This window comes from Ambystoma mexicanum, unplaced genomic scaffold (assembly GCF_040938575.1).
Source record: "Ambystoma mexicanum isolate Mex_15411 unplaced genomic scaffold, UKY_AmexF1_1 Mex_scaf63, whole genome shotgun sequence".
In the NCBI taxonomy this organism is placed as follows: Eukaryota; Metazoa; Chordata; class Amphibia; order Caudata; family Ambystomatidae; genus Ambystoma; species Ambystoma mexicanum.
Window position 1 is genome coordinate 1,202,854 of NW_027182481.1, and position 72,089 is coordinate 1,274,942.

The 72,089-nt window shown below is 45.5% G+C and overlaps 1 protein-coding gene across 1 annotated transcript; it reads right to left on the reverse strand.

Annotated features, from left to right (window-relative positions):
• Positions 1 to 17,446: 17,446 nt before the first annotated feature.
• Positions 17,447 to 29,693, reverse strand: LOC138562540 (ribonuclease-like). Its single transcript, XM_069642782.1, has 2 exons — positions 29,670 to 29,693; positions 17,447 to 17,963 (listed from the first exon to the last, which is right to left on the reverse strand). Exon 2 carries the CDS (start codon positions 17,939 to 17,941, stop codon positions 17,465 to 17,467), a length of 477 nt encoding a protein of 158 aa, XP_069498883.1. The 5' UTR covers positions 17,942 to 17,963; positions 29,670 to 29,693; the 3' UTR covers positions 17,447 to 17,464.
• Between the last annotated feature and the right edge of the window lie 42,396 nt (positions 29,694 to 72,089).

Below are 72,089 nucleotides of genomic sequence, written 5' to 3' on the forward strand. Positions count from 1 at the left end.
AAATGACGTCCCTGGCTGCAGGGAGTGCTGTTATGCGTTTCTTTTCCCCTGGCCGAAGCTGGAAGCTGACGACCACGGGTGGTGCCCCACCTCTTTACATCATGAGGGCCCTCGCCGAGTTAGGCTACCGGGGAGCCAGTGCCCCTTGTTCCTTTTTATCCTCCCTCAGGAGGTTAGTGTAGGCACTGCTTGATAGGCTTCCTTATCTCCTTCAGTGTAGCAACACAAATTTACTTCCTAGCTGTCCCACTGCAGTTGTGAGCTGCTGTGCGAGGAACAAACTAACCAATTCTGCCGTTTTGCTCTCAAATCAGGTTTTCATTTTCTTTTCTAACTTCCCATCTTGGGGTGGGGTGCTGTAGTCCAATTCCGATGTTTCTCTCTTTATCCTTACTCCTTGCCACTGCCTTCCATCCAAAGGGAATTAAGTTAGCTGATGTTTGGGGGTGGGTGTTGCAAGGGGAGTGCTTAATCTTAGTGCAATCACATGCTTTAAACTATTTTTCCTTTTTGGCATTAAAGATTCATGTGAACTGTGTAGGATTTGTGTACCAATTGTTCTGTAGGAAACATTGCATTGTGTGCCACAACATTGGGGGCTGGTGTCAAATTGTTTGATTTTGCTTTTGTTCATTAAATAATAAATTAATAATATCTCATTGATACCCACCGGCCTAGTTCCCAGTCCATTGTGACACGGGGTGTTTGTAAAGGTGGGTGCGAGACGAGTTGCAGGCCTACTCAAATAAAAGAACCTGTGGGTTATTCAAGATGAAAAGCATGTTTATTGTGCGCCACCTTCATTGTCAGGGGAAGGAGTCCCTGGCTGGAGTGTGTGGTGTTCTAAAACCGGCACAGAGAACAGAGAGAATCTGTGACTGACCCCTCGATTGTCCCAGCGGTGATGCTGTGATGCCCCCTGATGTCCATCAAGTCCTCTCCTGTAAGTATAGACATCCCCAGCCATAGATTAAATAAACCCTAACCTCTTCAGCATTGCTTTAGAGATCCCCCCATGGAAAAATCCCCTATCTTATTTGTTTGTGCAATTCAGTCATTTTCTTACTGAAAAATCCTGTACTTGTCTGTGTGTCGTAGTAATTTTCCCATTGAAAAATCCTTTGCTTGCCTGTGTATTTTAGTCATTTCCCATTGAAGAATCTCCAGTTGCTTGTGTAGATCCTAAGTATATTTTTCTCAGCAAATTAATTAATTTCCACATTTATTTCACGGGATTGGGATAGTTGGAATTTGAAACCAACTATCTCTTCCCAGTGCCTTGTGAGTCGTTATATTTATAAAGTGTTCCCCAAAGAATTCATTTTATTGTGAGCTTAAAAACGAATTTCTGTCTGCATCTGTATTTTCTTCTGGCTCTGCCATCCTAACCTAAAAAACATTTTTCCTATTGTGAGCGATTCCTTTGCCCAGAACGCACCTGTTATTTGCATCTGTCATTTTAACAAAAAAACGATGTTCTTATTGTGAGTTCCCTATTGCCTAGAGCTGCCTGCCGTTTGCAGCGTTAGTAAACACGTATTCCATTTGCATTTTCTTTTCCATTGAAATTGAGCTTCACCTGCTAAAAACTGTTTTTCCTAGTCTGTTCCTCTTCCCCTACTGTATTGTGAGAACACATTTCCAATTGCATTCCCTTTTCATTTGCCCATGTGTTGCATATTCTAAAATCGATGTTCCTCTTGTGTGCTGGCTAGTATGTTCTAAAACCCTATTTGTCTTCTAAGTATAAGCAGCACAAAGTACTTTTTGTGCTGTCCCATAGCAGTTGTCCTAACTAGTTAAGAACCCATTTGTCTTGATGCATAAAAACAATGGGTCCCTTTCATTGCTGGTTTCCCATATTGTTTCTGAAAGCCCCATTCAAAATCATATTTTAACCTTGTTTTCCCATTCCTCATCACTGCCTTCCATTCAAAGTTGACAAGCCTAGTGGAGGTCTAGGGGGTAAGGGGGCAAGGGTTGCTAGGACTCAAGAATCCTTTGTGTGCACATGAACATTCCTGTGGGTTGCATTCATTTTTCATGGTGTTTGGAACTGTTTTGATGGTAGTGGTGAGAGAAGTAAAAAGTAAATTCTTGTGCTATACATTTTGAGTTGTCTCAGTGTGCTGCTTGACCAAAAAGGACTATGAAATTTGTGTTGCCACACCTTGGTGGCCGTTGTAGCAGTTTATTCTATTTTCCATTAAATCTTAAATTAATAAAATATTCATTGATAACACACCAGCCTGGTTCCTAGTACACTGTGACACGGGGTGCTTGTGGAGGTGGGGTGCGAGACGGGTTGGAGGCCTCATAAAAAAAATCTAGATTATAAAGTTAAAAAGCGGTTTTATTGTGCGTCACATTAATTGTAGGGGAAAGAGATCCCTGACTTGCTTGTGCTGTATAATATATTGTGACAAACTTGGGGGCTCGATGTCCAGGATTAAGATTGAGAACCGGAAAGAAAGTAAACTAAAATTGAGTCAACAAGTGAGGGCACATGCGCTTTTCAAAATCAGATCAAGCAATTGAAAGATGGGAATAACCAGTTGATTATTACGGATGTCCATTCCTAAACAGATTTTGACCAGGAGCGCCAGAAGTTGAGCGCTATGAAACAGCAGAGAGATCACCTCAGTGAACAGAATAGCACGCTGTGTCAGGAAAAAGATGGCCTGTGTCAGGAAGTGTGCCAGTAGAAGGCAGACCTGGAGAAAGGCGAGTCATGTTTTCAGGAACTGACTGGCATAAAAGTAAAAATTAAAAAATTAATGGGACATATGAGACAAATAGAATTTGACCTAGAGCAGACAACACAGACCAAAAAGGCACAGAGTGAGGAGATTAGTCTCCTGCAAAAAAAGAGGTCTGAGTATTCCCAGATAATGCAAGAGTTACAGAAAGCAAATGAGGCCCTTCGTGAGGAGAACAAGGGACTCCATGGCCAAGTAGTGGCACAAGGTAAGGTCATAGAAGCTAGCCGAGCCCTGGTAGCAGAGTAGAACACTCAGGCCGATGCATGCTACCAAGAAAAAGGGGCTGAGAAAGATAAATCAGAGAGATTAGAGAAGGAACGGGTTAGATTAAATCAGGCCTTGAGGAACCCGAACAGTTAGGGAATGGAAGGGCAACCCCTGATCACAGTGTGATGTCCTCTGTACCAGGGGCCTCAAGCCAGCTCACCACCTTATATGCGCAAGGTGCTGCTAACGTCATGCCTATGAGTTCACAAGACCAGGGGAATATGAGGCAGCTGGCCTCAATGATGCCTAGCAGGACTGAGCCGGAAGGCCAGCGCCCATCAGATATTCATGGATGCGCCTCTTTGCTTAGGTTTAAAAATATTTTGGCGAAAACATCTGACCAGGAGGACTCCTCTGAAGAGAAAATCAGGGAGTTAGACTGGCAGAGACGCAGGTTACAACGGGACCATCTGGTCCACTCTGCGGATAAAGAAGAATCAGAGTTCAGTTCAGTTCAGGCCTCAAAAGAGCATCTTGAAAACCTCCACCCATTCAGGGAGGTGGGGGGAGTTCTCCACCACCCCCGGAAGAAGGGAGGAGTCAGATGAGTACTCCCATGTGCAAAAAGACTAGACCCCGTCATTCTGGGAGAGACTACCAGTCTCAAAAAATCAGGGAGCGCCTAGAGAATAGGGACTGGACCACAAATAGTAGCAGCTCTGACTCTGAAGGCGAGTGGGCTCAGGTGCAGGGGAACAAGAAGGCTGCCAAACAAAAGAAAACTCTGGCGGAAGACCCCATTCTGCAAATAAAAGCCATCAGAAACATCATTACTCCCTACCACAAAAATGCCAAGTACCCAGTCTGGGAGCATCTGGAGCTGCATGACCAGATGATGACGTCATTTGGCATAAAAAATTACCATAATTCCCTGGAGTTTGTCAAGTGGACATTCTCCCCGGAATACTCCAGCTTCTTTGCTGAGCTGGAGAATCAAAATCATTTAAGACGGTCTACCTACAAGGCGGCCATCTTGAAACACTTCTCCGTGCACAGGAACCCCTAGGATGCTCGCAAGGCGGCCTACAACCTGCAGTGGGGAGAGGATCAGGCACCGAGAGAGTTTGTGCAAGAATTGAAGCAGACATTTGCCCAGACCTCTAGACGGGTGTGAACAAATAGTAGGGAGTTTATTAATACTTATTTTCATGCCCTCCCTAAGTACATCATGACACAACTAATTAGAGACTTCCGTGATGAAAGGACCCTGGATTGGGTAATTGAACAGGCTACCCGAATCTATGAAGTCCAAAAGCCAGTGGAAAACAAAAATTCTCCCAAAAATGGCAAACCATCCAACACCCCCGCTGCTGCCAAGGTGGCAGAGGTGAAGAATACCCTCATTTTGGACCTAGAAATGGGGGGGCCTAAAAATACTCCTCCCTCTAATAAACCAAACGAGAGGCAGAGAAAACCCTCAGACCAGCCCCAAGCGGGGGTTAGTGAAGGCAAGCGTCCCCAGCCAGCACGATCCTCCCCGCAATGAGAGACAATGAAGGACTCTCCCAAGTCGGGAATAAGGCCAAGACAGAGTGCGGGTGAGCTTAAATGGGAGTTTATCAATCAGAATATGGCATGCAAAGAACTCTGCAAACTCCAAGAGCGCTCTGTCTGACAATAGCAAAGACAGGCGTATATATTTACAAAAAACGTCATAAGAACCTACATGCTATAGGGGGCACAAGTTCGATGGGATTGGGTGGCGATGACTAACTATAGGTGCTGCTGAGATGTGGTTGGCCGTGGCTGGAGAACGTCACTGGTCAGCCTCGTGGGTTGGGCTGGGCCTGGCAGGTTGGCTGAGTTCATCCGGGCGGTGTTAGTAACACAGTACCCAATGGCACAGTGACACACTACCAAGGGGCCACTATTGTTGGAGGAAACCCATTCATGTTTCCAGGAACAAACACATATAGCGACTAGGACAGCCCACAGAGGTCTTTAGCGTGCCCAGTTCGATCAGTCACTGCCAACTCAGAAGTGGAACCCTCGGTGGCCATGGATGCAATAAACCATTATTTTTCATGGAGGATACAGGTGCAACAAATTAATGCATTAGTGAGGAAGGATCCCCTTTGTCAAGTGAGGTAATGGACATGCAGGGTGTTTCTGGGGCAGTACAATTTGTTCCTTTTACATTTGAATTACCATTAAAATAGATGACAGAGTGATAAGGGCCCTGTTTGTTGTTTTCCCCTGTAACCCCATCAATCTGCTGAGCAGAAATATTTTAAGTAAACTCAGGGGTGTGGTGTGTTCGACCTCCAGTATTTGTTATGTGAGGGTCATGTTGATCATACACTCTTTCGAAAATTAAGCAGTAGTGAGGGGAATACCAGTCACCCCTAATTTGTTTATTCATGGGATCAAAGTACTTCTCAGTGCAGTACTGCAGGTGGCCAATCAGTATTGGCGGGAGCCCTACAAATATTTATGACATATCATGGCCCTTTTACTCCAGAGCATTATAGTCCCATCCAATTCTCCATGCAATACGGCTATTTACCATGTAAAGAAACTGAAGAGGGGGCAAGTTGAAGAACCATCCAGGATTCATGCCCCCTTAAGGATGTGGTACAGGCAGAATTTCCTGTGGTATCTAATCCTGCCACAATATTGTGCAAGATACCCATGGCGGCTACACACTTCACTGTCGTGGACCTGATGAACACCTTCTTCTCCCTCTCAATACATCCTGATTCACAATATCTCACTGCGTTCACATTTGCCGGGAGGCGATTCCAACATTCTAGGCTCCCACAGGGGTACTGTGCGTCCCCCAGTATTTTTAACAGGGTTCTGCACGATGATTTGGATAATATTCAAGTGCCCAGTACCATCATTCAATATGTGGATGACTTGTTGGTGTGTAGCAACACTAAGCAACAGTGTACGGAAGATTACATCATATTATTGCAGTTGTTGTCTGACACAGGATACAAGGTGGATAGAGTGAAGCTGCAGTATTGTCAGCTGGTGTTGTATTTAGGGAAATTGATTTCAGTCAACGGTAAGAGAGTGACATGAGAATGCACAGCCTAACAAACAAAATAATACTGTTATTTGGACTGATGAGATGTTCACCAGTTTTCGGGAATTAAAAAATATTTCTACTGCCCCGTTTTGTCAACCCCTGATTACACTAAAGAGATTTACCTTTTTTCACACAGACGGCCAAATGATGATGGCAGTACTGACACAACCCAGCTCTGTGGGCCATAAACATTTGGCTTATTATAGTGGTATGTTAGATTCTGTCATGCAAGGACAGTTTCTCTGTGAACAAGTGTTAGCTGCAGCAAATGTTTGCTATTGAGAAGTCAGCCACAATTGTCATGGGCGCTCAGTGACTGTACAAAGAACACGCAGTATTTGCGATACTGGACAGGTCCAAGTCCACATTAACTCCACAGAGGGCCTTACCATATGAAGTTATCATGTCTAGCCCATCTATTCACATTGTTTGCTGTAAGACAGTGAACCCTGTCACCTTTTGAAGATGCTGACATTCATGACTTTGTCACGCATGAAGGACCGGATGAGGACATTCATAAAGCGCGTGATTATGCCGTACATGATGCAGAGGTGTTTTTTGTTGACGGCTCAGACTGTTGATCAGGAGACTGGCCAGCGACATATTGTGGCATCAGTGGTCCGAGTGATTAATGGAGAGTACAGGGTTTTCGCCCAACGGAGGCTACCGGGGGCATTACTTTGCCCAGGCAGCAAAACTGATTGCTCTGAATGAAGCGCTAGAGACAGCACAGGGATGCCGAGTAATGATTTATTCGAACTTGGCATGACGACAACTGTGCATTTCGAATTGTCGAGATGGAAGAGAAGAGGATTTTCGGAGAGCTGATGAATCCCCAGTACAGAATGCAGCCCTCTTAGATAGACTGATCCATTCTCTCACACTGCCAACACTTGCTGCAATCGTCAAGTGTGCCGCCCATACTAATGGCAGGGACTTCATTTCTCTTAGCAATGAAGCCCCAGACACGGCCATGAAATTGGCTGCAAATTTACCAGTGGCAGATATCCCTTAACACCCAACACTTGTTGGTATGCAATTATAAAAGTTCTGCATACTGTGTTACCCATTACTGATGTTATTGAATTACAGGCCCAAGCATCTCAGAGTGAAAGGTTACTGTGACAAAGGAGGGGTTATGCAGTCTCATATGGGCCTAGTATGGAGACAGGATAGCACATGGAAAGTGGCCATGCCCTAGGAATTGGTTTTAGTAGCATTTGATCAGTTCCACTACCCCTCACATGTATCTAAGCAGTATATCACTGCCGATATACAGGAGAATTAGTATGTGCCAAATATACAGGAACTACTAAATGTTTACATCTAACTGTTTGATTTGTCAGACGTACAACACTGGACACACCCTAAGGACATTGAGTGGCACACTGCCACATCCAATGAGCCCATTTTGAGATCTCCACATTCATTTTTCAGATAAGGAAGAGCGGTGTAATACCTTCCTCTATCTCATAGTTGTGGTGTGTCCTTTCTCCCATTGTATTGAGGCAGGTCCATACGCACATACTGATGCCAAATAGGCAGCTACATTTTTTGGTCAGAGAAGTGTTTCCCTGATGGGAAGTGTGCGAAACTCATAAAAGTGACAATGGCTCCCACTTATTCAATTAGCTGTTTAAAGAAATTGCAGCTTTTTAGGGGATTAAACACAAGATGTGTTCCACTTACCATCCCCAGGCCAACAGTGTGTTGAAAACATGAACAGCCCCTTGAAGGATAAGCTGTCTTAACTGTGTGCCACACTTAGAAAAATTGGGTCCATTGCTTATCTTTGGCCATTTTCAGTTTAAGGACCCAGCCCTGTAAGGACCATCACCTCTCCCCTCACAAGATAGTGACGGGGCGATGCGCACATGACACTATCCCCTGTGTGTAGGGCATCTGATGCTCACAGGGCTGCATCAATTCTAGGAGAGGAGTTCAAATCATGTCTGATAGAATTACCAAAATGTCTTTCTTGACAGATTGCACCACGACGAGCGGAGGAGGACAACAGCGCTGCACCAGGATTTGCAAGACCGCCACCACTCTAGCTGCAAAAAGATGATGTAGTGTTTGTCAGAAATGTTGTTTGCAGGTGGAGTGAGCCACGCTATAATGGACCTTATACGGTAGTGTATGCCACTCGACTTGCGGTCAAGGAGAAGGAACTGCAGTATTGGATACATCTTTCTGATGTCCCGAAAGCACCCCATGCACCACCTCCTTCTATGAGTATATTACCTGAAAGTGTTTTGTGAATACAGATACAAAGAAGGAAACACATTTTATGACCACTTCTTCATTGTTATAGTTGGGTTTTTAAACTTCTATTACTGAGTTGTCGATTCAATACATTTCTATGTATATGTGTGTAGTATGGTATTAATACACTTATTCTAGTAATTGTGTACATTCAAACACAAATGATATTTTCCATTGATAATACACTGTTTAATTGTTCTGCTTTCAGTACAGTCTTGTTGTTTTTTTAGGTCTCGCTGTGTTACAGTATTTTTTTATCTTGGCTAAGTATTTCAGTCTGGTATATTGTTATATTTGTCAAGTGAGTTTATATGGTTAAGGCATATAAGGGGGCGGTGTAGTACATTGGGATGTGGAAATAGTCACAACACCTACTGGTGATTTTATCACCACTGTAGTGAATTTTAAAAGAACACACACATACAGGACACAGTATTATGGCAATTAAAGTTGCAGTTTAAAAGGGGATTGGTTGAAGAACATGAGTATGCTCAGTACAAAGGAGTAGTTCTTGATACAATGTCTGATGTACACCATCCAGAATTAAGTAACCTGTGCTACAGCCACATGAGCTTGGTGGTGATACAGAGGTGTAACGGGAGCTATGTCTGCTCCCTCATCCCCGACGCATCAGGGGTGCCCAAAATGTTAGCACCCTAGGAAATGTCATCCTTGGAAGCCCAGTGTTTAGTTCATCTGGCACTGTGTTGGGTTTGCAGTCTATTCCAGGGGTACAAGTTGTATGAATGGACATGGATGAAGAACAATATGCCAAAGAAGATAGCACCCCTCAATGTAAGCCGCGACTCTTGCTAAAATTGGATGGAGTGTTTGTTTCAAACAGTCGGGAACATGCAGTCGTGAGCTGCACAGTAGGAGGGGTCAGCAGGGTTCAGAGATTAAGTGATATGGAATATCCATAACTGTTTCCCAATATGGGCCACATATGTTTCAAAATTGACATGGATTGAGACACAAGAAGTTCTAGTGAAGATCCAAGCAGTGGAATAATATGAGTTTTGTTTCTGAGAGCACGGAACAGTTCCGGGGGCATGCAAACCAAATGCCATAAAACACTGTTCATTCCAGATCTCGCAAGAGGAACAGCAGCCCTTATGGATCTCTACTGGATGTGCAGCCAGCAAGCATATCTGCAGCTCCCATCATCCTGGCCAGGCACCTGTGCACTACAACATTGCACTCAGCTATTCCTGTGGTGCCTGAAACTCATCTAAGTTTCATCTAAGCCTGATATGCAGCAACAGAATCAAGTTCTGACCCAACCCCTGCGGACAAAGAGGAGGAAGTGCTCACTGAAGATCTGGAAGAAGCGGTCGAATTACTTGTCCGAAGATCCGTCCAAACTGCTTAAAGCAATTCCAGATAAATATGGCCTGTACACCAAGAGGGAGGTGTTCATCACTTCCCTTCTGATGGCAGGAATAGAGGCTGCAGAAAATGGCTGCAGATCATGAGATGGAAGATGATCCAGCTGACAAATGATACTGGCCTGAATGCTATCAAGAGCAAATTGAGGGCGATCCGGTTAATGACACTGCAGAACTGGTACGTCCTGGATCTTCTGATGGCATTGAGGGGGTGGGGTATATGTAAATAAATTGGACTGTCTTGATGTACATACACCCTCCCCCTCCCGAATGATGCAGAAATTGGGTTGCTGAGGGGGCCCTGCACAAGTTGAAAATGGCATGGAAGTCGAGGCAGGGTCCCATGCTGAAGACTAGTTCTATAGGTTATTTTCATAGGCACCAACATGGCTGTTGCATTGGTGATATTTGTCTCAATCGTGGTGCTCCTGTTGGTGTCATTTTGTACATGCCAAATGATGCTTCAAAGCTGTACCAAAACTATCTCAAAGATGATGGTTTGTATCGGGGTAGGAATGGCTCTCCCAGGTACACAGAACAGGCAAGTTCAGACGTAGAACCCAAGTAAGCCATGTTTGGTCAGAATTGAATGACCAATACATCCCCCGGGTACCCTGACTTCTCCCCCACCAAACCTGGAGAATTACAGGGAGAATTGGATTGATTTAGTGGGTGATGGAGGGTGTATTTATCTCACATGCACTCCAGAGAAGTATGCCCGGGATGGGTAAAGCTTGCACCATGTATGTAGTGTGTGGGTCCATAAGGATGAAGCAGATAGGGAGAGAGAGAGACGGTGGGGTTAGTTAATAAATAATTTCCTAAAGGTTGGACTGTTGAGATGCACGTTCAGATCCCAGTCCCTCCCAAACGATTTTGATTGTGAAAGGTGTACTAATACGTGGGAAATCCACATAAGTGGGTGGAGGAGGGAGACTTGTGGTATAGGTGAATGGCACAGGTCACACTTATTATAGGACTTTAAAAGGCAAATAACCAACAAGCTTTATAGAATGCTAGGTGAATAGATTGCACGTGCACAATATGTATATAGAATGGACATATGACACTATACCCAAAGGTAGGCCTTAATCCTCGCAGGCTCTGTTGGAAGCACGAAACAAGGCTTTGTGGGTGAATATTCGTCCCCCACCCCAGGTGAAGTAGGGAACACATACACACATGAATACGTCCCGTTTGAGCTTTTGCAAAATTAGAAAGGAATGCGAGCGGCCCAACAAGAATAAGGGTTGCGGCTGGTCGTGAAGGACGAACCCATGGGAGATAGGCAAAGGTCTTGAGCTGCCAAAACACAAGCAGATATTTAGGCTCATGTTGACAGCCAGGTGCACATCACGTGATTAGGTCTTAAAGCAGGAAAGTGTTTTTAGAAACCCACCCAATCATTTTTAGTGATACAAGGTGAAGAGACCGTCACCCACGTGTGAAGACGGAGTCAGAGAAGGCGAGACCATAGAACTAGGGGTCTGTATGTGATTAGTAGTATATAAATAGGTAGCAGTCAATGATGTTTGGGGCTGGACCCTGTATATTGTATATGTCATGAATGACGATTCTCGCAGTTATAACATGCGGTTTGCTTTGAAGAAGAGAGCTCTACAGCCTGTCGCCTTTTCCTTTTTGTATACAAAATAAAGGTCTTGTTTGTCTCACAAAAGGGTGCACTGGGCTTTTTTCACTAGAGAGTTTGGTATTTTTGGGTTGTCGGGTGGTTACTCTACATAGTACAGACTGGCAGGCTTATGCAAGGCCTGGGGAGGGCATATTCAACCGATGTTTGTTAAGGAAAGTGCCGGCCTCACGTTTGCCCACTGTTCCATGTTTGTCAGAGTCTAAGTGCTTAGCGGCCACACGGGTGCTTGCAGGCTGCTGCCCTTTCAGGCACGGATGGTGCTGCTTAAGCCAGACGATAGGAGCCCTTGCGTTGGCAATCCTTCACAGCCCCATTTATTTACCAATCGTCTCATGCCTGTTGCAGTAAGATGGCTCCCCTGAGACTGCCTAGACGTACAGAAGGAGCTGGACGCACTGACACCTCTTTCCTCACCATCTGTTGCCACTTGTGTTTTATTTTTTTATGGAAATCCCAACAAGCCAAGAGCTGTAATTTTTAATTATAAACAAAACAGCATCATGAGAGTTTTGTTTTCTGCCTTCTCGATTCTCATCCTTTGCATAATCTCTGATTGTTATCATTGTCAATGACGTCTTGTTAAATGCACCCATCAACTAGGAGATCCACACAACATAGTTATGTCTTATTCTCCTTCTCTAAGTCAAGCCTTTCATCCCTATCCAGAGTTAATGAGCAGTTGCCCATGCGATGGACACCAGCCACCACAACACGGGCAACACCCTACTCTCAGGAGTCCCAGATGGCATGTTGGCTTCTCTCAAAGCCCTCCAGCACACTCCAGCAAGCCTCATCACAGGATTAAGAAACCTGGCCCAATCAAACCATCCTCAAGGAGCTGCATTGCCTACCCTTACAAGCATTTAGCATGTTCAAGAATGCCTGCATCATGCACAAAGCAGTCACAGCCAAAACACCACTGTTGCTAGCCGAGAAACTCACCATCTCAGGAGGCTGATGCACCAGCGCCACCAGAAGCCACCGCTTTGCCCGGCTGGAAACAAAGAGCTGCAAGATGGACACAACCAGGAAACATACCTTTTTATTTTATTTATTTTTTACATTTATAAAGCGCTCACACAGCCATCGAGGCGCTGTTACAGGAATTGTTTGTTTTGCGCACGCTGCCGCTGAGCTATCTGCTACCTGCCTTGTCTCTTGGTTACAGGTTACCAGCAAAGATAAGACTGGCTTACTCCATCTTACATTTTAAGAAGAGAAGACGATACTCTTCATACAGCGTCTTGCCACTCGCTGATTACTAAGCATAACTTCCCCTGCTCCAGAGCGCCCCCTCCTCTTCTCCTCCTACCCCTACCATCTATCTGCGCTCTCCCTGCATCCATCCTATTACCTACCCTATGGATTCATCCTCTATCAATAGCACTCCGTTCATTCCCAGCTATGTTTGAGTCCTTTAAATCCCATACATACAGTCCAGAATGTTTCTATGTTTCATCAGTTTTCACTGTAGCGTTAATCCGGAGTGCCAGATCTGGTGTTAAGGCCATTAGCACCGCGGGTTACCAAAGCGGTAGTCCGGGGTGCTAAACAATAAAAATGATTTTCCTTTCTTCAATTCGATGCTGCATGCGTCCTGTTGCAGGAAGGAAAATCCTTTACAAACATGGCCGTCATGGAAAAATTAAATAAAACGGGGATGGAAGGTGGGGTGTGGGGAGATGACAGCGGGGGGAGCTAGCTGTCAGGCGGCATGGAATGCGTGCTTGCACCGACGGTTCAAGCCGGCGTTCCTAGTCACCTGATTGGCTGAAACCCCCGCCAGGATGCTAATGTGAGTCTGGACATTAAGCCGACTATAGACAAATGCTAAAGTTGCAGACTGTCATCTTTCACCTAGCTGCAAAATGAGTGCTGTTCTTTATCATGGAGCAACACACATGGGCCTCTGATGCAGTTTAGCTATCTGCCTAGCTGCGCCTAGCTGATGTAAACATGTGTTTCATAGGATAGGAAAGCTGGGGCCCTATAGATGGCAAATGGATGCTCATAGACCAAAGCAACCTTCCATTAACCAACAATTAAAAGTTAATAACATCTTGCAAGGCCATTTTATTACCTGCAAGTATGGACTGAAGGCCGATAATACCCATTTTTCATTAATCATAATTGTTGACTCATGTTGTGCAAGGATGTTTTCAGTTTCTATTATTATCATTAGGGTTGTTTATTGAGTGTGGAGTGAGCTTTGGGAAGCAACATAATGCTTTACAAATCAAATGGGGGATTACGTAGTGAGGGAAGCAGAGATACAAGGGAGCTCATAGGGTGCGGGGGAAGTACGCAGTGAGGGAAGCAGAGATACAAGGGCGCTAACAGGGAAAAGCAGGCAATTTGGCAGCAAGGGATCTACGAGCAACCAGGAAATAAGGGGGCTGGGGTGGAAGCCGATTGCCCAGTCTCAGGTTAGGTGAAAAGGGTAGGGCGTCTGGACCCCGGACAATGGGCGCATCTACATGCCATTCACACTTCAAAATCAAAGCATTTCTATGAAACCTTTGGGCTTGTGCAAGTGCAGGTTGCATCCACAAAGGCATGTAAATGTATTCAATTTAAAACTGAGATGTACGTGCCTTCACACCTGAGTGGCAATCAAATGACAGAAACATGGCACACTTGTACCACTGACCTGCATAAAACAGGGAAGGGCAGGCACATTGCTGCCATGTCAAAAATAAAGAGGTGATGGCCCGAAGGTTTAGAATCAATCCTAACCTCTAGCATTGCTCTGGGCAACCCTCCAGACCATTGTTCTTGGCCTACCAACCCATTACAGAAAGGGGAAAGGCCATATGCAAATCAGGCGTGGTCCCACCTCAGTGCTGCCATGACACCAACAGGTATAGTAAGTGCACGAGTCAAAAAGAGGACGAAGACACATGTGAATAGAATCCCACCAATGGCGGCTCGATCCCTCCCTCTTCACCACCTCCCCCTCTCTACCCCCCTCCCCCTGCCAAGTATGGAAAAGCATGCATCCATTGTAGAGGGAAGCTGGATACAAGGCACAGCATGTGTTTGCACACACATGAACCCACGCGTGGCCCTTGAAGCAGCTTTCTGTTCACTACTCCTGGTGATAAAATTAAACTATTTAATTGTGTGAGGATGAATTGTTAAGGCAGGAAGAGCTTCTTATCACATGCAAGTTAATGTTTTGCAAAAAGCCTGCACTTAGTCGACACTATGATCCTTAATGTGTGACGTGCACAATAGCATATATCGGTTGTGTCATAGGAATATATCATTTGCCCAGTTAGCATTGGCATCATGCCACAGAGAGAAAAAAAAAACATTCAAGTGTATATTGTTATCAAGGGATGCAGAACTTATAAAGACAAGACTGCACTGATGAACTGCTGAAGCTTCCTATTGAAACTGTGGCCACCAATTAATTTTTTTAATTGACATGAGGGGCGGGAGGGGAGAGAGAGCAAACCTAGCGAGAGAGCCCAAACTAACCAAAGGTTTTTTTTTTAAGGTGGGGTAAAAATGTTTTAATGCAATAGGTTAAAGTGGTGCATTTTTTAGCACACTTTATGTGAAACATTAGGTCAAAAGCCACACTGTCTGCAATCAGTTTTTCAGCGTAACTGTTGTGATGCTTTTCCCAAGTAACAGGTAGCCTGCCTGTACTAAATGCATGTAGAGAGAGCTCTCTGATGCACCATATTCTATATGATGTCATAGAACCTTGCTTGCTGTGTTTCTAGTTTGTGTTCTATTTATGTCAGTTGGAGAAGTTACAGAGAGGAAGGGAACCTCTGCGTTTGCTGGGGGTCTTTTCCCATTTATTAGCTATTATAAATACTTCCTTTGAACCTTATCTGTCACCTCCTGCGTCTTCATAACAGTGACATTACAAATTGCAACTGATTCAAGTCACTAAAAGTGCACATGGGCATTTCCCAATGCATTTCCATAATGCATTGTCCCACCATATATGCCAATACAAATTGTGTTCATGCTGGCTGTGCCAGACATGTCCCTGCTGGCTGCACACAAATATGCCAGTATTCCCATGTAACATACTCAAGTCCCACAATTCTTTCTAAGTATGACGAGTGGCTAATCTTCACAATTCTTTCTAAGTATGACGAGTGGCTAATCTTCACAATTCTTTCTAAGTATGACGAGCGGCTAATCTTCACAATACTTTTTCAGGGTGACACAAGGCTAATCTATTTAGCGTTGAATAAGACGAAATGGATTGAAACACGTGTCGGCACTAGAAATATGAAAATTAGATACAACTAACGATATTAAGCTGAATTAATGTTGTTGGTTGACTCTAGCAATGGAAAAATAGAGACTGACAATAACATCAAGAAGAATTAATGTGGTTAATTACAGAATGTGTGTTTTGAAATATACCTCTTTATTGTAAAAGTGTGGCTGTGTGAAAGCGGACACTAGTAATATGAAATGTACATTTCTAGTAACCACATCAAGTAAAATTGGTGACATTTAGAATACATTTGTGATTTAAACAATGTCCCTTTGTAGTAAAACATATACTGATGTAAGACACTTATGTTTGCTTGATCTTTGAATCCAAGTAAACAAATTTCATGCCACAGTGTGAACCTATGGCCATACAGGTACCACCAATGTTGGCAAGCCTAGCTATGTAATAACACTTACCATGTTGGCACTATCTCATTCACTCACACACACATACAGATATAAAGTCGTGCTTGTGCACAAGCATGTATACATACATCCAAACATGTATACTTAATTACATTTCTTTTCTTATCTGTAGCCCCGGCCTGGATTCTGCATGCCACGAGGGCCATACAGCTCCAGTCCTGCATGTGCCCTCTAGGATAAGACTGTGATTATTAGCTTGTTCCTTTAGGATAGCACTGTGATTAGCTTGTTCCTTTAGGATAGCACTGTGATTATTAGCTTATGCCCTCTAGGATAGTACTGTGATTATTAGCTTGTTCCCTCTCGGATAGTACTGTGATTATTAGCTTGTGCCCTCTCGGATAGTACTGTGATTATTAGCTTGTTCCCTCTCGGATAGTACTGTGATTATTAGAGTGTCCCTTTAGGATAGTATTGTGAGTATTAGCTTGTGCCCTCTCAGATAGTACTGTGATTATTAGCTTGTTCCTTTAGGATGTTGGCACTATCTCATTCACTCACACACACATACAGATATAAACTCGTGCTTGTGCACATGCATGTATACATATATCCAAACATGTATACTTAATTACATTTCTTTTCTTATCTGTAGCCCCGGCCTGGATTCTGCATGCCACGAGGGCCATACAGCTCCAGTCCTGCATGTATCAGGAACCAAGAAGCAGAGAGCTTCCTGATTCGGGAGGGAATAGTGCAGTGGTGCCAGAGCGCCTTCTTAAGGCCACCCAGTGAGACCTAAATGTGTGGGGGAGGTGCAGTAGAACTCCCTATGCACATTTAGGCCTACAGTTCCCCCGCCTGCTTCCACAATCAGGTGTGCAAGGTTGGGAAAGCAAAACGCCCCCTCCACCGCACCTTGCATGCACACAGGGAACTGAAACTGTCAAAGGAAAACCATATTTCACTTTGACAGTTAAAACCAGCCCAACCGGGCTTGCTCGGGTGGTTGCAGCAAAATGCCCCCCAGCCTTACATGACCCATTGGGGATACTCACCCAGAAACTGGAACTATTTCCCAGTTAAGCCATCCCAGGAGTTTACACTCAGCTGCAGCTGCAGGAGCACTCAGCGTTTTTACTAGTGGGTTTTGGCTGGCGCATAATAGCCGATGTTCGCGGGATAAATCGCCCATTGTGGATGATCTGCCCCGGCGGCCACTACACAAAATAGTGAACTTTGTTGAGAGGTGCGTTTTGTAGGATGAGAATTTATTGCATCAACAAGACAAGTCCAAACATACTGCAGAATAGTACAAGCGTTTACCAGGCCTCATCCAAATGCTGATCTTTTTAGTACAATGAAAGCCAAGCGGCTGCAGCATAAAATACATATTATGGATGGCTCTGCATTTTCCCCAAAATTACATGGTTTTGTTGAGAAAAGAGAGAGTAACAGGAACAGGTGTTAATCATCTGCTTTATTTTGGCACAATTATGCCTTCATCATAGTGCGTAGGCACTCCATTTTCACACCCAATGACGATTTTCCTGGTGTCAGAGTTCGCTTTGTACTCGCATGGGTGGGTCCCAGAATTGCCTTTGATTTTGCAGGTCGTGACACTGAAAGGCGCATTACTTACTCTCAGGTTAGCGCTACCTTGGTAAGGCGTGCCGCCATTGCTGCACACCGATTGGATGGTTTTCTTGGGGGCGTGGACAAACGTATTGGTCTCTTTGCACTTTGTCTTCGGGGGGTCTTGGTTTGTCATACACCTTTTGTGCATCATTGCACCGCAGTAATTGTTTCCGTGGTTTGTCTTCGGATTGTCGTAATGCTGTCGCTGGAATATCTGAGGACGACTCTCTCCAGCAGGGGGTTTGCAGTGTGTTTGGGAGAAAGTGCCGGAGAACGCCCCCAGCAGGAGGAACACCAACAGTGTTGTTTCCAGAGCCATCTTTATGACCAATCAACTGGAGCTAAAACAAAAGAGAAAGGACATTAGACAGTGATTGGAAATATGCTCTGCAACAATGATCATTAATTCATCAAAAAAACATTCTTTAACTTAATTTAGCAGAATAAGGGCACAGTTATTGTACTTACACATTTTGTAGACTAGAGCCACAGGTTAGTAATTTACACAGCCAGGATACTTACACTGTATATTGCATTTATAGGCACTTGTAATATAATTATCACAAAAAAGTATTGTATTAATGAAGCTGCAGCTCAGCTCTGAGGAGCAGCACATAGAAAAAAAATGATTTTAAAGTAATGTTAATATTTCCAGTTACTACTAGGGTAACAGCGGTACTACTAACCAACTCGAGCGCACAAAACATGTTTTACCGCAAGAGAGACATTGCGAAGGACTCCCAGGCTAGAAAGGTAGAGTCACAAGGAACTGTAGATGGAAAACTGCCAGCAGCTGGGATATATCCCAGTGTGGGGTGCAAAGGAAAATCTCAAAGACTGAGAGCAAAGCTCAACTTATCGATGGTGCCAGCAGAACCCTGAGGTGAAATACACCCTTTTGATTGATTGATTGATTATTTATTATACACTTACACGCAGTGTTTCAAAGCGCAATTATGCATGGGAGGGGGAGACATAGGGATGACAAGACAAATGATCTTACTAGGCATGGTAAATTTAGATTATGCAGGTGAACAGAAAAAGAAGTGCTTAGGCGGGGCAATAGGGTCAAGTGCGCCCAGTCCCTTCAGAACATGGGTTAAGTGCAGAGAGATACCACTCTCATGGGTCGTAACCAAAGTGCAGTAGTGCTGCAGCAAGTGCAAGGCCCGGGGGCAAGTGCAGGAGACTGGCGAGGAAAGCTTGGGACCTGTGAGGCTCTGAAGGTGCACCAGGCAGCCAGGCAGCGAAACTGAGCAGAAGTAGAGGAGATAGAGCGAGAGAGCAGAAAGAGGTGGTTATCAGGGGAGGGGGAGAGAGGAGGGGGAGGAGAAGAGGAAAGTCTTGAGGAGTTTCCAGAACTTAAGGTGATCCGGCTCAAGACGGAGATAGGCAGGGGGGCTGTTCCAGAGGAGGCACCTGCAGAGGATAAAGTTCTCACCCCCAAGTCTCTGCTTGGAGAAATGGCTCACCCGCAGTTGGAGGAAGACGAGCAGAGGGCTCGGGAAGGCGAGTATTTAGGAAGAGAAGGTTGCATATAGAGTGGCCCCGGCCCCAGAAAGCCTTGTGGACAATGCAAAGGGTCTTGAACTTAATCCTTGCAGCCACGGGGAGCCAGTGAAGGGATTTTAGCACCGGCGAGATGAGATCCCTGGGCTTGAGGCCAAGGGTAAGTCTTGCAGTTCTGTTTCCGGATGAGTTGAAGAGGACGGAGAGTAGAAGAGGGCAGGTTGTGAAAGAGGCTGTAGCAGTAGTCAAGCCTAGAGAGGACCAGGGCTCTGGAGATGGTGAGCTTCTGGGGGAAGGTGAGAAAAGGTAGAATACCTCTGAGAAGGTGCAGCTGGTACGAATATGAGACGTGAAGGAGAGAGTGGAGTCGAAGATGACCCCCAGGTTTTTTGCCTCGTTGGTAGGTGGAAGCGCAGGGCCAAGGGAGGCAGGAGCAGGGGTCCCGATGAGGACAATCTGTCTTACAGTCAGGTATGAGTGAGGAAGAGGCCAACGATAGCCTGAAAGAGAGCTGCGTGTCATCCACGTAACGCTAAAAGTTGAATGTGAAGGTGGCTATCATATAGGCCAGGGAGCTGCATTGTTGCCATTGAAAAACAAGGGGGGTAGGTTAGGTTCCTGGGGAACACTGCAAGTAGAGAGAGTGATAGGGAAGAGATAAAAGGCCCTAGTTCCACTTGGGATGGGCTGTCTGAGAGAAAGGAGAATTGCCATGCCAGGGCCTGATCAGTGATGCCCAGGATATCACAGAGGCGTGCGATGAGGGTGTTGTGGTTCACCGTATCGAAGGCAGGGGAGAGGTCAAGTAGAATGAGGACAGAGGGACAGTTAAAATCAAGATTTGAGATCAGATCTTCACGGGTGTTCAAAAGAGCAGTTTCTGTGGCTCTGGATGCTCTAAAGCCAAACTGGTGGTCATAGAAGCAGCCAACAGATTCCATGTGGAGGGTAAACTGGGAAATAGCGAATTTCTCTAGGAGTTTGCCCAGAAAAGGAGTGATAGAGATCGGGCTATAGTTGGCCGGAATGGAAGGGTCAGCAGAAGGCTTTTTGAGGAGAGGGTGCACAAGGGAGTGCTTAAGAGCAGTGAGGAAAACTCCAGTGGCGAAGGAGGGGTTGCAGAGGTCGGCTAAGGCTGAGGCGAGAGAGCCAATGTTGTCCTTGGTAGTTTTGGAGGGACAGGAGTCCCACCTGCTTGGAAGAGGCTTTCGTAGACAAGACTTGTCTAGTGACCTCCTCAGGAGTGATAAGAGTGAGAGAAGAGAGAAGGGGGGGTTGAGATCGCCATGGGTGGTACAAGAGATGTTGCTGCATGAGGTGGTGAGGAAGAGAGAGAGGGTAGGATATCCTGTGTTTTTGAGTTGAAGTGTGCAGCCAGGGCCGAGCAAAGGGCCTAGGTGGGTGAAATGGTGGAGGAGACTGCGGCAGGGTTGGCCGATTCCTTACAGACTTTGATTTCATCCATTTTATTGGATGTCACAGAGATGCAGGCTTGAATAAAGAATCTTTTCTTGGAGAGGATTCAGCGTCTGCCTTTGGATGGGGCGGCAGGCCAGTGTGTCAGAGGATGCCCCTGGGAATCCCCTTTATATTCGGCTGCCCTGCACTTGCGTTTAAGGGCAGCCAGTTCGGAGTCATACCAAACGTTGCACTTTTGGTAGGGTTCAGTCATACCCTCATGACAGGGACAAGAATATTAAGAGTGTTGGAAACTGAGAGGTTAAAGTGATAGAGGGGTGTGTCAGGGTGGGAGTCAGCCACAGGAGTGGAATGTGCAGAGTAGGTGGAGGCAAAGGCAGCTACTGACACTCTTTTCATGGGTCAGATGACCTTGAAGGCAGGAGACAGTGCTGGGCTTACCGATGCGAGAGGTGAGGAGAGCTTCAAGTGAGAAGAGAGGAGAGAGTGATCAGTACAGGAGAGTGAAGTAGTGAGAGGGATAGATAGAGGAATTTCAGTTGAGATGAGAGCATCCAAGGTGTGGCCAGTGCTGTGCTTTGGCAGTGAGGGTAAGATGGAAAGAGAGAGAGAGAGAGTCGCAAGGGTTGCAGAAAGGTCCTGAAGAATCAGGTGAGTTGGGATGGATGTTCAGATCACCCAGTAGGAGGAGTTGAGAAGAGGAAGAAAGGAGGGAGGAGGTCGGGTCAGACCATTCTGAGAGGAAGAGGGAGGGCTGACCAGGTGGGTTATAGAAGGTAGCCAGCAGGAGTGAGGAGTTAGGAGAGAGGGGAGCCTGCAGACCAGGCACTCAAAGGATGTGTAGGTCTGCATGGGAATGACAGACACAGGGATCCATTCCCAAAAGATCAGTGCTACTCCCCCACCTGGTGTGTTTAGTCTAGGCAGAGAGAGTATCTTGTAACCTTCTGGGAGAAGTGTGTCAAAACTCTTTGATCCAGTTTCAGTGAGGGCAAGAACATCAGGATCCAGGAGGTCAAGGAGGTTGCAGATGTCAGAGGAGTGTTTGACAGCTGAGCAAGTGTTAAGTGTGGCAATGTGGAGCAGATTGCCATCGGTGAAAGGCTTACGGATGGGAGCAGGTTACAGTGGTCCCCCCACCCGCATAAGTGACAAGAGTGTCTGAGGGACAGAGGTAGAAGGGGGCAGAGTAGTCAATGCCGGCAAGGGAGCCAGGACCATAGTGATTGAGAAGGGAGCTAGTGCAGTAGGGGCCGCAGGGGGCAAGGGAGCCCCAGATACTGTGTTAGTGGGTGGCAGGTTCACCAAGGAGGAGGAGGCTGATGGGGTTGTCAATGTGTGGGGTGGCAGCAAGGATACCGTGGCGTAGGTTGAAAGGTGGTTAGAATGCGGCAAGGGGGCCATGGTGGGCACAGCTGGCAAGGGCGTCAGGGCTGCGGGAGGAACTGGTGCAGAAGGCAGAGGGAGGGTGAAAAGGCAGGGGAGGAGCCTATCAAAGAGTAGAAGGTTGGGCTGAGGACACCGTACAATGACGGTACCATTGCGGTAGACATTAATGATGACCTTGGAGGTGGAGAGGGCAAGAAGGACTACCCAGCGGGTCCAACCATTGATGGGTGAGGAAGACAAGAGCGATCATATGGAGAGTCCATAGGTCGGGTGAGGGAACAACAAAGTGTATGTCGGTGAGAGTCTCTCTGGCAGAGGCAGAGACATGGGTGCCTGCAATCGAAGGAATAGGTTAGAGCCCAGTATGTCCTTCTTGAGTTTATTCCTGGCGGACCTGGTCAGGGGAGGAGGATAAGAGATAGAGAAGCAGTTAGAGAAGATAGGCGAGATAGAGAGCACCATAGTGAACTGCAAAGAGTAAGGTACACTTAACCAGGCTGAGGTCACAGAGGTGCGGGGAGAGCTGTAGGTAGAGGTGGGGAGAGACAGGGCACAAGACTGAGGAGGGCGGAAGGGAGTAACAGAACAGAGTATCAATGGGAACTGGGGGGGGTGGAGGAACAAGCAGACTGGACATACTCATGAAGCAGGTTATGCACACTGCTAAATTACACATTTTAAAACAGCAGCAGGACATCAATATGTGCACACAGCTAAAATATGATTTTTTTGTGGGTCAACAGGTATATAAGCAGGTTAGTGATGGGGTGTGGCAGTAGGGTGAAGTCCAAGATACAACAGTAAGAGGAAAATGTTTTCAGAGGATAGTTAATAAGGTTTTTGGGAGAGACTCAATGTTCAGAAGATGGTGCAGGCAGCATAGAAACAGGTCCTCACTTATGTCATTGCTGAACGGGTGGGGGGGAGGGTCACATAGCCCAGGACTGCCAGTATAGGGAACCCCAACTCCAGGTGCATCATGAAGGGTTGGGAAAGAGGGAGTCCACAAAGCTCAGCCAGGACCAGACAGGAGAAGACAGGGCCCTAGCTGTGGGCCTTTGAAAAGGGGGCCAGCTAAAGCCTGCCGGTCCCGGATAGGCCAAATTAAGGAAGAACGAGCCTGTCAAGAAGAGAGAGGTGAGTGAGAATGACGTCCGGGGGCCTTTTCAAAATGAGAAGAAGGCGGCCATCTTCAAAATGCTGCGTGGTGCCAGAAAAACAAGGACCCATGTGAAAGTTGCACACATAGCCACAATGCAGACTGCCTCAGAATGATGATAGGCAGTATAATACGCAGCTCAATGCCACACGGTTGTTGGTGAATTTAGATGAGCATTTAAGAATTAAAAGCGCTCTTTCATAGCAACGCTATTTGTGATCTAAAATAAAAATCCTACCACAAGTGCTGTTTTCATAATAAGCTGCAAGGATTTCAAGCTCCACGATTTATGCCGCGTCCAGGTGATGCGACAAGGGCTGGCAGTTAGGAGGTCCCCATCTTCAAACTCTTAGTGCTGGTGAAGATCTGAGGCTGGTTGATGGTTGTTCACCTGCAATGTTATTTTGTGTCAGGCACCCCTTCAGTAGCATTGCTCTTCCACCCCTGTATGATCCTCATGGAACAATAATACAGGCGGTGGGGATGGGAAATAAGACAGAAGAATACACAGTAGGGTGTATTCACAACATATATGGGCAGCTCTTTCAACATCCCTTCACACCCCCAACAGCACATCAATATCAAGCCTCCCCCACACCACCTTATGTGTATGCCCCTCAATCAAAACACACAATTCATGCATACTTCCACTGTCCCCATCTACCTACACTTTTGTCTAATGCCTAGAAACAATGAGCTTGCCCCGTAGGAACTGAGAGTGAAGTTTGAATGCAGTAGATGGAGAAACACAGGAAGAAGCTGTAGACCGGGAAGACAGTGGAATGAAGCTGCCGTCTGAAGGAGCTGCCAAAAACCCAGCTGACCACAAGAAGCAGAAGAGAACCCAAGTGAGTGGAAGGCTTGAGATGCCTCGTGGAGCGAATCCGTGCAGCCCGACTAAATAAAGGAGAAGCAGGAATGCAGCAGACAGTGCGAGGAGAGACGGGGGATTGGAAGGATACACAGAGATTCGGAGGAGCTTGAGGAACATGCCACACAGCAGGAAACCGAAAACAAGGTACAGGTGCTGCCGTGGTCCATGAGGGGGGCAGGGAACCGAACCTGGGGAACCTAAGGAGGGTCGAGAACCCAATACGAGTGGAAGTTGATAATGCAGGGGGTCAAGAAACCCAAGAGATACAAAGAGACATACAGCATCAGTAAACACTTTTCAGGAGAGTAAACCAAGTGTCCTGGAAGACCAGCAAACAGGGATCTGGGACCCAAGTGAATCTCAGAAGCAAAGCTGGTTTAAAGACACAAAAGCAATATAAGGGAAAAGAAAAGCTGGATCTAACTGTATAACATATCCTACGTGGAACAGTACCTGGCTGGAGAGTACACCAAGTCTGTTCTGTTTGACAGAGCAACAGACCAGGGTCTGGGACCCATATGAAAGTGGACAAGGCCCGCAAAGGCAGGGCACAAGGGTCAAGGACTCGTACAAGAGGAAGAGACACTTTCAAGCGTATGTGGCCAAAAGCACGTCAGGGAGACCCCGAGGGGATAAAAAGAGGTCTGGGACCCACACAGGAGAGAAAGGAATGACAGAACAAGTTGAGGAGATCCTGAGACAGCCACGTGGGATCTGAGAGAACACGAGACAGTGCCGAGGGATCAGAACCAATGTGAAAGAGTCGAGGAGAACCCGAGAGAGAGAGAACAAGTTGAGGGAGAACCAGTGACAGCCCAGAGGGATCTGGGACCCATGTGAAAGAGTAGAAGAAGCTGAAAACAAGGGTTGAGAACCCATTTCAAAAGGAAGAGATATTTGCTGGAGTTCTGAATTCTACAGTCAAAGTCCGACAGGATAGTGTACCAGCCATGGCTCTACAGTTTGAGGAAGAAACAAGGGGGAGGAGACCCCCCCCTTTCATAATTGGAAACTGGGTCACTGAACTTTATAGGGCTGTGACCAGAGAGCGAGAGAAGCCTCCTTCTGCATCAAGAAGAGGCCCACTTTTTTGTCAGTTTAGTGTAAGGGATGGAAATAGGTTTAGACGCAGGACAGTGGGCATTATACTTTTAAGGACTTCCTAACAGAGTCTTTAGGGTTTTTGTGGAGGTAGGGCAACCACTCATAGAAATAGGGCAAGATAGGTTTTTCCTATTATTTAATTTTATAATAAAGCCTTTGCCACCAAACATGCCACCATTGTGTCAGACTCGTACTTCACCCTTGCAATAGAAATAGCACATTTTGAGTTTTGGGTCCTAGGTGGAACGCCAATAGGCCGAAACATTTGGTATATACACACACACACACACAGGTGGAGTGTGGTATGCAAGGGTAGACACAGCTTGCAATCGTTGTTTGCCTATGTGTGCACTCAATCCATTCTCGTGGCAATGCCAAGGCATGAGTACCCAGAGCACACCTGCAGGTGTCACTTTGATTTCATGCGATCCTATGGGATTTGGAGGAGAAAACTGGGAATTGAACTACTAACCTTGAGAGTGAGTTGCAGCATTATCACTGACAAGCTCGCTAACAGTACACACACACGCACGCGTACGCACACATGCCCGCCTAGTGGCTGTGGGGGAGATGAGTTTCACACAAAGAGTCTCTGCAGTGACCTCACACATATTGCATGTGTAATGGGCAAATGTACCGGGAGGATAGCTCAGTGGCAACCTGCTCGCCTTTGAAACAAGAAGACACGAAGCACCACAGGTTTGATACCCGGGTATTAAGCACGTTATAAATATGCACCTAAGAGACATATTCCTGTAACAGTGCCGCGATGCCCACAGGAAATAAATAAATGTGTGCGGGGGATCTTGCACGTGGAAGTGAGGGCGAAGGCAGGGCACATTCCAGAAAGGGAGAAAGTGGAAAGTAAGGGAAGAAAACTGAAGAAGGAGAAGGAAACAGCAGATATACACGGCAGGATGACCCGGGCAGCACCTGCGGCAGAGCAGAGAGAGAGAGAGAGAGCCAGCAAATTCCATAGCGGGTAAAGCAGAGTAAAAGATCCTGGTGCCCTGCATCAGCCTGCAGCCAGGCACTGCAGATACAATTGCGTCTAGTGTGCGGGAGAACAGTGGCAGACATGATGTCCACGTTCCTGGTGCACAACACCACATTCACCATAGTGACGTGGTGTCCCTGACATCACCATAGCAACGTGTCCCAGACATATGGGCAGAGGGAGACGAGTAAAAGATTATAACTAAAGCAATAAAACAGGGAGCCTGTACCATGCCATGGCAGAGCTTGCAGCAGAAAGTCCAGGAGGCTGATGATGGAAACCCTGACTATTCATGAACAGGGGAAGACACAAGTGTCTCCACGATTAGAGAAAAGGTCGGACTCTGAATTGATTCGGAAAAGGAATAAGCAAAGCTTGAGAGCAGGGTCCTACATCTCATCTTTAACAAAGTGTCCACAATGAGAGTATGACTCCAGCAAGTAAGGGGATATCAGATCAGAAAAAGGAATAACTCAGCAGGGAGGCAGTCAAGACCCCGAGACTGGCCTAATGTGAGACTGACCTAATGTGAGACTGGCCTAATGTGAGACTGCTCACAGCTTTCTTAATTCTGTTGAATAGTAACAGTTACTTCAAGACACGGCAGGTGGAGAGATTTGGATGTGGAGAATCACTTTAGAGAGATAATCAGACGAGGAGGGGGGGGGGGCTCTGGAACTCAAGGATTTCGATAAAAACATACATTAGACCTGAGAAGTAACAGAACTAGAAGGCAAGAGCTTCCCGTCTGGATTCAAAATTGATATTCTATTTGTCGGTCACTTGTTAGCGGTTATACAATAAGCACAACTGTTTCAAAGCGCCCACGGGGCAGCACCCCAGGGGGCAGGGGAAGGTGGACAAAGAATTACAACAAAGGTAAGTCATTGAATTAATGGTGCAATGTGTCCCGATTTGCCTGAAACTAAACGCAACTACTTCATGTCATTTCCCGACCCCCATGTAGCTCCAAGAAGCAGATGCGTTCATTCTTCAACAAACACCTATTAAGTGCGAGATACGGCGAGGCCAGGGCACTAATACTGGACTAGAGCGCTGCTAATCCGCCATGACTCATCTTAGAGGGGCGGGGGGGCGGTTTGGGGGCGTGAATGAAACTGTATGGACATGCACACACTGCAATTTGGGGGAGGAAGTGGCAGGACTTTTAACGTCTCCTCCCCCGCCCCCCCTTGATGCGGGACAGTGACGTTTCGGGGAGGGAGGGGGCTAAGTAAAGGAGTCGCTGGACACACCCTAACGTAACCATTGTATAAGGAGTGGGGGAGAACAGGAGCGCCTGCAATACATGACGACCGAAAACGCGAAGCAAGACTTCAACACCCAGAATGCACCGGCCCTTCCAGGCAATCCCAGTCAAAATGCAACCAGCGCTTCCCCCGTGGATCCCAAAGCACCATTCAGCTCGCACAAGAGTGGCACCTACCCGGTGACCCTGCCCCTTCCGCCCGCGACCAGACCCTGCTCTGCCCCACACGGGCCACCCACACCACCCACAACCTCCCCTCCCCCATCCAGCGACAGCAGCAACCTGGTGCAAGCACTTCTATGAACATTGCCCCGAGCATAAGGTTCCCTTCCCGATATTCGCTATAAATCCCCATTGCATTCTGGTATCTGTGGTCCCAAGGGGGAAGGGCAAGCATGGTGCTGGAACGCGCACAACGAGGGGCCACTGGTCTGCAGCAACATCTGTCCTGGGAAGATGGGGGGAGGGGCAGTCTCCCCAGGGCAACACCTGTAAGCCTCCCACGGTGGAGGCCACCCGCACAACACCCAAAGGCCACGTTGTCTCAGCGGGCACGCGCCTGCAGTACTCTGCCCATTGCCGCAAACATCCCCTTACACAACACCCAACGCACCCACCCGCGCCACCAAACATGGGAGCTCCCCGCACCGCGTTTGAACCCATCAATAAGCCACGCACGAGGAAACCCTCTCCCCAACTGGGGCCAGAGGCCAAGCACAGGAACCCCGGCCAGCCTTGCCCCTTAAGCACTGCTGCCACAGTAGCGGCCGCAAATACTGATCAAGACCCCCCCACCCCCAATCCCTTTCAGCGGACCATCGCTATGCCAACCCATAAACCCATCCCATGTTGCCCTCAATCTGAAATGAGCATCTCTGCGAGTGATGCGACCCCCCCAAACCCCCTCCACAGCGGTACCCCGGCCTCTAGTGGAACACACGCCATGCGAACTGAACCCGGACTCAGCCTGGGTCCTCACTGCACCATATGAACAAGACACACCCTAGTGTTCATCTTTAACCACACAAAGATGAAGCGCCGCCGCCGTCTGCAGCATGCACTCAACAGACTGAGCTAGGATACGGCCTTTACATTGCAAATATAGGATATGCTTACGAACAAGGCCACAGAACCAATCACTAAATAGTAGGTGGGAGCGCGGCTTTATCGCAAAGCTGGGCAACTTCTCCAATAGTTGCAGTTGATAATTGAGGAGGGCCGGGGGGCATGGTTGGGGCGTCCAACTATTTACTGGGTAGATCATTCAATTGCAATGATTTTGCCATGTAAGCAGGACACGGCCAGGGGGGCTCAGCCCTTCGCCCCATGCCCTAGAATGATTCGTTCAGTACCACAGGTGTGCAATGATGGCAAGTAAAACATGTACAGCGCTTAGAAACGTGCGGCATCTAGGCGATATTCACACGGTATGAAGTCACCAAATGATTCTTCTCGGTACGTTTAACAGATGCACGGCTCTGTTGCTTCCGTTGGGTGGAGGATGGGAGACATCTCGGTGTGTTTGTGCGTGGTTGCATGGCCTATGCATTTATTTGTGTGGTAGAAAGGCCATGTGTGAGAGCGCTATGGCCGGAGCTAGCATGCACACCCAGAGCTTGGCGATTCCTTGCCTCTGGGGGCTACATGTATTCTAGATTGCCTTTAGAAGGAGCCGGGCCTCCTGCAGCGGCCACCAGCATCCCCCCCCCACACACACACACAGAGGAAATGATTCAAGTGAGGGGCCTCTCTGCAAGCGGCGGAGCGTTTGAACTCGGAGCTGCGGGGCCGGGGTCATTAATGTACAGTACAACCCCTGGACATAGCAGAACCCAACACGCGAGCCCTGCAGACCCTCAACTGTGACATGCAACACACGGTAGCCCACGCGCATGGCACAGACCCTGGCACTCTGGCATGGTCACCCGAATGCATGGCCACACACGGCTGTGGCACTGCCCCTTACTCAGTCTAAGGGACGACCATCCCTCGCCTACCGGCCGCAAGCCCCCCTGAGCGGCACCCACCCATCACCTGCCCACACGGCGCAAAGTCTGATCCGTGCCCGACTACCCCAACTCCTGCAGACACTCCCCTCACCCCTCCACCCCACAAGTGATTGCTGGCATTCAAACGACCTCACACATGGCGCCTAGCCCCATATTCCCACAGACCCACGTGTTCCCTCCCTCGGCCCCCTTATCCAAACAAGCGAGCTCTGGCCCGCATGCCCCCAAATTGCCAAAACTCTCTGCCTGCACTCATGCAACCCCCCCCCCCAAATGCCTTCTTCCCCGCAGAGCCACCTCACCTCACCTCACCTCACCTTGCTGCTTCTAGGCCTCACGCCGTGCGCTGCGTCCGGTACCCGAATCCAGTGTCCTCGCTCCTCACAGCCAGTCCTGGAACATAGAGGGCGCTTGTTCTTCTTCTTGCTGATAGATTTTTATCCATCAGCGGTGATTTTTTGGATACCGAGGCTTGAGCCTCATTACTCCATCTTCTCGGGTTGAGTGTGTAGTCGTGGGTTTGTATTCTTCTTGGTCTGTGTGGTCTTGTCACAGTAGGGCTGGTTTCACTGGGTCTTCGCAGTGATGGGAGGAACATAGAGGGGGGGGGGGGGGTATTGCCTTATAAAGCACCTTTTATTGGGATGGGCCGACCTTCCGTCACCACCCTACCCTTTTCTCACCTTGGGGTTCCTCCCCCTCCCCCAGTCTGCGTGGGATTCCCCATCTGCTGCTAGCCAAGGGCGAATGAGGGAAGAGGGGGCCTGCTGTGTGATGGACTATGGCAGCGCCACCCCCCCCCCCTGGCGCCGGAATCACTGGCAGAGCTCAGCAAAGCTGTAACACAAGTAATGGAAAGAGGATTAGACCACAGGCGATTCTCTTTCTTTCTTTCTTTCTTTCTTTCTTTCTTTCTTTCTTTCTTTCTTTCTTTCTTTCTTTCTTTCTTTCTTTCTTTCTTTCTTTCTTTCTTTCTTTCTTTTTTTCTTTTTTTCTTTCTTTCTTTCTTTCTTTCTTTCTTTCTTTCTTTCTCCTTCCTGTCTTTCTTGAGAGATTCAGAGAACAGCAACTAGAATTCAAACAGTTAAGAGCTAGAGATGTCATATTCAGACAACGATATTTAAGTCTTCAAAATGCATTAACTGGGCGCTCTAGGGAATCCCATTGAGTGAGCAGAGGGGAGGCTCATGTGAGGCGGGTGCATTTAATAAGAAAAGGGCGCCTGCAGCGCCTTCTCCCAGCTTGGGGGAGCCTTTGAAAGACTCCCCAGAGCTGGCTGGCAGGGGGCAAATGGCAGCTGAGGGGGCTTGGCGCCAGGGCGGTCGCCGGCCTGCCGTCGCGTGTGCTTTTCTTTTTTCTTTTTTTTTTAACTATTCCAGCGCGGTTCATGGGCTTGGGCGGCTGACTCTGGCCGGATCCCGAGATCCGGCTCCATATCTGGTGCCGGATCTTGGATCCGCCGAGAGCCGGCCCAATGACCAGCACTGGATGCCCGTCTATAAAACACTTAACATACAAGTGAAATGTGTCATGTCAAACGCCGAGCCCAGAGACCACCTGCTGAAAAGGGCAGCAACGTGAAGCCTGCTCTGGTAATGAAATAGCGCTATGCGAATCAATAGTTACTTCTTTCTATTTTCTTTGTGTGATTTTTAGCTTGTGCCCTATAGGATGAAACTGTGATTATTAGCTTGTGCCCTCTCGGATAGTAATGTGATTATTAGCTTGTGCCCTCTAGGATAGTACTGTGATTATCAGCTTGTGCCCTCTCGGATAATACTGGGATTATTAGCTTGTTCCTTTAGGATAGCACCGTGATTATTAGCTTGTGCCCTCTCGGATAGTACTGGGATAATTAGTTTATGCCCTCTCAGATAGTACTGTGATTATTAGCTTGTTCCTTTAGGATAGTACTGTGATTATTACCTTGTGCCCTCTAGGATAGTATTGTGATTATTAGTGTGTGCCTTTAGGATAGTACTGTGATTATTAGCTTGTGCCCTCTAGGATAAGACTGTGATTATTAGCTTGTCCCTTTCGGATAGTACTGTGATTATTAGCTTGTTCCTTTAGGATAGTACTGTGATTATTAGCTTGTTCCTTTAGGATAGCACTGTGATTATTAACTTATGCCCTCTCGGATAGTACTGTGATTATTAGCTTGTTCCTTTAGGATAGTACTGTGATTATTACCTTGTGCCCTCTCGGATAGTACTGTGATTATTAGCTTGTTCCTTTAGGATAATACTGTGATTTTTAGCTTGTGCCCTCTCGGATAGTACTGTGATTATTAGCTTGTGCCCTCTCAAATAGTCTTGTGATTATTAGAGTGTCCCTTTAGGATAGTACTGTGAGTATTAGCTTATGCCCTCTCAGATAGTACTGTGATTATTAGCTTGTTCCTTTAGGATACTACTGTGATTATTATCTTGTGCCCTCTAGGATAGTACTGTGATTATTAGCGTGTGCCTTTAGGATACTACAGTGATTAATAGCGTGTTCCTTTAGGATAGTACTGTGAATAATAGCTTGTGCCCTATAGGATGACACTGTGATTATTAACTTGTGCCCTCTAGGATAAGACTGTGATTATTAGCTTGTACCTTTAGGATAGTACTGTGGTTATTAGCTTGTGCCCTCTAGGATAGTACTGCGATTATTCGCTTGTTCCCTTTAGGATAGTACTGTGATTATTAGCTTGTGCCCTCTCAGATAGTACTGTGATTATTAGCTTGTGCCCTCTCGGATAGTACTGTAATTATTAGCTTGTTCCTTTAGGATAGTACTGTGATTATTAGAGTCTGCCCTCTCAGATAGTACTGTGATTATTAGCTTGTTCCTTTAGGATAGCATTGTGATTATTAGCGTGTGCCCTCTCGGATATTACAGTGATTATTAGCTTGTGCCCTCTTGGATAGTACCGTGATTATTAGTTTGTGCCCTCTAGGATAAGACTATGATTATTAGCTTGTTCCTTTAGGATAGTACTGTGATTATTAGCTTGTGCCTGTCACGCCCCCGTTAGCGAAACAACAAACACTTCAGTTTCCCAGACAGACTAGGTCCCACTTACCTATGCAGGTCTACCGACGGCGAGTGGGCGACGGCACTTGGCACTCTCGGAAGGACCTGCGTCCAATGCGCCCAGTGCGGTCCCCTTTCCTACATTGGCGAATGCCGTGGCAGCTTGCCACCGGGCGCCCGAGGCACCGGCACCACTGGACTCTTCACACAATCCGCCACGTGACCAGGAAGGGACCTGGTCGGAGCAGTGAGACGTGGAGCATGCCTCACGTGACTGAATCATGTGCTCACCTTCATATTCAAAAGGAACGTACTGACTCAAATTCAGCACTTCACAGCTGACTTTGTTAGTACTGTTTGGCGTTCTCACAGATTTTGTTGCTCTTGATTATCTCGACCACGGACTGCTTCCTGGATTCCTCTTCGCTTTCCTTTGGTACTTCTGCATTTGTTCTGGTGACTTACTCGGATTTTTGACCTCGGCCTTCCATTGGAATTGTTATTGGATTATCCTCTGCATTTGACATTATCTCTTGGTGCTCTGACCTCAGATTGTTTACCGGACTGATTTTAGCCTCTCCTGGCTCCGCCTTTGACTCATGTTTTTTCTCCTGCATCAGGCGTTATTACCACCCAACTAGAGTGCCATCCTGTGTAACAACTGTCGCCTACCGCCGTCGACTACTGCAGACCCCTGTCCATTCACCTTATCCTGGGTACCCTGTCACCTGTATTGGGTAAGCCTTCTGTAGTGATATTGTATTGCTCTGATTGGGATTGCTTCCATTGTCTAACCTGGTTGCTTGCTTTACAGTGTTCAGGGCGGTCTTTTCGGTGTTCCTGGTTCCAGGCTGACGGCACTCTACACCTGTGGCCTCAAAGATTGCACGAGCAGTAATATTGCTATTTTGCTCGTGTGGTACTTGGGGACGGAGGTTTCATCATCTACACGACCTTCAAGTCCTAACAGACTGTGAAGCCTTCTTTGGTCATCCGTGCGATGGAACCCTCTGCCGGGGACCCCGTGGCCGCTCTAATGCAAGCCGTTACAACCCTTAGAACAGACATGGCTGCTGCCACAACTACCATTCACCATCGCCTGGATTCCTTACAAAGTGCCCGCCATTCACCACCGGCAGACTCCGAGTTTTGAGATCCCACACCCCCAAACCAGGGCCCTTCCATGCCCTCTATACCACCGGGTCTTGTGTTGTTACCTACCCAATTCCCTTTAGCAGCCCCTGAGAAATATCAGGGCGATCCCAGGAAGTATCATACATTTATCAACCAATGCAAGCTCCACTTTCTCTGTCGACCCCAGGTATTCCACGACTCAATCACCAAAGCAGCCTTTCTGCTTTCCCACCTGACAGGCATAGCAGCCACCTGGGCAAATCCATTCCTGGAAAATGATCATCCGGTTCTTTATGATTTTGACCTCCTGGTGAGTGAGATGGCCAAAGTATTCGATACCAAGTATAAAGCTCAGTCCCGGGATCTGGAATTACTGGATCTAGCTCAAGGTAGGCAAACCCTGATAGAATACATCACACGGTTTAACCAGTTATCCACAGAAACATCTTGGTCCCATCTCTCCCGGCCTCTTATTCCGACCTGGTAGATTTAGCACTTCAGCTAGACGCCCGGAGAACCAAGCGTCGGGCAGAAGCCGGCCTTTCTGTCAGTCAATCCCTTTCTTCCCCAGAAAACACCAGTGAACCCATGCAAATAGGAGGGATACAAAGCCCCGTCACCCAGACCGAGAGAGAACGCAGAAGAACAGATAATGCCTGCTTCTATTGCGGTCTCAATGGGCATTATGTCAAAGAGTGTCCTCATCGCCCAAAGAACAGGAAATCAGGTTTTCAGAAAGCACGCCCTTGAGAATGGGGGACAAGGCGAGCTTATTACAGAACTCCTCCGAGAACATTCCGACCTTCGGTCCTATAAGACCAGTCATAGTCCAGGCCATATTACATCCTACCAGGGATTGTTCACATGCAGTACACATTGTCATAGATTCAGGGGCTACTGGTTATTTCATAGACATTACGATGGCCAAGATAATGAATCTTCCATTGATAACCAAACTACACCCCGAACCAGTACATGTCGTCGATGGCTCCTCCCTCGTTTCCGGTCCGATCAAACAACAGACCGATCCTATGGGGGTGATCATCCAGGGGACCAACAAGGAAACAATGTCCTTCGACCTTATATCAACCCCATAGTTCGGAATTATATTGGGCATTCCATGGTTGAGGAAACATAACCCACTTATAAACTGGGGTACAGGACAGTTTTTCTTTGAGTCAGAGGTATGTCAGCACTATTGTTTGGTGGATGAGGAGGGCATTACCAACCCTGCGAGATCTCTTGGGGCATTGGATTCTTTAACGTTAGGGGAGGACAGGTCACCCGAGGTGTCACATACGGTGGGAGCCGCTTTATCTGGTGTACCCTCGGTTTACCATGATTTCCATGTTGTCTTCGATAAAGCATCAGCTGAGCGTTTGCCACCTCATAGGCTGTACGACTGCCCCATTGATCTGGTTCCTGAGGCATCGATCCCCAAAGGCTATATCTATTCTCTGTCACCATCAGAAGAAGTAGCTCTGAGGGAGTACATCCAACATGCCCTACACCTGGGCCATATCAGGCCCTCCTCCTCACCCGCATCCAGCCCCATCTTTTTTGTTTCTAAGAAGGAGGGAGCCCTTCGTCCCTGTGTGGACTACAGGCGGTTAAATTCAGTCACCATAAACAACCGCTACGCCATCCCGCTCATCTCGACCCTCTTAGATAAACGAACCCATGCTTCCATCTACACCAAGCTAGATCTCCGGGGGGCATACAACCTGATTCGCATGCGCCCTGGGGACGAGTGGAAAACAGCATTCTGCACTCGGCAGGGATTGTTTGAATATACCGTGATGCCCTTCGGCTTATGTAACGTCCCTGCTACCTTCTAGCGTTTTATAAACAATGTGTTTAGTGACATCCTGGACATTTATGTTGTGGTATATTTAGATGCTATACTAGTGTTCTCCCCTACACTTGAGGAACACATTGTTCACGTCAGGGAAGTGTTATCACGACTCAGAAAGAACGCTCTATTTGCGAAACCCGAGAAGTGTATGTTTCACACAAAAGAGGTCGATTTTCCTGGGGTTTTACATGTCACCCTGGGGGTTGGCGATGAACCAGTCGAAAATCCGTGCTATCACGGACTGGCCGGTCCCTGTTACGCTCAAGCAACTGCAGTCCTTTTTAGGGTTTGCGAATAAATACTGGCGTTTCATTTCCAACGTTTCCTCTATTGTTGCTCTACTAACAGCCTTGACAAGTCCTCTTGTACACTTCGAATGGTCTAGTGACCATCAGGTGGCATTCGATACCCTAAAAACCTCTTTTACCACAGCTCCGGTCCTACAACATCCAGATTCGGAGCTCCCTTTCATCGTGGAGGCGGACGCATCCTTGTTTGCGTTAGGTGCATTTGTCCCAGCCTTGCCCGACCACCGGTCAGCTACATCCGGTGGCTTACCATTCAAGGAAGTTCACGCCGACCGAAACACACTACACAGTCACTGAAAAGGAGCTCCTTGCCATAAAAGATGCTTTTCAAGTTTGGAGACACCACCTCCTGGGGGCCAAACACCAGACAGTCGTTTACACCGATCACAAGAACCTGCAGGATCTGGCATCACTAAAATGTGTTAACAGCAGACAGGTCCGTTGGCATCTCTACTTAGCAGCTTATGATTTCGTGGTTAAACACAGGCCAGGGGTGGTTCATGGTAAGGCGGACGCCTTGTCCCGTTCACCAGGGGGGTATCTCCTCCATCCTTTCCAGACACACTGTTAGGCAAAGGACACGTAGTATGTGCTTGCACTCCCTCGCAATCCATGTTATCCGCCATTCGCCAATGGGTATTACACCACCCTCAGGCTCTGACTGACTGTGATCCGGTTTTTCAGGAGGGGTTGCCTTTCATACAAGGGAAACGGTTTTTGCCCACTAACGACAACCGTAATCAAGCCTTGGATTGGTCCCACAACGCATTCATCAATGGTCACCCAGGGCAGCGACGCACCTTAGATCTGCTGAAACGCTGGTGCTGGTGGCCATCGATGCAACGTGATGTGGAAGCGTACATGAATACCTTCTCAGTATGCGCCCAGTGTAAGACTCGAAGGGGCCGCACACTAGGAATATTACAACCTGTGCCCATACCTCCAAGGCCTTGAAACACGGTCTCGATGGACCTGATCACTGACTTACCTCGTACACAAGGCTACGATATAATTTGGGTTGTAGTAGATTCCATCACTAGGATGGCCCGTTTTGTGCCCTGTAAAGGTATTCCTACTGCTCCCTCCCTGGCCTGGATGTTCTTTAGGTCTGTCTTTTGTCTATTTGGCTTGCCACAAGTTATCGTGTCAGATCGTGGCTCACAATTCACATCTCGTTTTTGGTTGGCTCTTACCAAGCTCCTTGGCATCGATGCACGCTTTTCCTCTGCCTACCATCCTGAGAGTGACGGTCAGAGTGAGATGGTCAACCAGGCATTAGAGCAGTACTTACGTTGTCTATCCCTTCAGTACCAATATACCTGGCTTAACTCGCTTCACCTTGTGGAGTTTGCATAAAACAATGCTCTACATTCCTCTACAGGCTTTTCCCCGTTCTTCTCCCTTTTTGGCCAACATCCACGCACTCTACCGTTCCCTGATTTTGCCCCCACCAGTACTCCTGCTGCTAACACTTGTGCCCGTGACCTGACCTCAGTCCATGCCCAGACACTCATCCATCTCCAAGAAGCCCAGGCTTCCATGAGGACGGCTGCTAACAGGAAGAGGACGGATGCCCCTGCCTATCGTGTGGGTGAGCGGGTTTGGTTGCCCACATCCCATTTGCACATACCGGGTTGCCGTAAATTGCTCCCACGTTTTGTCGGCCCATATCGGTTATCCAAGGTCCTGAACCCAGTGGCTTATTGCCTCGCTGTCCCCTCTAGCTGGAGATTGCACCCGGTGTTCCATACCTCGTTACTTAAACCATGCCCTGATCCAACTCGCATTGTCTCTCCTCCTGCTCCTGTTTCTGTAGAGTCCCAAGATGAATTTGAGGTCAGCGCCATCCTGGGTTCACGTCTCTTTAGGGGTCGTCTGCAGTACCTAGTAGACTGGCTGGGTTATGGTCCAGAAGAACGATCTTGGGTTCCCTCTTCCGATGTTCATGCCCCGTTGTTAGTGGCCCGTTTCCATAGGGATCACCCTTCCAGCCCACGGGGTCGTGGGCCTTTGAGGCGGGGCTCTGTCATGCCCTCGTTAGCGGCCCTGTTAGCGAAACAACAAACACTTCAGGTTCCCAGACAGACTAGGTCCCACTTACCTATGCTGGTCTGCCAACGGCGAGTGGGCAACGGCACTTGGCACTCTCTGAAAGGACCTGCGTCCAATGCGCCTGTGCGGTCCCCTTTCTTACATTGGCGAATGCCGTGGTGGCTTGCCACTGGTTGCCCGAGGCACCGGCACCACTGGGCTCATCACGCAATCTGCCACATGACCAGGAAGGGACCTGGTCGGAGCAGTGAGACACGGAGCATGCGTCAGGTGACTGAATCATGTGATCACCTTTGTATTCAAAAGGAACGTACTGACTCACATTCAGCACTTCACAGCTGACTTTGTTAGTACTGTTTGGCGTTCTCACGGATTTTGTTGCTCTTGATTATCTCGACCACGGGCTGCTTCCTGGATTCCTCTTCGCTTTCCTTTGGTACTTCTGCATTTGTTCTGGAGACTTACTCGGATTTTTGACCTCAGCCTTCCATTGGAATTGTTATTGGATTATCCTCTGCATTTGACATTATCTCTTGGTGCTCTGACCTCGGATTGTTTACCGGACTGATTTTCGCCTCTCCTGGCTCCGCCTTTGACTCATGTTTTTTCTCCTGCATCAGGCGTTATTACCACCCAACTAGAGTGCCATCCTGTGTAACAACTGTCGCCTACCGCCGTCGACTACTGCAGACCCCTGTCCATTCACCTTATCCTGGGTACCCTGTCACCTGTATTGGGTAAGCCTTCTGTAGTGATATTGTATTGCTCTGATTGGGATTGCTTCCATTGTCTAACCTGGTTGCTTGCTTTACAGTGTTCAGGGCGGTCTTTCCGGTGTTCCTGGTTCCAGGCTGACGGCACTCTACACCTGTGGCCTCAAAGATTGCACGAGCAGTAATATTGCTATTTTGCTCGTGTGCTACTTGGGGACAGAGGTTTCATCATCTACACGACCATCAAGTCCTAACAATGCCATCTTGGATAGTACTGGGATTATTAGCTTCTTCCTTTAGGATAGCACTGTGATTGTTAGCTTCTACCCTCTCAGATAGTACTGTGATTATTAGCTTGTGCCCTCTCGGATAGTACTGTAATTATTAACTTGTTCCTTTAGGATAGTACTGTGATTATTAGCTTGTGCCCTCTCGGATATTACAGTGATTATTAGTTTGTGCCCTCTTGGATAGTACTGTGATTATTAGCTTGTTCCTTTAGGATAGTACTGTGATTATTAGCTTGTGCCCTCTCGGATATTACAGTGATTATTAGCTTGTGCCCTCTTGGATAGTACCGTGATTATTAGTTTGTGCCCTCTGGGATAAGACTATGATTATTAGCTTGTTCCTTTAGGATAGTACTGTGATTATTAGCTTATGCCGTCTCGGATAGTACAGTGATTATTAGATTGTGCCCTCTTGGATAGTACTGAGATTATTAGCTTGTGCCCTCTAGGATAGTACCACAATTATTAGCTTGTGCCCTCGAGGATAGCACTGCAAGACTAGCACTGTCCAAAATAACCTCAAAGACTCTTGGGTTCTACCGTTACTGAAGAAACATATGTTAGACCCCTCTATCCCAACAAACTACAGACCAATTACCACAGTTCCCTTCCTCTTTAAAATAATTGACAGAGTAGCTTATCTCGAAATTCAGAACTATCTTGAAACAAACCACTTACTAGGCGTCCGCCAATCCAAATTCAGACCACGACATGGTACCGAAACGGCATTAATTGACGAGTTGAAGAATAAAGGTAAAACAGCTATGCTACTCCTCCTCGGCCTATCGGCAGCATTTCACCTGGTGGATCATGCAGTGTTATGCAAACACCTAGCGTCAGCTGCCCATTTCTCAAATGATACCAAAGCCTGGGTACAATGCTTCCTAGCCAACCGTACAATGAGAGTATTCTCCACATCAGCATCCGCAGACCCTATCCAAATCACCTGCGGTGTTCCACAGGGATCATGTGTCTCACCGACAATGTATAACATCTTTACTAAGCCACTTTTCGACAAATTGCACAGGCTGGGTGTCACCTACACTAATTATGCAGATGACACCCAGATCCTCATACCCCTTTCGGGCAATTTTGACATAGACACGGCTTTGGTACACAAAATATACCTCCTCATTCAGGCATGGATGTCATCACATGGCCTCTGCCTGATTGACGATAAAACAGAGACCCTGATTCTGGGCTTGGACGCTAACCTAAAAAAACTCAGCCCCAGCTATGCATCATTCAACATTGACGGCAATGTAATTAAAGTAGTAACGGAGGTAAAAACACTAGGTTTTTACCTTGACTCCACATTAACACTACAAAAACAAGGTAGCGCCACAGCATCCTCCACTTCCTACATGTGCAAACTTATTAGGGCCTGTAGACCCTTCCTTTCCAAAGTTAGCTGCATCACACTTGCCAATGCACTAATAATGTCCAAATTAGACTACTGCAGCGCTCTATACATAGTGGCCAACAAATACATCTTAGATAAAATGCAAACATTACAAAATAATGCCCTCAGAGCAGCTCTGAATATACCCAGCAGCGAGCACATCTCTAACATCAGAAGAGACCAGCACTGGCTAAAAATCAGTGACAGGATCCTTCTCAAAACTGTCTCCCTCACGCTTTAAATGCCTGAACAACGCAGCACCCCCCTATCTCGCAGACAGAATGATCAGAAGAACCTCAACCCGCCATACGAGATCATCCAATTCCCAGTGTTTAGAAATCCCTAGGTTTAAACTCTCCCAATCTGGTGGAGCCAGCTTCCCAGTCAAAGCAGCTTTATCCTGGAACGCACTCCCCTCAGCCTTTAGAATTGAACAGCCTTACATCAGATTCAGACGCAAAATGTTTCATTGGCTTCGAAACAATGACAACTAATATCGGCCTGCCTTGCTGTACTGTTATACACATGTGACTACCTGACTACGCTTCTATCTCCTCAGTTATCTACTGTAACAATTAACTGTACTGACTATCGCACTTTCAACTTTCCTGTATGTATAAAGCTATTACTGTAACCTTACTATGTTGTAACTAAGCTTTAAGCATACCTGTAACTGCTGCGCCCAGCTACCTAAGGGTTTGGTGTGCATTACCAAATAAACAAAGAAACAAACAAATTGATTATTAGCTTGATCCTTTAAGATAGTACTGTGATTGTTAGACTGCAACCCACTGCAATCTCACACAACCATTTCTCGCACAACAACCTGCACACACTTCACAACACTGCAACAACACATAAACCGCACCAACAGCACACAAGGACTGTCATTGATCCGATACCGAGTTGAAGCAGCCAACAGAACACCACTCCTCTCACTATCCTACTCCCGCTTCACCTACTAACCCATCCCACCTTCTCGTTTGCAGATCCGCCAGAGCGCCTGCGGACCAACTCCGTTGGTAACAATGCGCGGTACAAATACCTTTAACGTATAGCATTTAACATTTAACACCCTTAGAGATTAGCACAAACTGACCCAATTCACATCTAGAAAGCACCACAATAGAATAGTACTGTGATTATTAGCTTGTGCCCTCTAGGATAGTACTGTGGTTTTTAGCCTGTGCTGCACCCTCAGAGATTAGTACAAACTGACCTGATTCACATCTAGAAAGCATGACTTTAGGATAGTACTGTGATTATTAGCCTGTGCCGCACCCTCAGAGATTAGTACAAACTGATTGGATTCACATCTAGAAAGCATGACTTTAGGATAGTACTGTATAACAAGTATAACACCAGCAATGCCAATTGGAGGTGTTTATACACGATATGTAAAACCCATGATTCAAAAAAAATGTGGTACCTATATAGACAGTATCTGATGGATGAGGATAGTAGGGAAAATACTAATGTGAGCCAAGATGCATGGAAACATTATATTACTGACCTCTATTTCAAGACAAGTGACATGTCTGCTAATCTCAATGGGATAAACTCATATGACCAAGACATTATCCCCTTTGGTATCCTAGATATTCTGAAAGTGATCTCTAAAATGAAATCCTCACATGCCCCAGGCCCGGATGGGCTTGCAAATGCTGTCATAAAGCAAAATCCTAAGAAATGGGCAGTGATTTTGCTCCAGCTGTTTACTGGTATATGGGAGACAGGCCGCATACCGGCTAGCTGGAGGAAAGCCATAGTGGTCCCTATTTTTAAAAAGGGAGATAGAAAACTGCCTGATAATTATAGATTGCTGGCTATGGCAGACAGCAGTTGTAAGATCTTCTGCTCCCTTTTAGTGGAGAGGTTAACATTTGGATAGAGGAAAAGGGACTTCTATCTACTCTTCAAACTGGCTTTCGGAAAGGGTACAGTACCATTGATAACCTAACAATGCTGAATTACATTATAGCAGGGTCAAAGGATAAGGGGGAAACACTGTATGTGTGCTTTGTAGATTATTCGAAAGCTTTTGATAGTGTCAATAGGGGGTTGTTGTGGAAGAAACTAAGTGAGAAAAATATCTGTCCCAAAATTTTGCACTTTCTGAGGGAAATGTATAGGGAAACCACGGTTTCCATCTGTTTGGGCAAAGGAGGGATGATATCTCCAGAGATCGCTACTAACACTGGTCTAAAGCAGGGATGTGTGACATCTCCCATATTATACAATTTGTATGTTTCAGATATGTGGGAAAGTTTTTCGACTATAAATAACTTTCCACCAATAGTAGCGGGAAAACCCATTTGTGGCCTGATGTATGCGGATGATACCGTCCTCTTGGATAAAACTCCAGTAGGGTTGCAAAGAATGTTGAATGGACTATTATTGTACTCCGAAAAGAATAACCTAAGTATCAATATAAACAAAACTAAGGTTATGGTATTTAGAGCCACCAGGCTCGAAAAGAAAAGGCTTATTTCTAGGTGGCAGATAAACTTGATTAAACTGGAGGTAGTGGAGGCCTACCCTTATTTGGGGAAGCCTATTCTGAGCAATCCCTGCATACAATTTTTCCAAGAGGCGGTGAGTTCTAAAATAGTAAAGAAATGGAAAGTTATAAGAAAATATATCACCAGTAAAGGAGGTCACTCTGTCGAAGGTCTACTCGAGATATATAAAAGTTGTATTATTCCTGGAATTTTGTATGCATTGGAAACTGTAGAAAGCAAATATCTGAGTAAGTTACATCTACTTGAAGGGAAGATTTGGAGACCAGCTTTAGGACTCCCAAATTCGGTACCAATACAAGCGATAAGATGCGAATTGGGGCTAATATCCCTCTCGACCCTATGGAAAATAGAATGTTGCAAACTTTATTTAAGAATAATTTTGGGGGATGGGGATGAAGGTAACATGCTCAACCTTATAGGTAAAAATAAAAGTGAAGGCAGATTTAAGAATCCCTATTTTTTAAATTTACAAAAAATAGTATTAACATTTCTAGAAGTCCTAGGATATAATGTACATATGGGAAAAGATAACATTATGTACATTAAGAAAAGCCTTAAAGATAAGGCTTTTATCTGGGATTTATGCGACAATCAGTCCTATTTATACAAAAAGTCTAGATATTCCTCTTATGCTCTCCAAGGCCTCAAGCCTGCTACACCAAGACAGTATCTGCTTAACACGGGAAATAAAGCTATGAGAAGATTCATATTACAATTACGGTTGAACATTCTCCCGTGTAATGAAATTATCGGGGTAAGAACAAAAATTCCTCGTGCAGAAAGATTGTGTAGATACTGTAATATCGAGGTGGAGACAGTAAGACATATTCTAACTCTTTGCCCAAACTTAAAAGAATACTACACTAAAGGGTACTCAAATTTAGTAGGGGACATGCAAAGAATTGAATCAGACCAATTCTGGTCAGTAATTTATGACGGAGAAATTAAGGTTTTTATTGGGGCAGCCTTTTATATTTGGAAGTGTGTAATGGGAGGTATTTTGTAAATGTGTTTTTTAGAATTTAGTTTGTAAACAAGAATTAATTTTAAAATGTGTTTATTAATGATTTTCTATGTGAAATATGTAACTATGTAAGGTCAATGTTAAAATTTTGTAGTGTATAAGGTTTTAATTAACCAAAAGCACTTTAAACAATAAAAAAAAAAAAAACTGTGATTATTAGCTTGTGCCCTCTAGGATAGTACTGGGATTATTAGCTTTTTCCTTTAGGATAGTACTGTGATGTTTAGCTTTGTCTCTAGGATAGTATGGCAATTATCAGCTTCTGCCTTTCAAGAATAGTACTGTGATTATTAGACCATGCCACACCCTTAGAGACCACCACACACTGTCTAGAATCACATCTAGAAAGCACCACAATAGAATAGTACTGTGATTATTAGCTTGTGCCCTCTAGGATAGTACTGGGATTATTAGCTTTTTCCTTTAGGATAGTACTGTGATGTTTAGCTTTGTCTCTAGGATAGTATAGCAATTATCAGCTTCTCTCTTTCAAGAATAGTACTGTGATTATTAGACCACGCCACACCCTTAGAGACCACCACACACTGTCTAGAAAGCACCACAATAGAATAGTACGGTGATTATTGGCCTGTGTCTTTCTAAAATAGTACTGTGATTATCGGCCTACCTTCTAGGATAGTACTGTGATTATTTGATTTTGCCTCTTCTGAGATGGTGCTGTAAGTCTTAGCCTGTGTCCCTCAGACTTGAAATACATCTAGAAAACACCACAATAGAACAGTACTGTGATTACACACTAGTGCCTCTCTAGGATAGTACCAGGATTAATAGCTTGTCCCTCTCTGGGATAGTACTGTAATTAACGGCCTCTGCAGCCCCCGTACAGATTTGAGGATCCCACTTTCGAATCACATCTAGGAAACACCACAATACGAACAGAACATTTCTAAACTGTGCCTCTCAAGGATAACACAGGGATTATCACCCTGTCCTACACCTGGATAGTACTGTGACTATTAGCGTGGACCACACTGGGATAGCTCTGTGAATACTGACCTGCGTCACACCATTAGGGAATTGGCAAGAAGGCCATTAAACCATTTCTAGAGGGTGCCACATTAGGACGGCCCTTTAAGTATTAGCCTTGCCCTGCCGAGAGGGTACTGTGATCATCGGCACTGACACTCTGAGATGGAGCTGTGAACAGTAACCTGTGTCACACCACAGAGATTTGTTTACTACTGTAAGCATCTTCCAGGGAGAGTCACATTAGGGACAGCCACTGAAATACCCTAGCGATATAACCCTAGTGGACCTTTCCAACCGGACAGCCCAAATTCGAAACAGTGACTAAACTACCCTAGCGATATCACCTGAATAGACCTGACAGGCCACTAAAATACCCAAGCGATATAACCCTAGTAGAACCCCCCAACCGGACAGCCCAACTCAAAACAGTGACTAAACTACCCTAGCGATATCACCTGACTAGACCACCCCAGCAGATAGAGCCCAAGCTTATATCAGACAATCCCCACAACCAGTCCAACACCACAAGACAGCCGGACCAAAAGTACAAAGACCACCTCTGCAACAACAAACCGAACAAAAACCAACCAAAATAAAAAAAAAGCTCAAAACTCAAAATGCCACAAAAAAGGATTGGACCAAACGAAAGACAAAGAGCAGAAAGAACAAACCCAACTGAACACCGAAGACTCACAACTGCAGAACACACTCCAACAGACAAAAATGATTACAGAACCAGCACGAGAGAAAAGAGAAATCCCTTTATCTAACATCATACCTCGTAAATAACCACTCACCGGAACGAACCGACCGAACACACAAATCAAGAACGACCAGCAACCAAACACAACCATGCAGAAGAAGAACGGACAAAGCTAGAGATAACAAGAACATAATCGACAGCCTAACCCCTTACATCACCAAATCAAGAGGACCGTCCGCTCGACAGCCACAACACTTATAAGAGGAGCCAGATAAAAACAAAAACCCAAAACTGAACCTAGAAGAACTTTTCGGCAACACAGACACAACTGCACCAACACCTCAACTAGAGTTCTACCTGGAAGGAAACCTTAACACCAGTCAGAAGACAATGCTGAAAATAAAGCACAAACCAAACTATATCTTTAAAATGAACTGCAACCTAATAAACACAAGATCCATGTCAAAACACTCAACAGAGATATTCAACCTTCTCTGCGACAACGGTATCAGCATCCTATTCCTCACAGAAACATGGCTGGATGACAACTACAAAATCACACTACAAAGCCTCCCCCCCCACCAACTTCAAATGCTTTCAGTTAAACAGGAAAAAAAAGGAGGAGGCCTCCCAATAGCATTCAAAGAACACCTGAAAGTAAAAACAGACAAACCACTTAACATTATGAAGTGCAAATCCATGGCCATACACCTATTGGTGAAAAAAACCAACATTAAATTCATACTGGTTTACAGACCATCGACATACGATGCAACCTTCGTTGACAACTTCATAGAAGCCATCACCAACATAGCCATCAAACACGAACATCTAATAATCCTGGGAGACTTCAACATTTGGTTCCAAGGAAAATAAGCCAACTCTCAAAATTCATTAATTAGGCAATTAACAACCATGAAACTACAACAGTTGGTCAAAGGGGCAACACACTCGGCAGGACACACCCTTGACGCAATCTTCACCAAGACAAAACGTATCACCATGGCACCACCGATACAAATACTTTGGCGTGACCATCTCATCATTCCATTCGTGATCACACTACCAACTCAAGTCAGCATACAGCCCCTCAAGATCCCAACCACCACAAAAAGAAACTGGAAAACTGTCAAAGAAAGCAAACTAAATGAACAACTAGAGATGAAAAAACCTCCAACAGCCGAACTGGAGAAGGCAGACCTAGACGGGAAAGTGGAGCTACTCCACAAATGGATCGCTGATACAATTGACAACATCTCCCAGGAAAAACCATTTACCCCCTCAAGAAGAAAAGCAATGGCAAAATGGTTCACCCCACTAGTAAGCACCATGAAAAAGAAGAACAAGAAACTGGAATTGAAATGGAGGAAAGAATACGACCAAAATAAGACAACCCAGTTCCAGAGACAAATCCGATCATATAAGAAGGAAGTTCAAAAGGCAAAGAGAAGGCATTATGATGACAGAATCAGCAATGCCACCAACACTCAAAAAGAAATGTTCAACATCATAAACGAAATGAGAAACCCACCAAGTTGCGACAACACTCCAATACCCTCACAGTAACTATGCAACAACTTGGCAGATGATTTCAAAAACAAAATCAACGACATTTGTCAAATCATACAAAACCGACCAACCAACCCTAACACTCAAACAAACAGACCCAACGAGGAGCCACAGCACAAACTCCAAAGCATCCTGGAACTATCAGTAGAGACATTCGCCAAGCTGGTAAAACACAAGTAAGCAGGATCACCCATGGATTCCTGCCCCCCTGACTTCTACAAATCAATCCTCGCACAAGGAACGCCATCAGAATATTACAGAAACCTCCTAAATCTGTTGCTCACAACAGGGACTGTACCATGATCCTTCAAATCAACATATATTAAGCCACTTTTAAAAAACACAAGTGGCGATGTGGAAGACCTCTCCAAATGGATGCTCATAGACCAAAGCAACCTTCCATTAACCAACAATTAAAAGTTAATAACATCTTGCAAGGCCATTTTATTACCTGCAAGTATGGACTGAAGGCCGATAATACCCATTTTTCATTAATCATAATTGTTGACTCATGTAGTGCAAGGATGTTTTTAGTTTCTATTACTATCATTAGGGTTGTTTATTGAGTGTGGAGTGAGCTTTGGGAAGCAACATAATGCTTTACAAATCATATGGGGGATTACGTAGTGAGGGAAGCAGAGATACAAGGGAGCTCATAGGGTGCGGGGGAAGTACGCAGTGAGGGAAGCAGAGATACAAGGGCGCTAACAACAGGGAAAAGCAGGCAATTTGGCAGCAAGGGATCTACGAGCAACCAGGAAATAGGGGGCTGGGGTGGAAGCCGATTGCCCAGTCTCAGGTTAGGTGAAAAGTGTAGGCCGTGTGGACCCCGGACAGTGGGCGCATCTACATGCCATTCACACTTCAAAATCAAAGCATTTCTATGAAACCTTTGGGCTTATGCAAGTGCAGGTTGCATCCACAAAGGCATGTAAATGTATTCAATTTAAAACTGAGATGTACGTGCCTTCACACCTGAGTGGCAATCAAATGACAGAAACATGGTACACTTGTACCACTGACCTGCATAAAACAGGGAAGGGCAGGCACATTGCTGCCATGTCAAAAATAAAGAGGTGATGGCCCGAAGGTTTAGAATCAATCCTAACCTCTAGCATTGCTCTGGGCAACCCTCCAGACCATTGTTCTTGGCCTACCAACCCATTACAGAAAGGGGAAAGGCCATATGCAAATCAGGCGCGGTCCCACCTCAGTGCTGCCATGACACCAACGGGTATAGTAAGTGCACGTGTCAAAAAGAGGACGAAGACACATGTGAATGGAATCCCACCAATGGCGGCTCGATCCCTCCGTCTTCACCACCTCTCCCTCTCTACCCCCCCCTCCGCCAAGTATGGAAAAGCATGCATCCATTGTAGAGGGAAGCTGGATACAAGGCACAGCATGTGTTTGCACACTCATGAACCCACGCGTGGCACTTGAAGCAGCTTTCTGTTCACTACTCCTGGTGATAAAATTAAACTATTTAATTGTGTGAGGATGAATTAAGAGCTTCTTATCACATGCAAGTTAATGTTTTGCAAAAAGCCTTCACTAGGTCGACACTATGATCCTTAATGTGTGATGTACACGATAGCATATATCGGTTGTGTCATAGGAATATATCATTTGCCCAGTTAGCATATATCATTTGCCCAGTTAGCATTGGCATCGTGCCACAGAGGGGAAAAGAAATTCAAGTGTATATTCTTATCAAGGGATGCAGATCTTATAAAGACAAGACTGCACTGATGAACTGCTGAAGCTTCCAATTGAAACTGTGGCCACCAATTTATTTTTTTAATTGACGGCGTAAATGTTTCCCACGAATATGAGGGGTGGGTGGGGGGGAGGGGAGAGAGTGCAAACCTAGCGAGAGAGCCCAAACTAACCAAAAGTTTTTTTTTAAGGTGGGGGAAAAATGTTTTAATGCAATAGGTTAAAGTGGTGCATTTTTTAGCACACTTTATGTGAAACATTAGGTCAAAAGCCACACTGTCTGCAATCAGTTTTGCAGGGTAACTGTTGTGATGCTTTTCCCAAGTAGCAGGTAGCCTGCCTGTACTAAATGCATGTAGAGAGAGCTCTCTGATGCACCATATTCTATATGATGTCATAGAACCTTGCTTGCTGTGTTTCTTATTTGTGTTCTATTTATGTCAGTTGGAGAAGTTACAGAGAGGAAGGGAACCTCTGCGTTTGCTGGGGGTCTTTTCCCATTTATTAGCTATTATAAATACTTCCTTTGAACCTTACCTGTCACCTCCTGCGTCTTCATAACAGTGACATTACAAATTGCAACTGATTCAAGTCACTAAAAGTGCACATGGGCATTTCCCAATGCATTTCCATAATGCATTGTCCCACCATATATGCCAATACAAATTGTGTTCATGCATGGCTGTGCCAGACATGTCCCTGCTGGCTGCACACAAATATGCCAGTATTCCCATGTAACATACTCAAGTCCCACAATTCTTTCTAAGTATGACGAGTGGCTAATCTTCACAATTCTTTCTAAGTATGACGAGTGGCTAATCTTCACAATTCTTTCTAAGTATGACGAGTGGCTAATCTTCACAATTCTTTCTAAGTATGACGAGTGGCTAATCTTCACAATACTTTTTCAGTGTGACACAAGGCTAATCTATTTAGCGTTGAATAAGACGAAAATGGATTGAAACACGTGTCGGCACTAGAAATATGAAAATTAGATACAACTAACGACATTAAGCTGAATTAATGTTGTTGGTTGACTCTAGCAATGGAAAAATAGAGACTGACAATAACATCAAGAAGAATTAATGTGGTTAATTACAGAATGTGTGTTTTGAAATATACCTCTTTATTGTAAAAGTGCGGCTGTGTGAAAGCGGACACTAGTAATATGAAATGTATATACTAGTAACCACATCAAGTAAAATTGATGACATTTAGAATACATTTGTGATTTAAACAATGTCCCTTTGTAGTAAAACATATACTGATGTAAGACACTTATGTTTGCTTGATCTTTTAATCCAAGTAAACAAATTTCATGCCACAGCGTGAACCTATGGCCATACAGGTACCACCAATGTTGGCAAGCCTAGCTATGTAATAACACTTACCATGTTGGCACTATCTCATTCACTCACACACACATACAGATATAACCTCGTGCTTGTGCACATGCATGTATACATACATCCAAACATGTATACTTAATTACATTTCTTTTCTTATCTGTAGCCCCGGCCTGGATTCTGCATGCCACGAGGGCCATACAGCTCCAGTCCTGCATGTGCCCTCTAGGATAAGACTGTGATTATTAGCTTGTTACTTTAGGATAGCACTGTGATTATTAGCTTATGCCCTCTAGGATAAGACCGATTATTACCTTGTGCCCTCTCAGATAGTACTGTGATTATTAGCTTGTGCCCTCTCGGATAGTACTGTGATTATTAGCTTGTTCCCTCTCGGATAGTACTGTGATTATTAGCTTATGCCCTCTCGGATAGTCTTGTGATTATTAGAGTGTCCCTTTAGGATAGTACTGTGAGTATTAGCTTGTGCCCTCTCAGATAGTACTGTGATTATTAGCTTGTGCCCTCTTGGATAGTACCGTGATTATTAGTTTGTGCCCTCTGGGATAAGACTATGATTATTAGCTTGTTCCTTTAGGATAGTACTGTGATTATTAGCTTGTGCCGTCTCGGATAGTACAGTGATTATTAGATTGTGCCCTCTTGGATAGTACTGAGATTATTAGCTTGTGCCCTCTAGGATAGTACCACAATTATTAGCTTGTGCCCTCTGGGATAAGACTATGATTATTAGCTTGTTCCTTTAGGATAGTACTGTGATTATTAGCTTGTGCCGTCCCGGATAGTACAGTGATTATTAGATTGTGCCCTCTTGGATAGTACTGTGATTATTAGCTTGTTCCTTTAGGATAGTACTGTGATTATTAGCTTGTGCCCTCTCGGATATTACAGTGATTATTAGCTTGTGCCCCCTTGGATAGTACCGTGATTATTAGTTTGTGCCCTCTGGGATAAGACTATGATTATTAGCTTGTTCCTTTAGGATAGTACTGTGATTATTAGCTTGTGCCGTCTCGGATAGTACAGTGATTATTAGATTGTGCCGTCTCGGATAGTACTGAGATTATTAGCTTGTGCCCTCTAGGATAGTACCACAATTATTAGCTTGTGCCCTCGAGGATAGCACTGCAAGACTAGCACTGTCCAAAATAACCTCAAAGACTCTTGGGTTCTACCGTTACTGAAGAAACATATGTTAGACCCCTCTATCCCGACAAACTACAGACCAATTACCACAGTTCCCTTCCTCTTTAAAATAATTGACAGAGTAGCTTATCTCGAAATTCAGAACTATCTTGAAACAAACCACTTTCTAGGTGTCCGCCAATCCAGATTCAGACCACGACATGGTACCGAAACGGCATTAATTGACGAGTTGAAGAATAAAGGTAAAACAGCTATGCTACTCCTCCTCGGCCTATCGGCAGCATTTCACCTGGTGGATCATGCAGTGTTATGCAAACACCTAGCGTCAGCTGCCCATTTCTCGAATGATACCATAGCCTGGGTACAATCCTTCCTAGCCAACCGTACAATGAGAGTATTCTCCACATCGGCATCCGCAGACCCTATCCAAATCACCTGCGGTGTTCCACAGGGATCATGTGTCTCACCGACGATGTATAACATCTTTACTAAGCCACTTTTCGACAAATTGCACAGACTGGGTGTCACCTACACTAATTGCAGATGACACCCAGATCCTCATACCCCTTTCGGGCAATTTTGACATAGACAAGGCTTTGGTAAATAAAATATACCTCCTCATTCAGGCATGGATGTCATCACATGGCCTCTGCCTGATTGACGATAAAACAGAGACCCTGATTCTGGGCCTGGACGCTAACCTAAAAAAACTCAGCCCCAGCTATGCATCATTCAACATTGACGGCAATGTAATTAAAGTAGTAATGGAGGTAAAAACACTAGGTTTTTACCTTGACTCCACATTAACACTACAAAAACAAGGTAGCGCCACGGCATCCTCCACTTCCTACACGTGCAAACTTATTAGGGCCTGTAGACCCTTCCTTTCCAAAGCTAGCTGCATCACACTTGCCAATGCACTAATAATGTCCAAATTAGACTACTGCAGCGCTCTATACATAGTGGCCAACAAATACATCTTAGATAAAATGCAAACATTACAAAATAATGCCCTCAGAGCAGCTCTGAATATACCCAGCAGGGAGCACATCTCTAACATCAGAAGAGACCAGCACTGGCTAAAAATCAGTGACAGGATCCTTCTCAAAACTGTCTCCCTCACCTTTAAATGCCTGAACAACGCAGCACCCCCCTATCTCGCAGACAGAATGATCAGAAGAACCTCAACCCGCCATACGAGATCATCCAATTCCCAGTGTTTAGAAATCCCTAGATTTAAACTCTCCCAATCTGGTGGAGCCAGCTTCCCAGTCAAAGCAGCTTTATCCTGGAACGCACTCCCCTCAGCCTTTAGAATTGAACAGCCTTACATCAGATTCAGACGCAAAATGTTTCATTGGCTTCGAACCAATGACAAATAATATCGGCCTGCCTTGCTGTACTGTTATACACATGTGACTACCTGACTACGCTTCTATCTTCTCAGTTATCTATTGTAACAATTAACTGTACTGACTATCGCACTTTCAACTTTCCTGTATGTATAAAGCTATTACTGTAACCTTACTATGTTGTAACTAAGCTTTAAACATACCTGTAACTGCTGCGCCCAGCTACCTAAGGGCTTGGTGTGCATTACCAAATAAACAAAGAAACAGACAAACAAACAAACAAACTGTGATTATTAGCTTGATCCTTTAAGATAGTACTGTGATTGTTAGACTGCAACCCACTGCAATCTCACACAACCATCTCTCGCACAACAACCTGCACACACTTCACAACACTGCAACAACACATACACCGCACCAACAGCACACAAGGACTGTCATTGATCCGATACAGAGTTGAAGCAGCCAACAGAACACCACTCCTCTCACTATCCTACTCCCGCTTCACCTACTAACCCATCCCACCTTCTCGTTTCCAGATCCGCCAGAGCGCCTGCGGACCAACTCCGTTGGTAACAATGCACGGTACAAATACCTTTAACGTATAGCATTTAACATTTAACACCCTTAGAGATTAGCACAAACTGACCCAATTCACATCTAGAAAGCACCACAATAGAATAGTACTGTGATTATTAGCTTGTGCCCTCTAGGATAGTACTATGGTTTTTAGCCTGTGCTGCACCCTCAGAGATTAGTACAAACTGACCTGATTCACATCTAGAAAGCATGACTTTAGGATAGTACTGTGATTATTAGCCTGTGCCGCACCCTCAGAGATTAGTACAAACTGATTGGATTCACATCTAGAAAGCATGACTTTAGGATAGTACTGTATAACAAGTATAACACCAGCAATGCCAATTGGAGGTGTTTATACACGATATGTAAAACCCATGATTCAAAAAAAATTTGGTACCTATATAGACAGTATCTGATGGATGAGGATAGTAGGGAAAATACTAATGTGAGCCAAGATGCATGGAAGCATTATATTACTGACCTCTATTTCAAGACAAGTGACATGTCTGCTAATCTCAATGGGATAAACTCATATGACCAAGACATTATCCCCTTTGGTATCCTAGATATTCTGAAAGTGATCTCTAAAATGAAATCCTCACGTGCCCCAGGCCCGGATGGGCTTGCAAATGCTGTCATAAAGCAAAATCCTAAGAAATGGGCAGTGATTTTGCTCCAGCTGTTTACTGGTATATGGGAGACAGGCCGCATACCGGATAGCTGGAGGAAAGCCATAGTGGTCCCTATTTTTAAAAAGGGAGATAGAAAACTGCCTGATAATTATAGATTGCTGGCTATGGCAGACAGCAGTTGTAAGATCTTCTGCTCCCTTTTAGTGGAGAGGTTAAACATTTGGATAGAGGAAAAGGGACTTCTATCTACTCTTCAAACTGGCTTTCGGAAAGGGTACAGTACCATTGATAACCTAACAATGCTGAATTACATTATAGCAGGGTCAAAGGATCAGGGGGAAACACTGTATGTGTGCTTTGTAGATTATTCGAAAGCTTTTGATAGTGTCAATAGGGGGTTGTTGTGGAAGAAACTAAGTGAGAAAAATATCTGTCCCAAAATTTTGCACTTTCTGAGGGAAATGTATAGGGAAACCACGGTTTCCATCTGTTTGGGCAAAGGAGGGATGATATCTCCAGAGATCGCTACTAACACTGGTCTAAAGCAGGGATGTGTGACATCTCCCATATTATACAATTTGTATGTCTCAGATATGTGGGAAAGTTTTTCGACTATAAATAACTTTCCACCAATAGTAGCGGGAAAACCCATTTGTGGCCTGATGTATGCGGATGATACCGTCCTCTTGGATAAAACTCCAGTAGGGTTGCAAAGAATGTTGAATGGACTATTATTGTACTCCGAAAAGAATAACCTAAGTATCAATATAAACAAAACTAAGGTTATGGTATTTAGAGCCACCAGGCTCGAAAAGAAAAGGCTTATTTCTAGGTGGCAGATAAACTTGATTAAACTGGAGGTAGTGGAGGCCTACCCTTATTTGGGGATGCCTATTCTGAGCAATCCCTGCATACAATTTTTCCAAGAGGCGGTGAGTTCTAAAATAGTAAAGAAATGGAAAGTTATAAGAAAATATATCACCAGTAAAGGAGGTCACTCTGTCGAAGGTCTACTCGAGATATATAAAAGCTGTATTATTCCTGGAATTATGTATGCACTGGAAACTGTAGAAAGCAAATATTTGTGCAAACTGCATCTACTTGAAGGGAAGATTTGGAGACCAGCTTTAGGACTCCCAAATTCGGTACCAATACAAGCGATAAGATGCGAATTGGGGCTAATATCCCTCTCGACCCTATGGAAAATAGAATGTTGCAAACTTTATTTAAGAACAATTTTGGGGGATGGGGATGAAGGTAACATGCTCAACCTTATAGGTAAAAATAAAAGTGAAGGCAGATTTAAGAATCCCTATTTTTTAAATTTACAAAAAATAGTATTGACATTTCTAGAAGTCCTAGGATATAATGTACATATGGGAAAAGATAACATTATGTACATTAAGAAAAGCCTTAAAGATAAGGCTTTTATCTGGGATTTATGCGACAATCAGTCCTATTTATACAAAAAGTCTAGATATTCCTCTTATGCTCTCCAAGGCCTCAAGCCTGCTACACCAAGACAGTATCTGCTTAACACGGGAAATAAAGCTATGAGAAGATTCATATTACAATTACGGTTGAACATTCTCCCGTGTAATGAAATTATCGGGGTAAGAACAAAAATTCCTCGTGCAGAAAGATTGTGTAGATACTGTAATATCGAGGTGGAGACAGTAAGACATATTCTAACTCTTTGCCCAAACTTAAAAGAATACTACACTAAAGGGTACTCAAATTTAGTAGGGGACATGCAAAGAATTGAATCAGACCAATTCTGGTCAGTAATTTATGACGGAGAAATTAAGGTTTTTATTGGGGCAGCCTTTTATATTTGGAAGTGTGTAATGGGAGGTATTTTGTAAATGTGTTTTTTAGAATTTAGTTTGTAAACAAGAATTAATTTTAAAATGTGTTTATTAATGATTTTCTATGTGAAATATGTAACTATGTAAGGTCAATGTTAAAAATTTGTAGTGTATAAGGTTTTAATTAACCAAAAGCACTTTAAACAATAAAAAAAAAAACTGTGATTATTAGCTTGTGCCCTCTAGGATAGTACTGGGATTATTAGATTTTTCCTTTAGGATAGTACTGTGATGTTTAGCTTTGTCTCTAGGATAGTATGGCAATTATCAGCTTCTGCCTTTCAAGAATAGTACTGTGATTATTAGACCACGCCACACCCTTAGAGACCACCACACACTGTCTAGAATCACATCTAGAAAGCACCACAATAGAATAGTACGGTGATTATTGGCCTGTGTCTTTCTCAAATAGTACTGTGATTATCGGCCTACCTTCTAGGATAGTACTGTGATTATTTGATTTTGCCTCTTCTGAGATGGTGCTGTAAGTCTTAGCCTGTGTCCCTCAGACTTGAAATACATCTAGAAAACACCACAATAGAACAGTACTGTGATTACACACTAGTGCCTCTCTAGGATAGTACCAGGATTAATAGCTTGTCCCTCTCTGGGATAGTACTGTAATTAACGGCCTCTGCAGCCCCCGTACAGATTTGAGGATCCCACTTTCGAATCACATCTAGGAAACACCACAATACGAACAGAACATTTCTAAACTGTGCCTCTCAAGGATAACACAGGGATTATCACCCTGTCCTACACCTGGATAGTACTGTGACTATTAGCGTGGACCACACTGGGATAGCTCTGTGAATACTGACCTGCGTCACACCATTAGAGAATTGGCAAGAAGGCCATTAAACCATTTCTAGAGGGTGCCACATTAGGACGGCCCTTTAAGTATTAGCCTTGCCCTGCCGAGAGGGTACTGTGATCATCGGCACTGACACTCTGAGATGGAGCTGTGAACAGTAACCTGTGTCACACCACAGAGATTTGTTTACTACTGTAAGCATCTTCCAGGGAGAGTCACATTAGGGACAGCCACTGAAATACCCTAGCGATATAACCCTAGTAGACCTCTCCAACCGGACAGCCCAAACTCGAAACAGTGACTAAACTACCCTAGCGATATCACCTGACTAGACCTGACAGGCCACTAAAATACCCAAGCGATATAACCCTAGTAGAACCCCCCAACCGGACAGCCCAACTCAAAACAGTGACTAAACTACCCTAGCGATATCACCTGACTAGACCACCCCAGCAGATAGAGCCCATATCAGACAATCCCCACAACCAGTCCAACACCACAAGACAGCCGGACCAAAAGTACAAAGACCACCTCTGCAACAACAAACCGAACAAAAACCAACCAAAATAAAAAAAAAGCTCAAAACTCAAAATGCCACAAAAAAGGATTGGACCAAACGAAAGACAAAGAGCAGAAAGAACAAACCCAACTGAACACCGAAGACTCACAACTGCAGAACACACTCCAACAGACAAAAATGATTACAGAACCAGCACGAGAGAAAAGAGAAATCCCTTTATCTAACATCATACCTCGTAAATAACCACTCACCGGAACGAACCGACCGAACACACAAATCAAGAACGACCAGCAACCAAACACAACCATGCAGAAGAAGAACGGACAAAGCTAGAGATAACAAGAACATAATCAACACCCTAACCCCTTACATCACCAAATCAAGAGGACCGTCTGCTCGACAGCCACAACACTTATAAGAGGAGCCAGATAAAAACAAAAACCCAAGACTGAACCTAGAAGAACTTTTCGGCAACACAGACACAACTGCACCAACACCTCAACTAGAGTTCTACCTGGAAGGAAACCTTAACACCAGTCAGAAGACAATGCTGACAATAAAGCACAAACCAAACTATATCTTTAAAATGAACTGCAACCTAATAAACACAAGATCCATGTCAAAACACTCAACAGAGATATTCAACCTTCTCTGCGACAACGGTATCAGCATCCTATTCATCACAGAAACATGGCTGGATGACTACAAAATCACACTACAAAGCCCCCCCCCCACCAACTTCAAATGCTTTCAGTTAAACAGGAAAAAAAAGGAGCAGGCCTCCCAATAGCATTCAAAGAACACCTGAAAGTAAAAACAGACAAACCACTTAACATTATGAAGTGCAAATCCATGGCCATACACCTATTGGTGAAAAAAACCAACATTAAATTCATACTGGTTTACAGACCACCGACATACGATGCAACCTTCGTTGACAACTTCATAGAAGCCATCACCAACATAGCCATCAAACACGAACATCTAATAATCCTGGGAGACTTCAACATTTGGTTCCAAGGAAAATAAGCCAACTCTCAAAATTCATTAATTAGGCAATTAACAACCATGAAACTACAACAGTTGGTCAAAGGGGCAACACACTCGGCAGGACACACCCTTGACGCAATCTTCACCAAGACAAAACGTATCACCATGGCACCACCGATACAAATACTTTGGCGTGACCATCTCATCATTCCATTCGTGATCACACTACCAACTCAAGTCAGCATACAGCCTCTCAAGATCCCAACCACCACAAAAAGAAACTGGAAAACTGTCAAAGAAAGCAAACTAAATGAACAACTAGAGATGAAAAAACCTCCAACAGCCGAACTGGAGAAGGCAGACCTAGACGGGAAAGTGGAGCTACTCCACAAATGGATCACTGATACAATTGACAACATCTCCCAGGAAAAACCATTTACCCCCTCAAGAAGAAGAGCAATGGCGAAATGGTTCACCCCACTACTAAACATCATGAAAACGAAGAACAAGAAACTGGAATTGAAATGGAGGAAAGAATACGACCAAAATAAGACAACCCAGTTCCAGAGACAAATCCGATCATATAAGAAGGAAGTTCAAAAGGCAAAGAGAAGGCATTATGATGACAGAGTCAGCAATGCCACCAACACTCAAAAAGAAATGTTCAACATCATAAACGAAATGAGAAACCCACCAAGTTGCGACAACACTCCAATACCCTCACAGTAACTATGCAACAACTTGGCAGATGATTTCAAAAACAAAATCAACGACATTTGTCAAATCATACAAAACCGACCAACCAACCCTAACACTCAAACAAACAGACCCAACGAGGAGCCACAGCACAAACTCCAAAGCATCCTGGAACTATCAGTAGAGACATTCGCCAAGCTGGTAAAACACAAGTAAGCAGGATCACCCATGGATTCCTGCCCCCCTGACTTCTACAAATCAATCCTCGCACAAGGAACGCCATCAGAATATTACAGAAACCTCCTAAATCTGTTGCTCACAACAGGGACTGTACCATGATCCTTCAAATCAACATATATTAAGCCACTTTTAAAAAACACAAGTGGCGATGTGGAAGACCTCTCCAACTACAGACCAATTTCAACCATCCCCTTCCCGGCAAAACTCCTAGAAACAAACGTATACAAATGAACCCAAGAACATGTAGAAAAACACCACCTGCTAGACCAAGCACAAGTCGGCTTCAGATGCGAAAGAGGAACAGAATCGGCACTACTATCCATCTGGGACAACCTAAAAACAAATGCAGACTCCAACACAACCTCAGCTCTCTGTGCAGCCTTCGACACAGTGAGCCATGACACCCTAATCAAAAGATTGTAAGAAATAGGTATAACGGACATGGCACTACTCTGGATTAAATCATTCCTAGCAGACAGAACAGAAACTGTATGGATGAAACCTTTCAAATCCACTCCATGAGTTAACAACTGTGGAGTACCACAAGGATCCTCACTATTACCACTAAACTTCAACATCTACCAGACTTCAGTAATCAGGATCTTCAAAAAATACAACATTACAGGCTACAACTACGCAGACGACATTCAAATCATCTACAAAATCGAAGATAATCAAGACGATCACTCAACCCTAGTAGAATGTCTGAATGAAATCTTTGACTGGATGAATGCCAACAACTTGAAAATCAACCCAGGAAAGACAGAAATCATGATTACATGCAACAACCAAGAGGACAACACCTACATTCCCTGGCCAGCAGAAATGGGAACTGCACCCACACCATCTAAGGTAGTAAAAATCCTGGGAGTCCTAATGGACAACGCTCTAACCTTAGAACCACAAGTAAATGCACTAATTAAGAAATGCTTCTTCCTCCTTCACACAAGAAGAATCCTACATTTCCTCTCCTTCACCCACAAAACATTGACAATTGGCACCCTCATCATGTCAAGAATCGACTACACAAACAGCCTCTACCTCGGGATGCTGGAATGCCTCCTGAAGAAATTACAATGCATCTAAAATGCAGCACCAGACTCCTCCTCAAACTATCAGGAAGCGACCACATCACTCCAGCACTAAAAATACTACACTGGCTCCCAATCAAACATTGTATAAAGTTCAAAACAATATGCATAACACATAGGGCAATCAGTGGACAGGGAGCAGAATTCCTACAAAAGAAAATAACAATCTACAAGCCACCGAGAATACTCAGATCAAGCAACAAAATCCGCCTGGAACCAAAACAACACGTCAAGAAAAAACAAGGAGGCTCCTCTTTCTCCCACCTAGCCGCAAAAAGCTGGAACAACCCCCCGAAAGAAATGAGAAACATGAAAGACCACCTAAAATTTAGAATGCTTCTAAAAACATCTCAGAACCAAATTGAAAGAACTAAAACAAACAGGAAACACAAAGAACAGATAGACAGAACATATTCTGAACAACAGAAGAGTTTGCAGTCTTAACGTAACGGAGGAAGTCTTAACACTTGGACGTTTCTCCTGCTGCGTCCTCCAGCACACAGCAACGTCGTGCAAATCAACTGCTGAGCTGATATCAGCTGATGCATCCTCCGCGCCTGCCAGCCCCTCCTCTCCCGCTTTAAAGGGAGAGGAGGCCGATGACCAGGCAAAGCCGCATCACGGCAAAGGCCATCGGAAAAGGCCTCTGCAGCTCTCCGCAGCTCTCAGCTGCTCGAGGTTGCCGGATGATGGCACTCTCTCTCCACAACAAGGTAAGGGTCCTGCAAGCCACTGCCCACCCTCTACCACTCCACTATCGCTCGTCTACAGGAACAAACGCCTCTGCTCACGCCTCCTGCTGGGCCGGATCGCGTATGCCACCGCAAACTGCTCTCTAAGGAACTCCGCCTGGGGGCAGGAACCCTGCAGCCCTCCACACACCATGCACCCCCGGACTACCTCTCCGACTCCAGGCATCCAAGCGCCTCCAGCACTTGTTTCCGCACCCTCTGCCCAAACGTACAAGTGTGCTTAAGGCGTTTGCTGCTCGCCACTAGCGCTCACACTCCATCTCATTACATTCTCAAATCTCCTCCCTCGCCAGCAAGTAATCAGACAAACGTGAACACTCAGGCCTCTGACCAACAGGTATTGCCTGCTGCACCTCACCCAGTGTTGCCCACTGCCATGCCTAATATTGTGTCTTTGCCTGCATTCATGCCTGCTGCTCCTCATCCAGTGTTTCCCACTGCCATGCCTAATATTGTGTCTTTGCCTGCATTCATGCCTGCTGCTCATCATCCAGTGCTGCCCACTGCCATACCTAGCACCATGCCCCCTAGCCATGACATACCACATAAATGTGCTCTAGTCAATGTACCCTCCTTGCCAGCTCACGCACTGGATGTACATGATCTCATCACCATGGACAACCTTGATCTGCTCTTTCTCTCAGAGACTTGGCTTAAAGATTCCGCTCGCCCATCCCTATCCCTTGCCATCCCCTCCAGCTACACCATTTTCAGACAAGATTGGGTAGACCAAAGGGGAGGAGGAGTAGCTGTTATCTCTAGCGCCACGCTTGCCCTCAGACAGATTGGAGGTCAGCTGAGTCACAACTCAGACTACCTCCATCTCAAACTACGGCTCACGCCCAACTATACCATCACGCTCCATGTCGTCTATCGCCAACCAGGCCCAAATTCAGATTTCCACGACGCCATCACCCATGCACTCTCTGACAACCTCAAAAACTCATCACAAATTCTGCTCGTAGGCAACCTCAATCTTGGCCTAAATGACCCTAGGGACACCAATGCCATGGCCCTGCAGAAAGCTCTATCCACCCTTGGGTTCTCCCATGTTATCTCGCAGCCCACACACACCAAAGCTCGCACCCTTGACTGGGTGTCACACCATAACTGCTCCCTCCGGATCTCCGATATCTCACCTATCCCATGGTCGGACCACCACTGCATCAAATTTGACCTCTCTTCCAAGGGGCCTTCGAGATCAACTATCCCACTCCCAGCTGCTCTCGCGAGAAGTGCACGTAAACTCACTATGGAAAACATTGCTCCTTACCTCGCGGTTCCCGTGCGTAAACACCCGTTCCCGAATGACCTGGAAGTCCTAGCATCCACTTTCAATCAAGTCAACACCTTAGCAGTGGAGACAGTAGCCCCGCTCACCCACAAAAAGGCTAGGAAAGTTAAGCACTCTAACTCCTGGTTCACCAAGGAGCTCTTAAAGCTTCACTCCAAAAAAAGGGCTGCCCTAGCTAACTAGAAAAACCACTGAAACGTTACTACCAAAGCTGTTTATAAGGCTGTCTCCAAAGACTACAAAAGAGCCATCATTCAGGCTAAAGCCTCCTCCTATAACACCAGGATTGAAGGAACCAAGTCAGGAACTAGGGACATATTTGCTATCTTCCGAGAGCTGGAGTCTCCTGCTCCCTCCCCCTCGACTATCCTAAAGGATGACACTTGGTGCAATAAAATTCAAAATGCCATGCTAGACAAACTGGAAACCCTTCACACCAAAATCCTAGCACACCAAAATGCCCTTTCCAAACTTCTTGACAACTGTAACAGCACCACTAGGGTGGTAGCCCCCTCCACCTCCGTGCCCCTGTTCGACTTCAAAGACATGAGTGAACTTGAAGTCACTGCCCTCCTTAACTCCATTAAACCTTCCAACTGCAAAGGAGACGCCTACCCAGCGCAGATCATTAAAGACTGTGCCCCCCCTCTGGTTCCCCTCATCACAGCATTCATAAATTCATCCTTCCAGGCTGGACATGTTCCAAATGGACTCAAAGAAGCTTGGGTCAGACCGCTCCTGAAAAAACCCTCTCTCGACCCTTCGATCCCTGGAAATTACAGGCCCATTACCATGGTGCCTTTCCTGCTTAAAATTCTGGACAAAGCAGTTTACCTGCAAGTCCAAAATGTATCAAAGACAATCACCTCATAGGTCTTCGGCGGTCCGGTTTCCGGTCGAGACACGGCACGGAAACAGCTCTGCTCGACCTAAAAAATCAAATGGGCGTCCTAAGAGACATGGGCAAACCTGCGCTGCTCTTACTCCTCGACCTCTCCGATGCCTTTGACCTGGTGGACCACAAGACCCTATGCCATCACCTCTCCACCGCAGCCAACTTCTCCCCGAAGGCCTGTGCATGGATAACTTCCTTCCTGCAGGATAGAGTCATGAAGGTTTTCTCGGAATCCTCATGCGCTAACCCCAGCCTCATCAAGTGTGGGGTCCCACAGGGATCGTGCATAGCTCCCACACTCTATAATCTATTCACTAGGCCCCTATTCAAAATTCTTGACGCACTGGGCATCTCATACACTAATTATGCTGATGACACCCAGGTGCTGATCCCTCTCTCTGGTGACTATATATCTGACTTCAAAACCCTCAATGCCATTTACTCCACAATCCAATCCTGGAGGCCAAAAACTGGCTTTGCCTCAACAGCGAGAAAACAGAACTCCTGCTGATTGGGGCCCTCTCCTTGTGGAAACTAGATGAACAATACCAATCCTTCACAGTAGATAACATCCCTATCGCTGTTTCCAAAGTCATCAAGATGCTGGGCGTATGCCTTGAACCTGACCTATCCATGAATAGGCAGGTCAACGCAATTGCCTCCTCTGCAGTGTACCACTCTAAACTCCTCAATGCAGCCAGACATTATCTTTCCCAGCCAAACTGCCTCACCATAGCTAGGCAATAATTGGGTCGAGGCTGGACTACTGCAATGCCCTCTTGGTAGGCACCTTCCAAAAAAACCTGGCCAAATTACAACTAGCTCAGAATAATGCCCTCAGGGCCGCAACAGGCATCTCAAGACGTGACCACATCTCCGAGGTCAGGAGGAAGGTCCACTGGCTCCCCGTCAAGGAGAGAATTACCTTCAAAACACTCACCCTGGCGCAGAAGTGCCTGCACGGTTGTGCTCCACCTTACCTAGCTCAAAGGATCAGCCTGCACACTCCCATTGGGCCTACAAGAGCGGCCTATACCAACAGAATCCTTGTACCTTCTACCCGTAGAGTGAAAGCGGGCGGTACAAGTTTCCCTAATATGGCGGCCACGCTGTGGAACTCCCTTCCCCCTTCCATCAGGGGGATTGACTCCCATGCAACCTTCAGGAAGGCCATCAAAACTATACTCTTTGTCTAACAACCTATATTATGTATACTGTAACATGATTTTGACAATGTACTGCTCTTTTGCCCAAATGTTTTGAAACTGTCATGAAAATGTCCATTGTTAACCGTAACTTGTTTCTGTCTTCAAGTTTTCTGCTGGGGCCGCATTCATGTAACCCTGAATCAAGCCTCCCTAAGCCTTCTGATAGCGCCTCAATGCCTAAGGGCTGCAGTGCGCTTTACAAATGCATATATAAATAAATAAATAAACAAATAAATAAATAAATAAATAAATAAATAAATAAATAAATAAATAAATAAATAAATATGATGGCACAAACAACACCCAAGACCGACTAAGGAAAACTACAAGAACAAGAGAGATGACGCTAGGTGGAATAGAACACTAGAGACAACCCCATGAGGACAGAAGTTAGAATACACGCCCAACACTAACAACAACCTTACCCACTCAGAAAGGATGTAGGATACGGGCATAGCTCGCAAGTAAATCAACCCAAAGACTAGGTTACTGCAAAGACAAGCTGGGATAAAAGGGCTGGCCAAATACAAAGATGGGAGCATGAAAGTAGCTAACTTAGCATAATGACAGATATGAAACAGCCTTATCACGCTGAAATTTAATCACCGAAAGGAAACCACCTCCTGTAATCATGAAGGATACACAATAGGAATATGCATTTCTCTTAAACAACAAGGATACTAACCAACCCCCCAAAAACTATTAAAAACCTCACCACTCCTCACACACCTCTCACACTCTAACCAAACACAACCACACCTCTTGAAAATGGCAGCAACCCGCACGCACTTCACCACACCGCAACAACAACCATACCACACAAAGCCCCACACAACAGCACACAACGGACTCTGAACCGAATAACAAACCAAAATGCATGGCGAACAGTGTTAACCCAACTGAAGCTGCCAACAGTACTTCACAGCTCCCTTGCTCTTCTCCAAACCTTGTCCTACTAACATTCCTAGCCTACCCCCATTTGTTTCAGATCTGCCAAAGCGCCAGGGGACCACTCTGGTGGTGATAGTGTGCGGTACAAATATCCTTTAACATTAACATTTAAACAGTTCCATCCAAATATCCATAGGCTAAACTTACGTGTGCATGGAAGGATAGCTCAGCGGCAACATGCTCGTCTTGGAAGCCAGAAGACATGGAGCAACATAGGTTCGATCCCTGGGTCCGAGCTTAGAAACCTCTGGGTATTAAGCACGCTATAAATAGCATATCACATCATATCATATCATGACAACAAGTCCCAGAATGCAAAACTCTTCCCAAGACTTCACCAATCTACCTCTAATAAATTGGACAATGGAAATGTTTGCTGCACTTACACAAGTGTCCAATAAAACTGTAAACCGCATCAGAGCTTTAACAAAACATACTTGCTTGGCTCTTCACAAGGTCTATTGAGCGAGAGCGTGACGTCATAACATCGGAAGTCATTTACTGCTTGCACCCCACCTGTCAAGACACATAAATCCCGCTTTTAGGCCTCCCTCGGCTAAATAACTGAGGCCAGATCAGTTTTTCACATTTGTGGCATAACAAGGACTCAGTTTATTTATAAACATTTCACACTATCACATTATTACAATCCCAGATGATCAGTAGCACCTTTCTGTTTACACCTTCCTTGGCACCCGTATTCCACCTTTCTTTGTCCTTCCTTAATTTCCAGTCAGCTCTCTTTTCCTTATCCATTCCTTTTGAGCATACTTAGGCCACCACTCCTCGAACCTCTCAGAGCCTCGATCTGGGCAACACACATTGGCCGGCACCACTGATCAGCTGCAGACATGGACGTCATTTAGGGGTCTCCAGGGGTTGTAACTGCGACCCCTCAGGTCTCCCTTGCTACCCCTGTGGTCTGCCTTGCAAACCCTAAAAAAAATATTTTTTTCTTTTTTTTTTAAATCGAGGCTCATGGGCTGTGGCCAGAAGCATGTGGCTCTTTGTTTCTGGAGTGGCCAGTTTTCTGATAGCTATAGCCGGTAAGATAGCTCAGTGGGTTGAGCACTGGATGCTACAATGTGTGTGTGATCTGTAGGTTGCAGGTTTGACTCCCAGCATGGTCAACTGAGCTTTTCATCCTGCTGTGGTTGATAAATGAGTACCAACACAGGTTAGGTGATATTGTATGTATATTTGTTCTATATGAAGTGCTTAAGCGTAAGAGCTATATACTCACACATAATTGTCGTTTGGCCTTGGACGTCTGCTTGCATTCACAGTGATTTGCTAATATAGGCCTATACACACTGATATTAACGATACATATGGTGATCCATTCTTGTATGACATGTAGATCACTTTACAGTGATATCGTAACCATATTTTTTGTAGTGTATTTATAAACAATGCTATGTGATGCCACTTCCTGTTTTGTCAAGGGGTGAAAGGTCGTGTTCCATTGCTTCCTGTGATGTCACTTCAGGGTGGGGTCAAATGACATCACTTCCTGTGATGTCATCAGAGGTCAAGGGTTGTGTGATGTCCCTTCCGCTACCCGTGGCATTTTGGTGAAATGACATCCCTGGCTGCAGGGAGTGCTGTTATGCGTTTCTTTTCCTCTGGCCGAAGCTGGAAGCTGACGACCACGGGTGGTGCCCCACCTCTTTATACCATGAGGGCCCTCGCCGAGTTAGGCTACCGGGGAGCCAGTGCCCCTTCTTCCTTTTAATCCTCCCTCAGGAGGTTAGTTTAGGCACTGCTTGATAGGCTTCCTTATCTCCTTCAGTGTAGCAACACACATTTACTTCCGAGCTGTCCCACCACAGTTGTGAGCTGCTGTGCGAGTAACAAACTAATCCAATTCTGCCGTTTTGCTCTCAAATCGGGTTTTCATTTTCTTTTCTGACTTCCCATCTTGGGGTGGGTGCTGTATTCCAAATCCAATTTTACTCTCTTTATCGTTACTCCTTGCCACTGCCTTCCATCCAAAGGGAATTAAGTTAGCTGATGTTTGGGGGTGGGTGTTGCAAGGGGAGTGCTTAATCTTAGTGCAATCACATGCTTTAAACTATTTTTCCTGTTTGCCATTAAAGATTCATGTGAACTGTGTAGGATTTGTGTACCAATTGTTCTGTAGGAAACATTGCATTGTGTGCCACAACATTGGGGGCTGGTGTAAAATTGTTTGATTTTGCTTTTGTTCATTAAATAATAAATTAATAATATCTCATTGATACCCACCGGCCTAGTTCCCAGTCCATTGTGACACGGGGTGTTTGTAAAGGTGGGTGCGAGACGAGTTGCAGGCCTACTCAAATAAAAGAACCTGTGGGTTATTCAAGATGAAAAGCATGTTTATTGTGCGCCACCTTCATTGTCAGGGGAAGGAGTCCCTGGCTGGAGTGTGTGGTGTTCTAAAACCGGCACAGAGAACAGAGAGAATCTGTGACTGACCCCTTGATTGTCCCAGCGGTGATGCTGTGATGCCCCCTGATGTCCATCAAGCCCTCTCCTGTAAGTATAGACATCCCCAGCCATAGATTAAATAAGCCCTAACCTCTTCAGCATTGCCTTAGAGATTCCCCCATGGAAAAATCCCCTATCTTATTTGTTTGTGCAATTCAGTCATTTTCTTACTGAAAAATCCTGTACTTGTCTGTGTGTCGTAGTAATTTTCCCATTGAAAAATCCTTTACTTGCCTGTGTATTTTAGTCATTTCCCATTGAAGAATCTCCAGTTGCTTGTGTAGATCCTAAGTATATTTTTCTCAGCAAATTAATTAATTTCCACATTTATTTCACGGGATTGGGATAGTTGGAATTTGAAACCAACTATCTCTTCCCAGTGCATTGTGAGTCGTTATATTTATAAAGTGTTCCCCAAAGAATTCATTTTATTGTGAGCTTAAAAAACGAATTTCTGTCTGCATCTGTATTTTCTCCTGGCTCTGCCATCCTAACCTAAAAAACATTTTTCCTATTGTGAGCAATTCCTTTGCCCAGAACGCACCTGTTATTTGCATCTGTCATTTTAACAAAAAAACGATGTTCTTATTGTGAGTTCCCTATTGCCTAGAGCTTGCCTGCCGTTTGCAGCGTTAGTAAACACGTATTCCATTTGCATTTTCTTTTCCATTGAAATTGAGCTTCACCTGCTAAAAACTGTTTTTCCTAGTCTGTTCCTCTTCCCCTACTGTATTGTGAGAACACATTTCCAATTGCATTCCCTTTTCATTTGCCCATGTGTTGCATATTCTAAAATCGATGTTCCTCTTGTGTGCTGGCTAGTATGTTCTAAAACCCTATTTGTCTTCTAAGTATAAGCAGCACAAAGTACTTTTTGTGCTGTCCCATAGCAGTTGTCCTAACTAGTTAAGAACCCATTTGTCTTGATGCATAAAAACAATGTGTCCCTTTCATTGCTGGTTTCCCATATTGTTTCTGAAAGCCCCATTCAAAATCATATTTTAACCTTGTGTTCCCATTCCTCATCACTGCCTTCCATTCACAGTTGACAAGCCTAGTGGAGGTCTAGGGGGTAAGGGGGTAAGGGTTGCTAGGACTCAAGAATCCTTTGTGTGCACATGAACATTCATGTGGGTTGCATTCATTTTTCATGGTGTTTGGAACTGTTTTGATGGTAGTGGTGAGAGAAGTAAAAAGTAAATTCTTGTGCTATACATTTTGAGTTGTCTCAGTGTGCTGCTTGACCAAAAAGGACTATGAAATTTGTGTTGCCACACCGTGGTGGCCATTGTAGCAGTTTATTCTATTTTCCATTAAATCTTAAATGAATAAAATATTCATTGATAACACACCAGCCTGGTTCCTAGTATACTGTGACACGGGGTGCTAATGGAGGTTGGGTGCGAGACGGGTTGGAGGCCTCCTAAAAAAAATCTAGATTATAAAATTAAAAAGCGGTTTTAGTGTGCGTCACATTAATTGTAGGGGAAAGAGATCCCTGACTTGCTTGTGCTGTATAATATATTGTGACAAACTTGGGGGCTCGCAGTCCAGGATTAAGGTTGAGAACCTGAAAGAAAGTCAACTAAAATTGAGTCAACAAGTGAGGGCACATGCGCTTTTCAAAATCAGATCAAGCAATTGAAAGATGGGAATAACCAGTTGATTATTACGGATGTCCATTCCTAAACAGATTTTGACCAGGTGCGCCAGAAGTTGAGCGCTATGAAACAGCAGGGAGATCACCTCAGTGAACAGAATAGCATGCTGTGTCAGGAAAAAGATGGCCTGTGTCAGGAAGTGTGCCAGTAGAAGGCAGACCTGGAGAAAGGCGAGTCATGTTTTCAGGAACTGACTGGCATACAAGTAGAAATTAAAAAAATAATGGGACATATGAGACAAATAGAATTTGACCTAGACCAGACAACACAGACCAAAAAGGCACAGAGTGAGGAGATTAGTCTCCTGCAAAAAAAGAGGTCTGAGTATTCCCAGATAATGCAAGAGTTACAGAAAGCAAATGAGGCCCTTTGTGAGGAGAACAAGGGACTCCATGGCCAAGTAGTGGCACAAGGTAAGGTCATAGAAGCTAGCCGAGCCCTGGTAGCAGAGTAGAACACTCAGGCCGATGCATGCTACCAAGAAAAAGGGGCTGAGAAAGATAAATCAGAGAGATTAGAGAAGGAACGGGTTAGATTAAATCAGGCCTTGAGGAACCCGAACAGTTAGGGAATGGAAGGGCAACCCCTGATCACAGTGTGATGTCCTCTGTACCAGGGGCCTCAAGCCAGCTCACCACCTTATATGCGCAAGGTGCTGCTAACGTCATGCCTATGAGTTCACAAGACCAGGGGAATATGAGGCAGCTGGCCTCAATGAGGCCTAGCAGGACTGAGCCGGAAGGCCAGCGCCCATCGGATATTCATGGATGTGCATCTTTGCTTAGGTTTAAAAATATTTTGGTGAAAACATCTGACCAGGAGGACTCCTCTGAAGAGAAAATCAGGGAGTTAGACTGGCAGAGACGCAGGTTACAACGGGACCATCTGGTCCACTCTGCGGATAAAGAAGAATCAGAGTTCAGTTCAGTTCAGGCCTCAAAAGAGCATCTTGAAAACCTCTACCCATTCAGGGAGGTGGGGGGAGTTCTCCACCACCCCCGGAAGAAGGGAGGAGTCAGATGAGTACTCCCATGTGCAAAAAGACTAGACCCCGTCATTCTGGGAGAGACTCCCAGTCTCAAAAAATCAGGGAGCGCCTAGAGAATAGGGACTGGACCACAAATAGTAGCAGCTCTGACTCTGAAGGCGAGTGGGCTCAGGTGCAGGGGAACAAGAAGGCTGCCAAACAAAAGAAAACTCTGGCAGAAGACCCCATTCTACAAATAAAAGCCATCAGAAACATCATTACTCCCTACCACAAAAATGCCAAGTACCCAGTCTGGGAGCATCTGGAGCTGCATGACCAGATGATGACGTCATTTGGCATAAAAAATTACCATAATTCCCTGGAGTTTCTCAAGTGGACATTCTCCCCGGAATACTCCAGCTTCTTTGCTGAGCTGGAGGATCAAAATCATTTAAGACGGTCTACTTACAAGGCGGCCGTCTTGAAACACTTCTCCGTGCACAGGAACCCCTAGGATGCTGGCAAGGCGGCCTACAACCTGCAGTGGGGAGAGGATCAGGCACCGAGAGAGTTTGTGCAAGAATTGAAGCAGACATTTGCCCAGACCTCTAGACGGGTGTGAACAAATAGTAGGGAGTTTATTAATACTTATTTTCATGCCCTCCCTAAGTACATCATGACACAACTAATTAGAGACTTCCGTGATGAAAGGACCCTGGATTTGGTAATTGAACAGGCTACCCGAATCTATGAAGTCCAAAAGCCAGTGGAAAACAAAAATTCTCCCAAAAATGGCAAACCATCCAACACCCCCGCTGCTGCCAAGGTGGCAGAGGTGAAGAATACCCTCATTTTGGACCTAGAAATGGGGGGGCCTAAAAATACTCCTCCCTCTAATAAACCAAATGAGAGGCAGAGAAGACCCTCAGACCAGCCCCAAGCGGGGGTTAGCCAGGCAGGGTATCCCAAAAATGTGTCACCTGACTCTGCCACCTACATTAGCCCAAGGTACAAGGGGAAAATACCCATCTTGGGGTACGTAAGGACTCCCCCGGCTTAAGGGCGGGTCCAATCAGGTAAGTGCGGCCCCAGGAAATTTTCCTCCAAAACTCCCACAAAACTTCCCTCAGGAAGGCAGTAATATTCCACCCTCCAATTTATGTTTCTTCCCCAGGTACCCTCCAAAGCCCAACCTTCACAACACTCTTCCTCTCTCTGCCCGCTTTCAGGATTCTAGACCCCCAAATCAGGGAGAAGGGAGACCAAGAATGGAGCGCTAGCAGGGAAACCCTCAATACACAAGCTACTCTGGGGGAAGGGACAGCTACCCATCCCAAGAGCAGCAAAGGTTTGATCCTAGGCCCCCATATCAACCAGAGAGGATGTCGCAACTGGAGCGCCTGGTCCAAAGCTTGACCCAAGACCTGAGTCGCATGTTAAGGGCTCAGCAGAGCCCTCAAATTGACATGGCTACCCAGAACAGCTCAAACCCAGGGTCTGGTACCTGGAGCAATGACGGGGAGAAAACCCTGACAACCGACAGGTTTCAGAGGATTAGGCCCAGGGTGGAATGGGGATGCAAAGCCCTAGAGGAAACTTCCTTCCTCACCCATGAAAAGCCACTAGAAACCTCTGAACCTGAACCCAAATCTCCTATCCCTGAAAAGCTGCAACCCAGGGAACAGAGGGTATGTAGGTGAAAGCAAGGGACGATGAAAACTCACTTTGTGGAGGAAGTCCGCGTCCTCCAGTGTGAAGGGGAAGAATCCCAGGAGGATTCTGGGAAGAACGTCTTCTCCTTCAAGGACGGGGGGATTCCTCCCAAAGAAAAATGGGTCCCAAAACACCCTAACCTAGACGTGGTAAGTATGGGGACTGACCCAGAACCACCAATTCTTCAACCCCAACCATGTCACCCCGAGGATTCAGAAATC

Bases quoted from the DNA above. Each gene is read 5' to 3' on its own strand.
- LOC138562540 (XM_069642782.1), bottom strand. From the start codon at position 17,941: ATGGCTCTGGAAACAACACTGTTGGTGTTCCTCCTGCTGGGGGCGTTC.